The following is a 70,613-nucleotide window of genomic DNA, read 5'->3' as shown; positions in this document are numbered from 1 at the left end:
TGTTGTTAGTTGATTTTTGTAATATAAGCCATTCTAACTGGTATGAGGTGAAACCTCATTGTGATTTTGATTTGCATTTCCCTGATGGCTAGTGATCCTGAACATTTTTCATGTGCCTGTTGGCCATTTGGATTTCCCCTTTTGAAAAATGTTTATTTAGGTCCTTGGCCCATCTCTAAAATGGGTTGTTTGCTTTGTTGTTGTGGAGTTTCATGGTCTCTTTGTAGATTCTGGTTATTAATCCTTTATCTGTTGCATGATTTGCAAATATTTTTTCCATTCTGTTGGTTGCCTCTTCACTTTCCTGACTGTTTCTTTTGCAATACAGAAACTTCTCAATTTGATGTAATCCCAATTGTTAATTTTGGCTTTGCCTGTGCCTCCGGGGTCTTTTCCAAGAAGTCTTTGCCTGTGCCTATATTTTGCAGGGTTTCTCCAATGTTCTCTAATAATTTGATGGTGTTAAGTTGTAGATTTAGATCTTTAATCCATGTTGAGTGGATTTTTGTGAGAGGTGTAAGGTAGGGGTCTTGTTTCATGCTTCTGCATGTGGAAATCCAGTTTTCCCAGTGCCATTTGTTGAATAGACTGTCCTTCCTCTAGGAATTGGTTTTAGATCCTTGATCAAATATAAGTTGGCTGTAGATGTTTGGATTGATTTCTGGTGTTCCTATTCTGTTCCATTGGTCTATCCACCTGTTTTTGTACCAGTACCATGCTATTTTGATTATAACTGCCCTGTAGTATGTCCTGAAATCTGGTATTGTGATGCCTCCAGCTTTGTTTTTGTTGTATAAGATTGCTTTAGCTATTTGAGGTCTCTTGCATCTCCATATGAATTTCAGCATCATTTTTTCCAGATCTGAGAAGAATGTCTTTGGTATTTTGATTGGTATAGCATTGAATCTATAAATTGCTTTTGGAAGAATGGACATTTTGATGATATTGATTCTTCCAATCCATGAGCATGGAAGATTTTTCCGTTTTTTGGTATCCTCTTCTATTTATTTCTTTAAGGTTTTGTCATTTTCGTCTTAGAGATCTTTAACATCCTTGGTTAAGTTTATTCCAAGGTATTTGATTGTTTTTGTAGCTATTGTGAATGGGATTGATCTTAGCAGTTCTTTCTCAGCTGTGGCATTGCTTGTGTATACAAAAGCTGTTGATTTTTGTGCAATGATTTTATATCCTGCTACTTTGCCAAACTCTTCTGAGTTCCAATAGTCTCTTAGTAGAGTTCTTTGGATTCCCTAAATAAAGAATCATATCGTCTGCAAAGAGGGATAGTTTGACTTCTTCCTTCCCAATTTGTATCCCTTTAGTTTCTTTTTTCTTGCCTAATGGCTCTAGCTAAAACTTCCAGGACTATATTGAATAGCAGTGGTGAGAGTGGACATCCCTGTCTGGTACCAGATCTCAGTGGAAATGCTTCCAGCTTTTCCTCATTCAATAGGATGATGGCCATGGGTTTTTTATAAATTGCTTTGATTGTCTTGAGGAATGTTCCTTCTATACCCAATTTGCTTAGAGTTTTCGTCATGAAAGGATGTTGTATTTTATCAAATGCTTTCTCTGCATCTATTGAGATAATCATACAGTTTTTCTTCTGCAGCCTGTTATTGTGGTGTATCACATCGATTGATTTGTGAACATTGAACCATCCCTGCAAACCAGGGATAAATCCCGCTTGATCTGGGTGGATGGTCTTTCTGATGTGTTGTTGCATTCTATTGGCCAGAATTTTATTGAGGATTTTTGCATCTATGTTCATCAGGGAAATTGATCTGTAATTCTCTTTCAATGCTGCATCTTTCTCTGGCTTAGGGATTAAGGTGATGCTGGATTCTTAGAAAGAATTTGGGAGGATTCCCTCTTTTTTGATTGTACTGAATAGTTTGAGAAAAATTGGAGTTAGTTCTTCTTAAAATGTCTGGTAGAATTCAGCAGTGAATCCATCTGGTCCTGGGCTTTTCTTTGTTGGGAGGGCCTTTATTACTGATTCAATTTCTGACTCAGTTATGGGTCTGTTTAGGTTTTTTATGTCTTCATGGTTCAATTTAGGCAGGTTGCATGTGTCCAGGAATCTATCCATTTCTGATAGATTTCCCTGTTTGCTGGCATACAACTCTTTGTAGTAATTTCTGGTGACTCTTTTTATTTCTGTGGTGTCTGTTGTTACATTCCCTTTTTCATCTCTGATTTTATTGATTTGGGTTTTTTCTCTTCTTTTTTTAGTTAGTTGAGCCAATGGTGTGTCAATTTTGTTTATTTAAAAAAAATACAGCTCTTCACTTGGCTGATCTTTTGTAATTTTTTTTGATTCAATTCTGTTGATTTCTTCTCTGATTTTAATTATTTTTCTTCTACTAGTTTTGGGTCTGGTTTTCTTCAGTTTTCTAGATCCTTGAGATGCATTGAAAGCTCATTTATTTGGTGTCTTTCCAATTTCTTGATGTAGGCACCTATTGCTATAAACTTTCCTCTTAACACTGCTTTTGCTGTATCCCATAAGTTTTGATATGTTGTGTTGTTATCCTCATTTACTTCCAGAAAGTTTTTGATTTCTCTTTTGATTTCTTCTATGACCTACTGTTCATTCAGGAGCATGTTGTTTAGTCTCCATGTGTTTGCATATGCTCTAGGGATTCCTGAGTTGCTGATTTCCAGCTTCATTCCATTGTGGTCTGAGAAGGCGCATGGCATGATTTTGATTCTTTTGAATTTGCTGAGACTTGCTATATGGTGTAGTATGTGGTCAATCCTAGAGTAGGTTCCATGTGCTGCTGAGAAGAATATAAAATCTTTAGATGTAGGATTGAAAGTTCTGTAGATATCTGTTAAATCCATTTGGGCAATAGTGTCGATTAAATCTGCTGTTTCCTTGTTGATCTTCTGTCTGGTTGATCTGACTATTGCTGAAAGTGGAGTTTTGAAGTCCCCCAATATATTGTATTGGAGTCTAAGTCTCCCTTTAAGTTCCTTAACATATCTTTTAAATAAACCGGTGCCCTGTAATTAGGTGCATATACATTTATTAAAATTACATCTTCCTGTTGAATTTATCCCTTAATCATTATACAGTGCCCTTCATTGTCTCTCTTAACAGTTTTTGTGTTAAAGTTTATTTTGTATGATATTAAGATGGCTACGCCTGCTCTTTTTTGGTTTCTGTTGGCATGGAATTTTTTTTTCAACCTTTCACTTTCAGTCTGCATGCATCTTTGTTGGAAAGATGTGTTTCATGTAAGCAGCAAATAGATGGGTTTTGTTTTTAATCCATTCAGCCAGTCTGTGTCTTTTAGTTGGAGAGTTGAGGCTATTTACATCCAATGTGACTATTGATAAGTAGTGACTTTGCCCTGCCATTTTTCCAAAGATATTTCTAATATAGGCTTTGAACTTCCTGTGATCTTTTACTGGGAGATTTTCTTCCTTTATCCTCTTTTGTATTGATGACCATGTTTCTGTGTTTCTGTGTGTAACACATCTTTAAGCATCTTTTGCAGGACTAGATGAGTGGTGACAAATTCTTTCAATTTCTGTTTGCTGTGAAAGGTTTTTATTTCACCTTCATTCACAAATGAGAGCTTTGCAGGATATAATATTCTGGGATGGCAATTTTTTTCTCTTAGTACTTGGGCTCTATCTCGCCATTCCTTCCTAGCCTGTAGGGTTTCTAGTGAGAAGTCTGCTGTGAGTCTAATTGGAGATCCTCTGAGAGTAATCTGACGTTTCTCTCTTGCACATTTTAGAATATTTTCTTGCCGGCGCCGTGGCTCAATAGGCTAATCCTCCACCTTGCGGCGCCGGCACACCGGGTTCTAGTCCCGGTCGGGGCGCCGGATTCTGTCCCGGTTGCCCCTCTTCCAGGCCAGCTCTCTGCTATGGCCAGGGAGTGCAGTGGAGGATGGCCCAGGTGCTTGGGCCCTGCACCCCATGGGAGACCAGGAAAAGCACCTGGCTCCTGGCTCCTGCCATCGGATCAGCGCGGTGCGCCGGCTGCAGCGGCGGCCATTGGAGGGTGAACCAACGGCAAAAGGAAGACCTTTCTCTCTCTGTCTCTCTCTCTCACTGTCCACTCTGCCTGTCAAAAAAAAAAAAAAAAAAAAAAAAAAAAAAAAAAGAATATTTTCTTTATGTTTCACTGTGGTAAGTTTGATTACAATGTGTCGTGGTGAGGATCTCTTTTGGTCATATTTATTGGGGGTTCCATGTGCTTCCTGTACTAGGATGTCTCTGTCCTTCTCCAAACCCGGGAAGTTTTCTGCTAGTATCTCACTAAAAAGGCCTTCTAATCCTTTCTCCCTCTGCATGCCTTCAGGAACTCCTAGAACCCGAATGTTGTGTTTTTTAATAGTATCCTGTAGATTCTCAACAATATTTTTTAGATTTCTAATTTCCTCTTCTTTTATTTGGTTTGACTGTATACTTTCCTATGCTCTGTCTTCTAAGTCCGATATTCTCTCTTCTGCCTCACTGATTCTGTCTTCAAGGCTCTCAAATGTGTTTATTTATTCTGTTGAATTATTCATTTCATTATGATTTCTCTTCAATATCTCAATTTCATGTTCTACTAAATTTCTCATTTCATTTTGATTCCTCCTTAAGATTTCATTTTCATGAGAGAGATTTTCTGTCCTGTCCTGTATGGACTTCTGTAGATCATGATTTGTTTTTGATAACTTCTAAATGTTCTTTTTTTTGACAATTAAAACATGGTTTATTTACTTGCTTAAAGCTTTCTTATTGTTCATAAGATGTTTCTTGTGGTTGATCCCAACTCTTGAGGTAGCTCTGTTTGGTTTTCTGTGCTTCAGACTTCTTAATTGCTGCCACTGCTGTTGGTTTGTTTTCTTTCAGGATCAAAGTGGGTACTTTCATATAAAATCTTCTCTGGCAATCCTTTCCTGGATTCGTTGCTTTGCATAATTGTACCTGCAATGGAACCAGCATCCCCAAATCACCAAGATAAATCCTCCTACTTCAACATTGCATGATCTTCTGATTCTACTAGTAAACAAAAAATGTCTGAGGCCAGCCACAGCAGATCCCAGTGAGCCGTATAATACTGAGTCCCATGCACAGAGAATGTTTTCCACATCTAAAATTCCTAGGAATTTAAAGACTTCCCCTTCCCGGGCTCGCTGGGCTCCAGCACGGCGGCCATGGGGACGTGTGGGCGCCAGCTGTCCACCCTGCCACCACCGAGGGTTCTAAATGTTCTTATAAATTTTTTTAATTCCATATCTTGCATTTTTTCTATCTCATCATCTTCATAATCTTGTCATGTTCATTTGGGAGCATCATGATGTCTTCCTTGTTCTTGTTTCCTCGATTTTTGCATTTGTTGTTTGGCATTGTGGAGATATTATTTGGTTTCTTCTTCTTCTTCTTCTTCTTCTTCTTCTTCTTCTTCTTCTTCTTCTTCTTCTTTTTCTTCCTCTTTCCTCTCTGTGGTGGCTTTTCTCGTTATACTATGACTCTAGATAAAGTGGACTGTCTGCTTTTGGTGAATCTCTAGAGGCTTGTGGTGGGTGCGGCCAGAGAGCTCTGTTCAGTTCTTCAGGGTTAAGGGTGTGCCAAAGGTGATATTATTTACTTTTAAAAATGTATTTTATTCATTTGAAAGACAGAGTTGGAGAGAGAAAGAGAGAGAGAGAGAGAGAGAGAGAGAGATCTTCCATACTCTGGTTCACTTCTCAAATGGGCATAATGGCCAGGGTTGGACCAGATTGAAGCCAGGAGCCAGGAGCTCCCTCCAGTCTCCCATTTGACCAAAGCACTTGGGCCATTCTCTGTTGCATTACCAGGCACAATAGCAGGGAGCTGGATCAAAAGTGGAACAGCTGGGACTCGAATTGGTGTCCATATGGGATGCAGGTGGTGTCTTAACCTATTGTGCCACAGCACTAGCTCCAACTCCCACCCCCCACTTCCCATCCACTTACTCACTCCCCAAATGCCCACGACAGCTAGGATTGGGTTGGGCCAAATCCAGGAGCTGGGAACACAATCCTAGGCTCCCATGTTTGTGGCAGGAACCCATGAACCCACTTGAGCCATTCACAGCTTCCTAGGGTTTTCATTAACAGGAAGCTGGAGTCAGGAGTAAGAGTCAGGTATTGAACTCAGGCACTCTAATATGAGACATGGGAATCCCAATTGTTAGGCCAAATGCCTGCCCCAGGAGTATAACTTTCATGAAACCTCATTATCAGGAAGTCATTTGTTCTCTACTTTGTCCTTCCCTTCTTTCTCCTTGCAGAGGTCTGGAACAGAAATAAGGTACCAGATTCAGCCTCAACCATTCAAGCAATGATCATACCCCGAAGCAGGTAGCACACTAAGATCAAAGGAACCTGGGTCCCCGGATGAAGCAGAACTCCCCCTCCACCCCAGACATCCACCCTAGCAGACTACTAAGTGAGAGAGAAATAAACTTGCTGGTAAGCCACTGTCTCTGTGGGGTGTCTTTAGCAGCCTGTACCCCAACAAGGAGGGAAAGAGGGTATTGAAGTTCCTAGTGTAATTCTGATTTGCTCAGAAGTGGCTAAGGCGCTAACAAAGGCTGAGACAACAAATATCTATTTTAAAAATTTTATTTATGTTTTACAACTTTCATGTATTTCATATATACAGACTTAGGAACACAGTGACACTTTCCACCCAACCCTCCCTCCCGTCCACACACGCTCCATCCCTTCTTCCCGCTCCCTCTCCCATTCCCACTCTTAATTTTTACAAAGATCTACTTTCAGGTTATTTAATGATCATAAGGTTAACACTACATTAAGTGAAGAGTTCAACAGATAGTATTAAGAAAAAAAAACACTGTTCTTCAATAGAAGAGACAAGGGCTGTAAATAATCACTGAATCTCAAAATGTCAATTTCACTCCAATACATTACATTTTAGGTACTCTATTAGTTACCACAGATAAGGGAAAACATATAAAATGTGTCTTTTTGTGACTGGCTTATTTCACAAGTATAATGGTTTCCATTTGCATCCATTTTGTTGCAAAAGACAGGATTTCATATTTTTTTTACAGATGAGTAGTACTCCATAGTGTACATATACACCATAATTTCTTTATCCAGTCAGCAGATGATGAACATCTGGGTTGATTCCATATCTTAGCTCTTGTGAATTGAACTGCTATAAACATGAGTGTACAGATCACTCTTTTATATGCTGATTTCTTTTGGTTTGGGTAAATTCTCAGGAATGGGATGGCTGGATCTTATGGTAGGTCTATATTCAGATTTCTGTGGTATCTCCATATGTTTTCCACAGTGGCTGGACCAGTTTACATTCCCACCAACAGTGGATTATGGTACCTTTTTCTCACCAGCATTTGTTGTTTGCTGAATTCTGTGAGAGAGCCATTCTAACTGGGGTGAGGTGGAATCTCATTGTGGTTTTGATTTGCATTTCCCTGATGGCAAATATCTATCTTTAATGATATAGTTGAATGAGGCCTGAGCTGGCAGACAGCAAGATAAGCAATTATATACAGCCTTGTCTCAAGAGAGATAGGGAAAGCCCTTTGAAAGTTATAAACTCCCTGGGTGGGCACTGTGGTTAATCTGCCACTTGGGACACCCATATCCCATGTAGGAATACTGGGATTGAGTTCCACCTTGTTTTTAGATCTAGGTTAATGTGCTTGGGAGGCAGATGATGGCCTCAAGTACTTGGGTTCCCTCCACCTAATATGTGACAGACCTAGATGGAGATTCTGGCTCCTTACTCGGGCCTGCCCCAGCTCTGACTGTTGAGAGCATTTGTGGACTGAAAGAGCAGAAGGAATATCTCTGTCTCCCCACCCCCTTCTCTCTGTGTGTCTCTCTTTGCCTTTCAAATAAATAAATATTTTTAAGAAAAAGAAAATTATAAGCTTCTACCTGGATCTGGGAGCCAAGTTCGCTGAGAGCAGGATCAGAGCCAGCAACCCCCTGAATGTCTTGTTTGCAGTTCATCCTGCAAGCCATGTCAAGCGGACTTCAGCAATCCTTCCAAATCAACACTTCCCTGACTGGCTCCACTGAGTCATTTTGTGTTAAATATGTTTGCAAATGAGAAAATTCTCTACAAAACCCCTCTGCTTCTTGAAGAGGTTTAATCTACTAATTAGAAGACCTGTTTTGCTGAACACAATAATTTGGCCAGGGAGCAAATTTGAAAGTCACAGCAGAGACAAAATGAATTTCTCTGAGAATTAAAGGGTCAAAGAATTTGTAGGAGACTCTGGGAGGAGAAGTAAAGAGCAGCAAGGTTGGAGGCTTGGGAGGTAGATGGGGTTGGAAAAGGCCCCTGGTGGCAGAAGCAGAGAGAGTCCTCTGGGGAAGAGTTTGCAGGGGGGATTTCTAAATGACCTATTGTGAGCTCCATGGTATAAATTGTGTCTCTTCTGTAAATTCTGCTTTGTTCACCAAAGCCTCATATGAGAGGGTGTGGAGGATATGAGCTTGGATCAGAGGATGAGGGGAAAGCTAACATCTGGACTGCACGTGGCATCTGAAGTCAGAAGAAACAACAGCAAGGCAGAGCCAGTGCCAATGATTGAAAAACCCCATAGAATCTCAAGTACCTTCCTCTATTCTATAATTTCAAATTTTTGTCTACTACGCTTATGTAACCTAAGAACTACTAGTCACCTAGTAAGCAATTACAGAGTTCCATTTCTGAAATAAGAATTTTTTATGAAAATTCAGAAATGGAGCACCTTCTCCTAGCTGGAGATGAGGTGGATTCTATGGAAGGCAACATAGGGAAATTGTATTTGGACTGGTTTTTTTTGTTTGTTTGTTTTTTGTTTTTTTTTTTGTTTTGTTTTGTTTTTTTTTTGACAGGCAGAGTGGACAGTGAGAGAGAGAGCGACAGAGAGAAAGGTCTTCCTTTGCCGTTGGTTCACCCTCCAATGGCCGCCGCGGCCGGCGCACTGCGGCCAGTGCGCCACGCTGATCTGAAGGCAGGAGCCAGGCGCTTCTCCTGGTCTCCCATGGGATGCAGGGCCCAAGCACTTGGGCCATCCTCCACTGCACTCCCGGGCCATAGCAGAGAGCTGGCCTGGAAGAGGGGCAACCGGGACAGAATCCGGCGCCCCGACCGGGACTAGAACCCGGTGTGCCAGCGCTGCTAGGCGGAGGATTAGCCTATTGAGCCGTTGCGCTGGCCTGGACTGGGGTCTTGAGGAGTGGGCAGGTTCTGCTGGTTTTGCAGAAGAAAGGAATGGCATCAATGGTTTGGCCAAAGTCAGAGCATACTTTTTTTCTCCTGACTGAATATATACCAGTATCCACTGTGTGCCAGTCATAGTAAGTCTCAGAGACATGAAGATAAGTTTGGCTTCCTATGCTTCTGTTGTCGTAGCCTCCAGTTTTCCTCTGCATTCCATTACTGGTTTGTCATGTTTATCAGGTTGTTCTTGACCACATTTCTGTGTAGCTAGTTTTTCCTTCTTGAATTACTTGTGTGTGTGTGTGATGCTTCTTAAACTCCTCAAGTATACTGCTTTCCATTTATTCCAGCACATTTTAACCTGCTATTAATGACCATGTCCCTAATTTATTGAGGTCAATTGGATTTTGGTTTTCTATATACTTGGCAAGTCCATCTGCTTGGGGTCATATGTATTATTTATGAAGACACATTTTATTTCTTTTTTTTAAAAGTTTTTATTTAGGCCGGCGCCGCGGCTCACTAGGCTAATCCTCCGCCTAGCGGCGCCGGCACACCGGGTTCTAGTCCCGGTCGGGGTGCCGGATTCTGTCCCGGTTGCCCCTCTTCCAGGCCAGCCCTCTGCTGTGGCCAGGGAGTGCAGTGGAGGATGGCCCAGGTGCTTGGGCCCTGCACCCCATGGGAGACCAGGAAAAGCACCTGGCTCCTGGCTCCTGCCATCGGATCAGCGTGGTGCGCCGGCCGCAGCGCGCCGACCGCGGCGGCCATTGGAGGGTGAACCAACGGCAAAGGAAGACCTTTCTCTCTGTCTCTCTCTCTCACTGTCCACTCTGCCTGTCCAAAAAAAAAAAAAAAAAAGTTTTTATTTAATGAGTGCACTTTTTCATAGATACAACTTTAGGAATATAGTAGTTCTTTCCCCCATACCCACCCTGCCTCCCCCCAACTCTCATCCCACCTCTCTTTCCCTCTCCCATCTCCTTCTTCATATGGTTCATTTTTAGTTTGATTTTATATACAGAGGACCAACTCCATGTTTGGCATTTATTTCAACAGTTTACACCCATGCACACACACAACATATAGAGCACAGTTTGGGAACAAAATTTGCAGTCAATTCTCATAGTACAACTCATTAGGGATGGAGGTCCTACATGGGAGTAAGTGCACAGTGACTTCTGTTGTTCCTTTAACAATTAACACTCTTATTTGTGACGTCAGTGACCACCCAAGGCTCTTGCCATGGGCTGCCAAGGCCAGCCTTTTATGACCATAGATCCATCGGTATTTGGACATGGCCATAAGCAAAGTGGATGTTCTCTCCTCCCTTCAGAGAAGAGTACATCCTTCCTTTCTTTCCACTGAGGTCTCACAGAGATCCTCCGTGTAGGATATTTTTTGCCACAGAGTCTTGGCTTTCCATGCCTGAATGCTCTCACAGTCCTTTCAGCCAGAGCAGGAAGCCTTAAGGGTTGATCCTGAGGTCAGAGTGTTATTTACAATGAATGTCATTCTAGGAGTCTGCTATGTGGACTGATTCCCATATTGGACTTTCCTTCCCATTTTTTTAAAATATTTACTTATTTATTTGAACGTCGGAGCTACAGAGAGAGAGAGAGAGAGAGAGAGAGAGGTCTCCCATCCGCTGGTTCACTCATTTGGCTGCAACAGCCAGAGGTGTGCTAATCTGAAGCCAGGAGCCAGGAGCCTCTTCCAGTCTCCCACATGGGTGCAAGGGCCTAAGGACTTGGGCCATCTTCTACTGCTTTCCCAGGCCACAGCAGAGAGCTGGATTGGAAGTGGAGCAGCCGGGACTGGAACCAGCGCCCATATGGGATACCAGCACTGCAGGCAGCGGCTTTACCCACTACACCATAGCGCCAGCCTCGACACATTTTCTTTCCAATATTCAGACCCACATCCCAATATCCTTCTAAACCAATATGTAGTGAAGTTTGCAAGTGAGACAAAAATATGGCCCCAGCATTCCTAGGTTACAAAAACCTAATAGAATTGATTGACCACAGTTTAGTCAATGAAAGTTGCAATGACATCTCTAAGATGACAGTCATACTTGTCATTAGCAGATAGCTGAGCACCTACCACAAGTACAAACAGTAGGCATGATGCACTGGCTCCTGTTCTTCAGACTTTTAGACTAGAAGAGGAGGCAAATAGACAATGCACACATTTCTTTTGGCAGAAGACTTTTCTGTCCATATTACCAATGTCCTAACCTCTCAGTGGCTACCTTCAGAAGAGAGAAGGAGGAATTCATTAGATTGATCAGAGCCCAGGAAAAAAGGGGGAAAATCACTTCTTTTTCTGAGCTCATATAGTACTTCTGATACCAAATGTATGGGCCTCATCCACACCAATGAATTCTCTAGTTCTTTGCAGACACCAACTGGGTATTCCATAATTCAGTTCAGTTCTGACACTATCCACCTGGAGTTAGCATCAGATTCCACAAGTTAAGGGCTCAGACCCATGAGAATGTCTGTGCTTCAGACTGCCAATTACAATCTGAATTTCCTGTGCTTCTGACTGGCTGGCTTTAAATCAAGAGTTCCCATGATACCCTCTCTCCCTTGGGGTGTGAAAATTGCAGAATTAGGGAGACACTTTACTTATGCTGACCACCTAATTATAAAGGATACAGTTCAGGAACAGTTAAATGGGAGAGTTGCAAAACCTAAGTATTGGGTCTGTCCAGGTGTACCACCCTCCTAGCACCTTGATATAATCACCAGCTAAGCTCTCTGAATTCTATCCTTTAGGGTTTTGATGGAGGCTTCACTGAGGAGGCATGATGACCTCATTGGCGATTGCTGATCAGCTCAACCTTCAGCTCCTCTCCCTATCCCAGAGGAGGAAGGGTGAGGCTGAAAGTTTTAAACCTTCTAATTCCAAGATTGATTCCTCCAGTAACCAGCTCACTCCACATTCTTAGAGGTTTTGCATGAATCAACTCAATAACATAAATTCAAGTGGGTTAAAAAGGCCTTGTTGTGAATACTGAAAGATGCTCCTGAGATGGGTGTTTGACCCAGTGGTTAGATGCAGCTTGGGATATCCACAGCCCATAGCTGAGTGCCTGGGTTTGAGTCTGGGATCCCTCCCTCCCAGCTTCCTGCTAATGACTTAAGTACCAGCTCCCTGCAAACCATTTGGGAGACCCAGACTTCAGTCTCTCCCCGCTCTGGTTGTTGCAGGCACTTGGGGAGTGAACCAGCGGATAAGTTTGCTCTCTCTTCTCTCTGCCTTTCAAATAAAATAAATAAATAACCAAACAAACAAAAAACATGCTTCTTTCACCTTTATCACTCCTGAGCTGTTTTGAGAGCCAGGAACAAAAACTGAATATAATAAAGATATTCCTATAGCTTAAGAAGTTTCCAGGGTTTTTGGCAATGTAGTCAGAGCAAGAGAGGAAGACTAGAATATTTATTTCTTACTGTGCCACAGTGTCACATCAGGACATTAATTATTTTACCTTTTTTTTACTAGCAGTTGAGGGCACTTTGTGTTGAAAGGCCATTCCTCTTTTCCTGTTGAGTGGGCAGTCTCCATTGCACACTTGGATGGATGAAGCAGGTCTGCTTTGCAGATCTCATCATCATCTCTCTTTCTGCAGGCCTGAGCACACTGGTCCTAAAATTTATGGGGACGCGAGAGAGCAGGGAATTAGGAGCCTTCACTTAAACCTTAAACCTAGGTCATGTGATTGAATTCAGTCTTTTGGCAAAGCGCTGCTCTAGACATTATGGTGTGCCAGCTCAGCTATGAATAAAGTGATTCTTTAGTTTCTATACCAATGTCTTGCTTATGTCTGGTTCCCTTGGGAACCTCACTGAGAGGAGAGAGGCTCAGGATTTGGCTATTTCTGGTCTTCCATTGCAGCAGACTGCATTGTTGATCACAATGTTTTGTATGTTTTCTGCCCTTCCCAAGGGAAGAAGGATACATCCCTACCCCACTGACTTCAGACTTCACTTGTTCTAGCCAAGAATATGTGAACATGTCTACCATGTACAGTTCCAGGCAGAGGGATTAGGAGCCAGTGTGTTACTTACCATTATTGCTGTTCCTCTTCTATAACAGACCAACAATAGATTGCTCTCTCTACCTGGTCCTGGTGTGAAGACAATCTTGAGTGTAGCTGTTGTAGAATCCCCAAACCTGAGTCGGTTCCCTGGCGCTCAGCCAATCACTGACACTGAGATGGTGGAAGAAAGTAGGTATTTATTTTTGCAAGGTGCAGAGTAAGAAGCATGAGGAGCTGTCACTTAACAGACTCCTCAAGTGGTTAAAGGTAAGAAATCTTGTAGACTGAAGTTGGGGTTGAGAGATGCAAGTTCAGCTTGTGCAGGTCTCTGGTGCACACAGTGCTCAAGGGTTTCTTTCATTGGTCAGTGATAGGACAGCCATGTTCTTTTGGGAATTTTCTGTGATGGCAAAGTGAGCTTTGATCAGTTTGAAGGCTACACGCAGGTGGTTGTTAATTTTTGCTCAAGGTCTGGGGTTGCTGTACAAAAAAAAAAAAAAAAAAGCCTCAAGATGTTTGGCCTATGAGTTAAGACACCTGCTTCCCACAACAGGATGCCTGGGTTCGGTCCAATACCCAGCTCCAGATCCTAACGCAGACCCTGGGATCAGTGGTGATGGCTCAAGTAATTGGGTTCCTGCTACACACATGAGAGACTAGCATTGAGTTCTCTACTCCTGCAGTCATCTGGGGGGAAGAACCAGCAGATGGGAGCTCTCATCCTCCCTGTCTTTCTTTAAATTTATCCCCCTGCTTCTCAAATTAAAAACAACCCTCAAGACCAGCTCTGACAAGATATCATCTATCGAGGGAATGAATGAGTGCGTGAATCTTGATCTGAGACCTCAGTTGGGGCTGGGAGGACCTATCGTACCACTTAGCAAAAGGCTGATTTGCATCACCAACGCAGGGTAAGGAAATGGTAAGCTAAGGGATGGAGGCTGAGAGGCTGTGGGAACCTGGGGCCTGGCCTTATCTAGTATCTAATCAAAGGCCTTGGGGTGGGGCTTGGTTCCATGGCCAAGCTGTCCTGCCATGGGAACGTCTGGGAGTTTGAGAAATAGAACTGTAAGCACCTTGCGTCCACTTGTCACCACAGCCTAACCTAGCTGATCCTGACCGTGTTGCCTTCTGTGCTCAGCACCACTCTGTCCTCCCAACATCTATCCTCCCTTCGTGGCTCCTCAGAGCACCTGAGTTCGGCGTAGGTATCACCCAGTTCTACAAGGCCATGTGTCTGGGGATAAGGAGTCCAGTTCCCCGTCCCAGGGGGAAATAATAATTTACACCGTTCATGACAGTGCCTTACTCCTTGTTGGCGATAGGTTTTCATACGGGCATATGAGGCTAAGGAAAGTCTGCCCCAGGGCTCCTGAGAAAGGTTTTTGTTTTGTTTTGTTTTGTTTTGTTTTTGCTGACAAAAAGAGGCACATGTGAGGAAACAGTCTCTCTGCTTCTGTAGGATGTTTTTTGTGTGTATTTAAAAAAAAATCATGGAATATGTGTATCACTATGTAGGTATATATATGTGTGTACCACTATGTGGATTTCAAATTTTTTTTTTTTTTTTTGACAGGCAGAGTGGACAGTGAGAGAGAGAGACAGAGAGAAAGGTCTTCCTTTGCCGTTGGTTCACCCTCCAATGGCCGCCGCGGCCGGCGCGCTGCGGCTGGCGCACCGCGCTGATCCGATGGCAGGAGCCAGGAGCCAGGTGCTTTTCCTGGTCTCCCATGGGGTGCAGGGCCCAAGCACCTGGGCCATCCTCCACTGCACTCCCGGGCCACAGCAGAGAGCTGGCCTGGAAGAGGGGCAACCGGGACAGAATCCGGCGCCCCAACCGGGACTAGAACCCGGTGTGCCGGCGCCGCAAGGCAGAGGATTAGCCTAGTCAGCCGCGGCGCCAGCCTTCAAAATTTAGCACCAAAATGAACTTAACATTTAAATTACCATGATAATTTACCACAATTTAATTTCCAGGAGCTTTTTGAGGTACCCTCGCATATGTCAGCTAGAAGTGTGGCAGTCATTTCGTGACTATGAAGGGACCATGAAGGATGTCAGAGTGAGAAGATGGCAAAACATCTGCGTCCTTGATCATGCTACTGAGCTGTTTAAATGAACTAGCCTATTGCTGGCCTGCCCCCCGCTTCCTTGTGACATGTGAGGTGATACGTTTTCCTTACTGCTGAAGGGAGTTGAATCTAGAATGTAGGGGGAAAGAATGAGTTCAGTTTTAGGGACAATGAGGTGATGATGAGACAGTATCCTTTTATATTGCTGAAGTTTAGGAGACATCAGAGTTGATCTTTTAAAATTAATTAATTAGTTTATTTATTTGAGAGGCAAACAGAGACAGAGAGATAAGAGATCTCCCATCTGCTAGTTCATTCCCCAAATGCATGCAAAATCCCAGGTAGGGTTGGGCTGAAGCTGGGAACCAGAAACTCAATCCAAGTCTCTGGACATGGGTGGCAAGAACCCAATTACCTGAGCCATTACCGATGTCTCCCAGGGTCTGCATTAGCAGAAATTGGAGTCAAGAGCCTGAACTGGGTATTGAATGCGAGCACTCTTAATATGGGATGCAAGAATCTTAACCAATGTCTTTTTTTAAGACTTATTTATTTGAAAGGTAGAGTTACAGAGAGAGAGAGGGAGAGAGAGAGAGAGAGAGAAAAATATCTTCCACCTGCTGGTTCACTCTCCAAGCAGTTGCAATGGCCAAAACTGGGCTGATCTGAAGCCAGGAGCCAGGAGCTTCTTCCAGGTCTCCCATGTGGGTGCAGGGTCCCAAGCACTTGGAGCATCCTCCACTGCTTTCCGGCCATAGCAGGGAGCTGGATTGGAAGAGGAGCAGCCAGGACAGGAACTGGTGCCGATATGGGCTACCGGTGCTGCAGGCGGAGGCTTAATCTACTATGCCACAGTGCCAGTGCCTACTATTGTCTTAACTGCTAGGCTAAATGCCCACCTCAGGATTACATCTGAATTTAGAATCATCCATGGAAAAATACCACATGAAGTAACACATCTTAGAAAATTGTCCTATACCATCGCTGGCGCCGTGGCTCACTAGGCTAATCCTCCACCTTGCGGCGTCGGCACACCGGGTTCTAGTCCCGGTCGGGGCGCCGGATTCTGTCCCGGTTGCCCCTCTTCCAGGCCAGCTCTCTGCTGTGGCCCGGGAGTGCAGTGGAGGATGGCCCAAGTGCTTGGGCCCTGCACCCCATGGGAGACCAGGATAAGTACCTGGCTCCTGCCATCGGATCAGCGCGGTGCGCCAGCCGCGGCAGCCATTGGAGGGTGAACCAACGGCAAAAGGAAGACCTTTCTCTCTGTCTCTCTCACTGTCCACTCTGCCTGTCAAAAAAAAAAAAAAAAAAATTGTCCTATACCTAGGGAAGCCTCTGTGCTTAAGGAATGTTGGTGACATTAAAAAACAAAAAACAAAACAAAAACAAACAAACAAAAAAAAACAGAAAAAAAAAAACCACCACTGCACACACGCAGGTGTAGTCATTTTCTAACTGGATATACTACTGTCCCACAGCCCCATCCTAGGAAGGGGAGATCACAGAGGTGGCAGCAACCTGCTAGTGAGCAAACGCAGAGAGAGGAAGGAAGCTACCACAACATCCACATCCTCAGACCTGCTAGCCTCGAGCCCGAGTTTTGTGGATGCTGGTAGCCATCTGCATGTGACTTTCCAGTCTAGCGCGGCAGCTTTGAAAAGGGGCTAGAACTGACTTCTAAATTTACTGCTACTTACACGAGAATACTTCAAAAAGTTCATAGAAAATGTGTGTTATGAAAAACCAAGCATGAATCTCAAACTTTTTGCACCAAAATAGATTTACCTTTAAAAAATTTTTTTATGTGAAGGCAGAGAGACAGAGACAGAGAGACAGAGAGAGAAAGAGATCCTCCATTTGCTTGTTCCCTCCCCCAAATACCTGCAATGGCCAGGGCTGGGTTGGTGGAAGCCCAGAGCCTGGAACTCAGTCGTGGTCTCCCCTGTGGGTGGCAGGGACACAAGCACTTGAGCCATCATCTGCTGCCTACCAAGGTGCACATTAGGAGAAAGCTGGAACCCAGGCAGCTCTCACACGGGATGCAGGTGTCTCAAGTGGCTTTTGACCACTGCACTAAATGCCTGCTCCAAATCAACTTATCTTTTAATCCCTTTTCCACACATTTTTGTTCTAACAATCCATGATTCTGCTCATCTTATACACGTGGTTGAACAATGGGGAAGCCAGCAAAGCCTGTGAGTTCAGGCTCTTCTTGGCCCCTTCCTGTAGCATTCCTTCCTCAGAGGCACAGGGCAGGAAGAGGGGGTCTGATGATCTACTATCAGGCCAGGTGAAGCATGTTGTAGACTCTCGGATGAAAACTGGATCCGTTCACCCAGTGCACAGTAAGCCAAGCACTGACACCAGGGTTAGAAGAAAACAGGTGTTTATCTTACAGTGGTGCAGCACAAGCAGTCAGACAGCTGTTGGTCCTAGTGCTGGGAATCCTGTGGCTTATACTTAGAAGACCTGGAGCACTGGGTCAACAAAATAAATACTATAGAAAACCAGGGAAATGGCCAGTGTAGAAGGTAGCATCTCTTCTGCCCAAGTGGATCTGCAGTTAGAAGACAGCCTTGAAAAGTACTAATCCACAGGGCACTAGGTTATTGTAAAATACATAGGGGGTGTGTGTGTGTGTGTGTGTGATATTTTGCAACACAAAAGACCTTATTGAGAATTGCCCGGAAAAGAATTAGTGTTTGAAATTCTTTGTAGGTAGAACTTTTCCCAGGGTGCATCTTAGTGGTAAATTCATATTCTTGCGAAATATTTACAAGTGACTCCTATACCTTCCATGAGACACCTTACACTGTTACTAATTTGTCATTACTGAGTTTTGTCTTGCTTCCCTAAGCCAAAAGGGGTGGGGGTGGGGGTGGGGAGAAGGCGCATTTTAATGAGCTGGAAGAGCAAATGCAGTCCTCAAAGATGGCTAACTTCATTCTTGCAGTTATTTGGAAAGGAAAACCTGGCTTCCAACACTGTTGTTTGCAGGCAGGATTTGCAACCAGCGAGGACAGAGGACAGGGTTTCAAGATGACTCAGTTGTGTGGCCTGGGGGAATGAGGCAGGGAGGAAGGGAGAAGGGTCCTAGAGTCTTTCTTCCAGGTTCTGAAAGCCTAGAGCAGCTGCAAAGTAGGAGGGGGTGTCCTGGGCAAGAAAGACCTTGAGAAACGCACCTGCGAATGATCTGAAGGGGTGGCGGCTAACACTCAACTTGCCCCTGCCTCCCACAGGGCTTCAGGCTAGGATCTGAGCAGAGAGATCTTTCTCCTTCCAAGGCCAGGGCCCAACTGGGGGCCCAGCCCTGTGACCTTGGTCTCCTCTGGGACGACCCTGAGGTCCTGCGCGGGGTTCTGCGGGCGGCTACCCGTGCCGCGGTCACCAAGCGCGCTACTCGTCCACCTTTGGGGAGCATCCGCGGCCCACTGCGCAGAGGCCGGCAGGCTCGGACACCCTCTCCGACCCCACGGGGCCGCCGCCCCACTCTTGCCCGCAGCACCTCGCCCACCTCGGTCTCGGGCAGCCCAGGGATGCCATTCCCCGGCCTCGCCATCGCTCGGGCTCCCGGGGGCCGCGAGCCCCGCCCGGCTCCCCTCCTCCGGCCGCCGCAGGCCCCCGGCCCACCGCCCCTCCCGGCCGCCGCCCGCCGCCCGCCGGGCCGCCTCTGCAGCTGGCCGCGCCGGCCCGTGCCCGCCGCCGCTCGCTGATTGGCTGGCCCGGGCCGGCGGCGGCGCGGAGTGGCCGGGCCGATTCGCTGGGTCAGGGCTGCAGAGGCGCCTGGCGCACCGGCGGGAGCGAAGCCGCTGCGCGCCCGCCCTGCAGAGAGAGCGGCCCGGGGCGCCGAGGGGTCCGCGCCGCGCGGGGCGCCGCCGCCCTGGCCGCCATGTGCTCCCAGCTGTGGTTCCTGACGGACCGGCGCATCCGCGAGGACTACCCGCAGGTGCAGATCCTGCGCGCCCTCAGGCAGCGCTGCTCCGAGCAGGACGTGCGCTTCCGGGCGGTGCTCATGGACCAGATCGCAGTCACCGTCGTCGGCGGCCACCTCGGTGAGCGAGGCGGGCCCCGGGAGGGCGGGGAGGCGCGCCGGGGTCCCCGCGAGCCGGCCGGGTGGGCGCGCTCACCCCGGCCTCCCGCAGCCGAGTCTCCTTGGGGCCCCGCACACCGGCCGCCCTCCCCCTTGGAGACCTCTCGGGCTTTGAGAAAGCTCCTAACCTTGATAGCTTCGTTTGCCTACCGCCGTCCGCCCTGAGGCCGAGATGTGAGAACGCGATTTCGTTTACTTAGGGACTTTGTTTGCTGAAGACCGCAATTTCGTCCGAAGGCGCCCGGGTATCCCAGGAAAACCAAGCTGCCAACCCTAGTGTGTTCTACTTGCATGGATCCCTTGTCAGTTTAGACTGAGCTGTCAGAAACCCACCCTACACTTGCAAAATTGCGATTAAGATGAAGATTTGGAAAAGTTTTCCAGGAGTGTGAAAGCATCAGCAATGCGCTACAAACACGGGTATTTCCGAGCTGGGAGCCAGCATCCGGGGGAAACCTGAGCGGGACTGGCGGCCCCTCTGGGGTGTGAAGTGGCAGAGCAGATCTTGGATGGGTTTCCTTTAACTCCTCCTCCTCCCCCCCCCAAAGTGTTGTTTCCGGTTCCAGAAAAGCAGGTTCAGGTACAGTCTAGTCCCCCTGATCACTCCACTGCGGTGGCCAAGAGACTTTTTGGGTGAGACATGGTTATCATCTGTGACTGTGACCTCAAAAGGTTAAGTCTGTTTTTAGCTTTTCCTAATTATCCCATCTGCAAGCCCTTTCTGAGGGAGGAATCCCGATTTAGGAGCTTCCCATCGGATTCTCCTCTGCTCCTTCTGGGGATGTCCAGCCAGACTCAAGTCGGGTTAGCCCCAGTTCGAGGTTCTTCTTGGGATACTATTAATATTATTTCAACCACATTTAGTAAGATCAACTTATAATGTGTTACTTTGCTTTGGCCAGGAAGGGGATTCCAAATTCTGGACAGGTTACCTACAAGGGAGGTTTTGAGTGTGACCTGCTTCTAAGAGCTCCTTTCTCCATGCATGTTTTTGAACTCTTTGTATGTAGTGTCAGATCGTATGTCCTGTTGGAGAAATGTACAGCAGACATTAGGGGCCTTCCATTTCAGCTAAAGCAGCGTCCTCCAAACAGCAAGGGTACCTTCTTTCTATCCTTGATTTGCCAAAATTGGCACAGTCGGTTCAGGTGGAACCTGAAAAGGGACTCAGCATGCAGACCTGAATTCGCCCGGCTTGGCTGTTAGCAAGCATCTTGGCTTCACTTTGGGCAAGCCGCTTTACGTCTTTGAATCTTCGGTTTCTCATCTATAGAACTAAGGATTAAGATTCCTCTAGCTTGGAAATTCTGTGTTTCAATGCCACGTTTAAATTAGATCATCTGTTCTCTTTTACCGATCTAGATTAAGTACTTCAATATATGTATCTTTCCATTCCCAGGTTGAGTTCGTTTGCTTATTTATTTGACAGCTGGTATAGATGTCTTTTGAGATACAACAAACAAAATTCCACATCATGTCCCTGTTGTGCACCGTCACAGATTTTTTAAGAGTAGGAAGATGCTCGATCTGAAATCCCATTTTAAAAAACCAGTAGAGAAAAAGAGAAAATTAAATTCTAATACTGTAGGAGACCTCTAAACCCTTTTATTGAATGTCTGAAAATTCGGTGGAATTCATGTGTGAAAATGTCAATTTGCTCACGACTCGGGAGTTACTTTTTAAGTGTGAGAAAATCTACACAGCTGTTTGGTAACTGTTGATGGGGAAATTGAAGACAAGTACTTTCTGATGTGGCCTTTGGTTTTTGTCAGCACAGAAATCACAACCCATACAACAAACCCATTAGATCACCGCTTCTGCTTCCAGAACTGTCCAAGGTTTGTTTGAGGGAGAGGACTCATGAATGCACAGGAAAACGAGCTCCTTGAGACGACCGACTTCATTCAGTGCTGTAGTAGTATCAGCATAGTGCCTTGTACATAGTAGGCACTCAATCAATGCTTTTGAGTTAGTAACGATGAGAGCTATTTTCCCCAATTTCCTCTAAAACTATAGAAAACTTTCAGCAATTTGCTAAGCCAAAGTATTCCTCTGAAAAAAAATTCCAGAATTCACTGGCATTGAAATATATAGTTATACTGATAGTGATGCAATTTCACATTTGAGAATTACAAAATGTGAGAGCTGGGGAGACTTTGAGATCATTCATTCCAACTTCTTCCTTTTGTAAACAAGAACTTGAGACGCAGAGAGCTTGGAGGGATTTCCTGAATGCCAGGCAGCTCATCAGCAGTTTAAGAACCGGCTCTCCTAATTCCCAGCCCGGTGATACGGGATGAGCAGGCTTCAGGGCAGCTGCAACTGATGGGACTTTTCTCAATCGATGTGGAATTCAAGCTGGACAATACCTTTGCGAAGGACTTTTATACTTTAGGAAATTAAATCCCGCCATTACTAAGCCTTCTTGCCTTCACTCCTTTCTGCTACTTCTTAAATTAGTGCAGGAGCATAATGAAGGAGTCTGTTTGGGCCAGGGATGGCCAGTGCCTCAGCCAATTGCTAAAATTCATTCCTGAGCTTTCCTCTCTGGGGGTCCAAATGCAGAGATTAAAATTTCAGATTCTGCTGGTGGCGCAGCTCACTAGGCTAATCCTCCGCCTTGCGGCGCCGACACACCGGGTTCTAGTCCCGGTTGGGGCGCCGGATTCTGTCCTGGTTGCCCCTCTTCCAGGCCAGCTCTCTGCTGTGGCCAGGGAGTGCAGTGGAGGATGGCCCAAGTGCTTGGGCCCTGCACCCCATGGGAGACCAGGATAAGTACCTGGCTCCTGCCATCGGACCAGCGCGGTGCGCCAGCCGCAGCGCGCCAGCCGTCGCGGCCATTGGAGGGTGAACCAACGGCAAAAGGAAGACCTTTCTCTCTGTCTCTCTCTCTCTTACTGTCCACTCTGCCTGTCAAAAAAAAAATTTTTTTTTTCAGATTCTATCTGGAAATAGGATTCAAACAATAGATGAAAAGCTTTGGATTGAAAGATTGCATTCAGACATGTAATCTGAAAGTGCTCTACAAACACAAGCTTTCATGATTTAAAAACATTTATTTATTTATTTGAAAGGCAGATACAGGAAGTGGCAGTGGGGGATGGAGGGGGAAAGAAAGATCTCCCATCTGCTAGTTTGCGCTCTAAATGTGCCTGCCACAGCTGGGGCCAGGCCAGGCCAAAGTCGGGAGCTGGGAAGTCAATCCAGGTCTCCCCCATGGATGGCAGGGACCTAAGTACTTGAGCCATCACCATTGCCTCCCACCGTGTGAGAGCAGGAAGCTAGAAGCAGGAGTGGAGGTGGGACTCCAGCTCAAGCACTCTCATGTGGGATGCATACAAGCCAAGTGGCATCTTATCTGCTATGCCAAATGCTTCTTGCCCCTTGAGTATTATTTTTAACCCATGCCAAGCACAGGTTTGGGTGGGGAGATGGTTGGGAAGAGAGGAAAGACAGGTGCCTCAGGCAATTCTGTAGGAAGTGCGTGTAGCGTAATGAAATGCATGTCCCTTTCCGCCAGCGTAGCATTATGAAATGCATGTCTGTCTCTTTCCTTCTGAGACTGCAAGTTCTTCATTTGTTCACTCAGCAAATACTTATTGTTTTCGACCCTAGGGATAAGGTGTTGAATGTGACCCAAAGTCATTTAATAATACTGGCCGTAGCAAGATGCGTATGGTGCTTTTTCTGTGCCAGACTTAGGTCCAGGTTCTGTTTACAGGTCTCTGGGCGTGCACACACACTGGTCTCTGCGCAGGGAGTTAGAACCAATATGCAGTAATTCTGGCCTCATTTCCTCCATTCTACTCCATGCCTCGGGCTACACAGACTTCCCCATGGACCTCTGGGATTCCTGGTCTTGCACTGAAATTCCCTGAGGTGCCCATCTTGCCCCTCCTGCATGGTAAGCTTTTTTATTCATCCCTCAAGTCTAGCACAAGCCACTCATCTCCATAAGGTCCTGCTTAACACCCTCTGCCCCATCCCCAAGTAGCCAGCATCTTCTCTCTGCTGCCAAGTAGCGTCGTCCTTACCTTTTAAAGTAGCAGTCATCCTATTTTATATACGAGGTTTAGCTTCCCTATCCTCCTGAATAACTCTGGATTCTTCAAGCATAAACCCCATAACTGGCACACAGTGGACCTTGGGTTATGTTGTTTGGTTGACGAGTGAAGTGCCTGAAAGGCTGATGTGAAGCATATGTGACTTTTATGGTAATGAGTTTGTGTCTGGGAGCTTGTGATTGGCTGTGTAAATGTTTCCGTGATGAGCCATTCTATGAGGACAGATTGACTGGTGAATGGCATAGATCTGTGCTGTTAACAAACACAGGGGCAGACACCGAGACAGTTGAAATGAGTCTGACCTGGAAGTGTGCTTGTGTTACAGTTTGTTTCTTAGGAGCAGAATGATTCAGCATTTCCTCTCTTAGAGCTACAGCCTTGGTGGCTGTATGAGAATTTCTAGGTCAGAGTCTTGCTTTTTAAAAAAATTTTATTTTATTTATTTGAGAGAAAAAGAGAGACAGAGAAAGCTCCCGTTTTTCTGGTTCACTTGCCAAATGCCCACACAAGCCAGAGCTGAGCTGGAGCTGAAGCCAGGAGCCAGGAACACAATCCAGGTCTCCCACATGGGTGGCAGGAACCCAATCAGACGTGAGCCATCTTCATTGCTTCCTAGGCTCTGCATTTGCAGAAGGCTGGAGTCAGGAGCAGAGCTGGGTATCGAACGCAGGCACTGATACAGGATGTGAGTCCTAGCCTGGTTCTCAGCCACCAGGCCAAACACCCACCTTACCTCAGGTTCTTTAAATCAAGGTGTTCTGGGAGCCTTTTATTTGGTTCTTTGTAGTAATCAGGTGCGTGAAGTTCAGGGGCGAGCGTTTAGTGCACTGGTTGACACCACGTGGAACACCTGCATCCCATAGCAGACTGCCTGGTTTCAAGTCCCTACTCTGCTCCTGGTTTTGTCTTCCTGCTGATACATACCCTGGGAGGGAGCAGGTGGTTCAAGTAATTGGGTCTCTGACACCCCCTTAGAAGACCCAGTTGAGTTTCTGATTTCTGACTTGTGGCTTCACACTGGCCCAACCCCAGCTGATGCAGGCATTTTGGGAGTCAGAGGATGGGAGCTCTCTGTCTCTCTGTATTTTCTGCCTTTCTAATAAATAAATATTTAAAGGGGCTGAGGGAGGGAAATCCTGACTAGATTTGTCTGAGGCCATGGTTTTCCCTAGTCTGGGAAAAGCAAGAGAAGGCCTCACAGAGAAATGGACTCTCACCACCAAGAAAGGGTACCATGCCAACTTCAGTGCAGAGAGCTTGATCTTTAACCTCAGTTCCTGCTAAAGGCCTGTGCCCACGACCTCGTAATCCAAATGACAGCACCCAAGTGGAAGGAAAGAAAGGGCAAGACGTGGGTGGAAGCACATGGTATTTCCAAACCCACATGGGTGCCACAGGCAGATACTTTCCCTGTGGGTCCACTTTGGTGTCTGAGCGCTGAGCATGGGCTGGCTGTTTCGTTGATGTTCCCAGCAGCAGCTTCTAGGAGCACCTTGTGCACTGTGCTAGAACTAGTGGATTGCGGTGCTTTGTGGATTTCAAAGGCCAGCTCATAGATTTCTATGCCGGCTGTTGCTGTTACCATAATATTTCTACCAATTCTCTCAGGCTTGCCTGCTGGGAGGGGGGACAGTCACTACTCAGAGATGTCTGTGTGGTCCTCACCCACCCACACTTCCTAGTCACCTCCCCCGTAGCAGCTGGGAGTCCCTCGTACATCAATGCAAACCTCACCTCACTCCAGCCACTTTCCTGGCCGCCTCGTCTGCTGCCTTGAGAGACTTCATCAGTTAAGGATTTACGTTGTTTTAACACAAATCTACAGCATGACCCAAAATTACTGATCTACTACTTCTATTTGCTTCTTCACTATGCAAAAGTAACTCAAAAGAGAAAGTGATAGATTTAAATTACTTTTTGTTGAGGAACTCACAGGAATACGCTTCTTCTTTCTTGCAACTCAATTAGTAATGCTTTAATGTCTTTTAATCTTCACAGCAATCCCATTCGTTTCATTCAACAAATATTTATTGAGCATTTATCCTGTGTCAGGCACCGTGCTAGACGCTAGAGATATAATGAAGAGTAAGGGCAGATGCATCTCTGTCCTCATTATTATAGATCTTATTAATTCATTGATTATACCAACAACAAATGTCTGTGGATTGCCTACTATGTGTAAGGTACTGTTCTAGGCACCAGAATAAAACAGGCAGGAATTTCTGCCTCTCAATGAAGTTACATTGTAGATAGGAGAGATGGAATAAAAACAAAATAAGTAAAATATATGGGGGTGTGTGATTCATGCAGTGGTTGAAGCCACCTGGGATGCCCATATTTCATATCAGAGACCTTAGGTTGAAGTCCCAGCTTTGCTGCTGACTCCAGCTTCCTGCTGATGAGCACCCTGGGCGGCGGCAGATGCTGACTCAAGTAGCTGGGTCCCTGCCACCCACATGGGAGACCCAGATTGAGTTTCTAACTCCCAGCTTTGGCTTGACTGATTGGAGAATGAACCATGGATGGAAGACCTGTTTGTTTATCTCTCTCCCTTTCTCTCTCTCTCTCCTTCCTTCTCTCCCTCTTCTCCCACTCCCTCTCCCTCCTTCCTTCTGTTTCCCTACCTTTTGAGTAAGTAAAATAAATAAATAAAAAGAATAAAATGTATGGCGTATTTGTGGAGAGAGCTAAAGAGGAAAAAAAGCAAGGAACAGGCTAGTTTCTGGAGGTGACAGAGGGACATGTGATTGTCCATAGCTGATATTTGAGAAAATGCCGAGAGGAGGTGAGGAAGCAAGTCATTCAGATGTGTGGGAGTAGAGCAGTTCAGGCAGGAGGGATTGCAAGGAGGCCAGCATGGCAGAGCCCAGTGAGCTCAGAGTTGGGGTGGGGAGCAGCTACATAGGGCAGAGGGGTCATTGAAGGACTTTGGCTTTTACTCTGGCTGAGCTGGGAACCCACAGGAGACTGAGCAGAGGAGTGACATGATGTGTCCCATGGTTCCCAGGGTCCTTCTCCCTGCTATGTTAAGAACGACACCTGGAAGCAAGGATAGAGCAGGGAGATGGCTTAGCAGGTTGTTGCTACAATTCAGGTGAGAGGTGATTGTTGGACTAGGATGATTCTAGGGGAGGAGGAGGAAAGTGACCTGGTTTTGAAGACAAAATTTTCAGGATTTTCCCACTGGATCAGACATTGGATGTGTAGGAAAGACTAGTCAAGGAGGTCTCCAGTGTTTTTGGCTTGAGCAGCTGGAAGAATCAGATATGGCTTTGACTTTCATGGGAAGGTTGAGAGGAGAGTAGGTTTGGCAGGTGCTGAGTGTTAGGACTCACCTGGAGATGCCTGTAAGACACCCAGATAGAAGTAAGACAACTTACAGTAGAGGCTGGGGTTCCAGAGAAAGGCCTGGCCTGGAGATAGCAAAGTAGAAACCTCTCTATCCACTTCCCAGGGGAATGACTAGAGATAGAAAGGCGAGGGTCCAAGGGCTGAGCTCTGGGCTCCAGTGTGTAAGGAGAGGAGGAGGAACAGCTAAGAGGAGAGTGTGGTGTGCTGGAAGGCAAGTGGAGAAAGCAGCTCAAGGAGGATGATATTGGGTCTGGCATCATGACACAGCAGGGTAAACTACCTCCTGTGATGCCAGCATCGCATATGAGCATGGGTTGGAGTCCTGGCTGCTCCACTTCAGATACAGCTTCCTGCCAATGCACCTGGGAAGACAGTAGAAGGTGGCCCAAGTGTCTAGGCTCCTACCACCCATTTGGGAGACCCCAAGGAAGTTTCTGGCTCCTGGCTTTGGTCGGGCCCAAACCTAGCTATTACAGCCATTTCAGATGTGAATTTGAAGATGGAAGATATTCCTCTCCCTCTCCTTCCTTCTCTGTCGCCTTTTGCCTTTCAGATAAATAAATCTTAAAAAATTAAAAACAATGATGATATGGTCAGATAGTGTCCAGTGTCGCTGGTAGACCAAGTAAGATGAGGAATGAGAATTGATTTAGCCATAGGAGTTTAGCAGGTCTTAATAACAGCAATTTCCGTGAAGTGATGGGAAACAGTCCATATACACAGTCTTTGGCATTTCATTGAAAAGGAAAGATGAAGATAGGCTGAACGCTCAGAGGGGATGTGGGATTGCGAGACTTTTCTTTAAAGAAGAGGGAAACAGGGCCTGTTGCTATGCTGTTGTTGATGTTCCAACAGCAAGGGAGAGGTTGATGAGACAGGAGAGGCAGATGGCAGGAATGGTGCCTTAAGTGGATGTGAGGGGTTGGTCTAGGCTAGGAGAAAGGACAGCACCACTTTTGTAAGAAGTGGAGAAACCTATTTGTCATGGGTGCAAAAAGGTGGTTAGATAGTGGGAGCTTACAGAGAAGTCTTTCTGATTGCTTTAAGTTTTTACATTGAAATAGGAAGGGTGAGAATGAGAAGGTAAAAGGAAGCAGTGAACGTTTGAAGCAGCAAGAGAAAAAATGTGAAATGGCTTAGGGAATACACTTCTATTATCAGGCAGCATTAAGGGTGCTATTGAGACCAGCAGGTTTGTGTTTTTCTCCAAGAATGTTCCATAGAAAAAGAGGGCACAGAGGGCCAGCACCATGGCTCACTTGGTTAATCCTCCGCCTGCAGCGCCAGCATCCCATGTGGGCACCGGTTCTAGTCCCGGTTGCTCCTCTTCCAGTCCAGCTCTCTGCTGTGGCCCAGGAAGGCAGTGGAAGATGGCCCAGGTGCTTTGGCCCCTGCACCCGCATGGGAGACCAGGGAGAAGCACCTGGCTCCTGGCTTCGGATCAGCGCAGTTCCGGCCATTGCGGCCATTTGGGGGGTGAACCAGCAGAGGGAAGACCTTTCTGTCTCTCTCACTGTCTGTAACTCTACCTGTCAAACAAATAAATAAAATCTTAAAAAAAAAAAAAAAAGAGCGTACAGGAAATAGTTGGATCATTCTGACTAGTGTTGTAGTTTAGCCAAGTAGGAAATGGGTGCGAAGAATTGAGGCTATAGATAAGGGAGTGATTATGGTGTTGACCATGGAGTTTAACTGGAGTAAGAAGGGGAGTGAGGGTCTGAAGGGAGTGAGGGACAGTGAAAATATGGGGGATGCGTGCATGGTAGTTCCCGGTGGGGTCGAAGTGCGGGTGAGGTGGGGGCACTAGATTGGGAATTGTGATGAGCCCATGAAGTCTAGAATGTAGCAGGAAGTGATGGTTGCGGTAGATGGTAGACAAGATGCTTGTGGGAAATGAACTGAGAAACTGAGAGGCCTGGGCACTGGAAGGATCCCCCGTGGGAACACTGAAATCCCTACCGTGTGTGACTGTGTAACAGTGAGTCTTTAGTGACAGAAGAGAGTGACCCAAGGTCCCACAGACACCTTGCACAGGGACGGGTGATGTGTTGCGTGGTCCTGTGAGCGTGAAGCTGGGTGCTTCAGGGGAGAGAGCAGACGAATGGTTTGGTGACTTCAGGGAGAGAGGACGTCTGTCAAAGCACCTGGAGGGAAAAGGAGAGAAAATGGCCACAGCCAGGAGGGCTGTTGGGACAGCTGTGACACAGGAGAGGCGGGGTTCCGTGGGACCTGGGACAGGAAGGTGGGGGAAGGCTCATGAAGAATGCTAAGGATAGGGGTATTTGTTGTCCACTGAGTTCCAGAGGGCACAGTGGGTGAAAGGGTGGAAGGTGGGGCTGCAAAAGGCAGTGTCAGAGCCACACGGGGTCTGGAGTCCAGGGAGAGGCCGTGGCCTTGGAGCCTGGAACCTTGGGTGACAATGTGAACAGGGCTAAAGGACTTGATGAGATTTGTCTTCCCAGTTGCAAGGATAGTGTTGGTGAGGTAGTGGTGGGGAAGAGGAGGGTTTGCCAGGTGCTGGCACCCTTTCGTTTTATAGAAGAGGAAACTGAGACCCAGAGGGATTGCTGTGTCTTGCTAAGCAAGGAATGAAAGAGGTCTCTGGCTTGAAGGCCAGGACTTTGCCCTGCCTCCGCTTCCTGAAAGGCCTTTGCGAGAACTTACGTTAGCCCCGAGTTACGCCCGAGCTCAGAGCTTATGTGCTTCCACACCTTTCCACTGATCCGTTTCCGAGAGGTAAACAGTTCATGTTTGCTGGTTTCACACGTTCCTACAGAGCCCAGAGGCCCTAGGCCTCAGCATCTCCGTTCTGCAGTCACCTCCATTCTCTTTCCCCGGGCAGAGGTCATCGTGCTAACTACTCCTTCCTGCACAGATCTCAGCTGGGCCCTGATGTACGGGCTTGTTAGAGCATTTAGCACATGGTGGGCTAATCAGCGGCCTTCTCTCCTCCGCCGCCTGCCCAGGCAAGGCCAATCACTCTTAACACCTGGTGCTCTGTGCCGAGCACATGACATTAATCACCGTAGTGTGGTCTTCTGAAATTCCAGGGCTGGTGTTTGTTTCACCCATACTCCTTCACGCTCACGTCCTTAAGGTGATACCTGTACCTTACCTGTTAGCGCCCTTCCCGCGGCCTCTGGCCCTTTCCATCTGGCTTCACTGGACCTGCTTCTGACCACCAGCACCTGCACCTCTGTCTGGCTTCCTCTGGTCCCTGGAGCTCACTCTACCCACACCTGCGTGACCTCAGAAGGGTCAGGGAGTGAGCACCAGGTCCCCCAAGCAGCCTCAGCCAAACAGTGAGTTGTGTATAAAAGTTCTAGATCACCAGCTCTCTTGCCCCTCTCATGGGACAACTGATGGGTGTGTACTGAACCATTTCCTGGAGTTCCTCAGTCAGGTTGAGCGCCAGGAGGGACACTGCTCTTGCTAACACACAACCTGTCATTTGTCCCACCCCCTGCACTGCTGTCCTACCAATATCTCCTGAAACTACCACCCAGATAGGCTGCTTTCACTAAACCTTTGTCTCAGGGTGTTCTTCTGGGGAAACCCAAACTAACACTGGGCTTGGCCCAAAGTACCTGCTAAGTAAACATTCACAGAATGAATTCATGAAATAATAAATGGATGTTGAGCGAGTGAATGGCTGAACGTTGAAGTTGTGTCTCCATCTCGCTCCATGAGGAGACTGTAAGCTCCTGGTGGGCCGAGACTGCCTGGTTCAGCTATGTGTTCCTGCTTGGTAGTGGATGTGACTCATCCCAAAAACTCAATAAAGGTTGCATTAAATTAGATGACCTCAAAATAGCAATTAGTGGAAAGAGAAAGTGGCCACATAAATAGCTGTGGGTTTCAATGAGATGGAGGAGCAATTTCTTCAGGCATTTTAGCAAAGTTTAAAAGGAAAGAGAATTGGGGATAGCATCTCAAGAATAAAAATAACTTCCTTATGAGGAAATGTGGGGATAGAGTAGAATTAAGAAATGGGGGCAGGGAGGACAGGCTATGGTGCAGTAGATTAATCCTCCATCTGCAGTGCCGGCATCCCATATGGGCGTGGGTTTGAGTCCTGGCTGTTCCATTTCTGATCCAGCTCCCTGCTAATGGCCTGAGAAAGCAGTGAAAGATGGCCCAAGTGCTTGGGCCCCTGCACCCACTGGGAGACTTGGAAGAAACACCTGGCTCCTGGCTTCAGATCAGCACAGCCTGGCCATTGCATCTATTTGGGGAGTGAACCAGTGGAAGGAAGAATTTTCTCTCTGTCTCTCCCTCTCACTGTCTGTAACTCTATCTCTCAAATAAATAAAATCTTTAAAAAAAAAAATGAGGGAAAAACTGGAGAGTGACATGAGTCAGGTGCTATTTGGATCCACATCTTCCCCAAACACGAGATCATTTGAAATGCTAAATGGATTACTTACTGCTTGTGGGGAGCTTCAAAAAGTTTGTGGAAAATTGAATTAAAAGATAAGTTCATTTTGGTAGAAACAATGTTTCAAATCCATGCATTCCCATGAACTTTTGAAGAGCGGGGGTGTGCACAGATTTCAATTTTTTTTTTTTTTTTTGCACCAAAATAGATGGATCTTTTCATTCCATTGTCCACAGACCTTAGTAAATACCCTCATATTATTGATTTCTTTCTGGCAACTTTTAGAGCAGTACTACCAGCCACTGTGAACATGATCCTGCTAACTCACGGTTCTAAAAAGTGCCATCAGGGAGGTTCCTGCTTGCTCTTACGCTACAGGGTTCTGTCATTTCCTGATGCCTGCTTTGTACATGCAGGGTTTCTCCAGCACACCAGGAACCAGAAGCTCCCGTTTGTGAAGCCAAAGATGTGTGGGCAGGCACACGTGAATGAGTATGCACAGGTTGGGTGGTGGTGACCCATTGTGTGTCAGTTTTATGTACACGCACAGACGTGGACAGTCAAATCTGTTCAAGGATCTGGATTGTAAGATGTCTTTAAGTGAAAGGCGATAATATATGTGAAATTTCTTAGGAAATTCCTCAAAACAGATGCTCAATCAAGATGTCAGCTGAATTCCAGTCGGAATCCTGGCACCTTTTGCAATCTGTGCCTGTGCTTCCCTCCGTGGGTAGGAATGACTGAAAGTGGTTTTGGACTTCTTGTTTCCAATAAGGATTTGATTATTTCTAAAGCTAGTTTTCTTTATTATGAAGTATACTTTTTTGTTATTGCATGTGTAAATGCAAAAATCTACTTTTGTAGAATTTAACTTAACCCAGTATATGGGTTAGAAAAAAGACTCTTCTTTTTTTTAAGATTTATTTTATTTATTTGAAAGACAGAATTACAGATAGAGATAGAGCCAGAGAGAGAATGAGAGAGGTCTTCCATCCGTTGGTTCACTCCCTAAATGGCTATAATGGCCGGAGCTGAGCTGATCCAAAGCCAGGAGCTTCTTCCGAGTCTCCTTCATGGGTGCAGGGGCCCAAGCACTTGGGGCATCTTCCACTACTTTCCCAGGCCATGACAGAGAGCTGGATTGGAAGTGGAGCAGCCAGGACTCGAACCAGTGCCCATATGGGATGCCGGTGCTGCAGGCTTGGGCTGCTGCGTAACAGTGCTGGCCCCAAGACTCAGTTCTTTGGGAAAAGTTTTCCTGGTATTATATCTCATGTTTAAAATATTTTCAAACATAAAAGGAAATTTTAAAGTTTAAAATATTTAAAATATTTTCAGACATAAATAGAAAGTTTAGAAAGAAAATCAGCATAGAATTACCTGTGAAAGTAGATTATTCTTTTTGGAAGTAATGTGGGGAAAATATATTTTGGTTTCAAAAAGTTAATTTAGACTAGGTTGCCCATAGGTCACGGTACTAACCAGTGTGGGAACTGATCTTTTCTCTGCTGTTATCTTATTGATCTGTTTAGGGAGAGAATGATTTTTTTTTTTTTTAAAGTGGTGTGAGGCTAAATTTAGTAAGTCTCCAGGTGAATGCAGAAGTCTGGGAGATCCTAGATATCCCAGAGGCACCTTGGCTCTGAGTTAAGGTGATGCCCCAGACCTCCAGGGCGCTCAATCACCTGAAATCCCTTGTTACTCAAGGGCAGGAGCCTCTTACTGTTGCCTGTGGGCGCTGAGCCCCATCCTAATGTCCTGTGGCAGCCCTTTGAGGCCTCGAGATTGTAGTGGGATTTTGACCCTGGGAAAGGTGTCACATTGAGCTCCATCCTCTATCAAGTTCACCAGGTCCTTTCCTGAGAGGGGATGGTAATGGGGAAAAGGAGCAGAGATTTCCCAAGTGGCTAAAGGTCTTAGACTTCACAGACAGGTCTGCCAAGGCCAGCCTTGAAGTCAAGTTGTTTTGGGGCATTGCTGTGTGTACCTGCTGCCCCCCACTGAAGCCACTATGAGTGGGCAGCTGCTTGTCCACTGCTTCTAGAAATATGTCAGTGAAGACAATGGGAAAGAGCAGGGGGAAGTAAGGTTGCCCATAGCAAGGATGGCAGAACTGTGTCAATGAATCCAGTAGGGACTGGTTTCAGGACCCTTGGAGGATGCTCAAATGCTTTATATTAAATGGTGTAGTATTTGCATACCATTGGCCCCTGTCCTCCTGTATACCTACAGTCATCTCCAGATTGTGTATACCTAATACAATGTGATTGCTATGCAAATAGTTGTTGTACTGTATTGTTTACAAAATAACGGGAAAGGGAAAATGCCTGTACATGTTGAACACAGAGGAAGAAACATTTTTTCTGAATGTTTGGTTGAATCTGCAGATGTGGAACCCGCAGATCTGGAGGGCTGACTCTAACTAGTTTTGCAGGTGTGTCCCCAAACCCTCCGCACAGGGCTGGCCAGCCAGCAGGAGTCAGCCATCAGACCTAACTGCCTGGGGGAGCCCGTGCCATTCTGCATTTATTAAAGGCTTCAGTTGGGATGAGCCAGGCCCAAAGATTTCCCTTTGGAGAAGAGAGATGAAGTCCTGGTAAGACTTCCTAGGTGTATGTGACTCTGCTTGCTGAGGCTGAGCTGTCTGTCCACTTGTGGTTGGTATTTCCAGAAGTGATTGACTCTTTCCCTTCCCATTTAGAAGTGTAAGTGTCTGTCTGTGGTCTCAGTGTTGGGATTTGAAGGCCAGACATTTCTGCCGCTTCTCATTTCTCTAGGTCACTTTTCTGTTGCAAAGCCTTTTTTCTCATCAGATGGTACCATAAGTTGTCCTACCCTGCTTAGTAGAACATCTGTGCGATAATGATGCCGGTGGCTTGCCTATGTATAGCGTTTTATAGTGTTCAGAGCATTTATCTATTATCTCACCATGCAGTGCTGTCCTGGGTGTTGTGTATTTATTTACCATCTTCACCAACTTGAACACTCCTGCCAATCTTGTGTATATTACACAGGGTTTCCTACCCCCACTCCCTGCCTCCTCTTCTGTATTATTTTCCCCAAGGGCTGCAAATGGCAAAGGAATTTTTCAGAGAACAGAAGTGTGTATATAAACAACAGTTTCTGATGGGAAAGTCCAGAAAACCTGGATGCTCTTTATAAATCATCTCAGAGATGTAGGTGCTGCTTCCTTAGGTTCATATTATCAACAGAAGGTCTTAAAAACCATCTCTCTCCCAGAGCAAGGAAAATGTGTGCGTGAGAACCACTGAGAGCGTTTGTGTTGTGATTTTTCATTTTTGTGCCTAGAGCTTTTTTCCCTTCCTTCTCAACTTTGAGCTTTTGTATTGATTTCTTCAACCCCCGATGGAGAGACTGTAACTTCATTTGCACCTCCTGTCTTGTTGGGGTTATGCAATGTATGGTGAGATATCACTTATGAAATAGAAGGTGCTTTAGGTCAAGACCTGTCAAGTGGTTGTGTAAAGAATGTCTTGAAGGTTTTCTTTAGAGTACCTGAGAGACTCTTTAAGGTAGACCAGGGAATTTCTCAAACTCACTTCTCATTGCCCTACCCATCCCGTACCCTGCCTCCATCATTCTATCCCAGTTGTTGGGTGCATGATAGAAGCCTAGGTGATACTTAGGGTCATAGAAACTGTAGGCTTCAAGGCCGAAGGGGAGCTAGCCAGTTGTTGGGAGCCCCTCCCATCCTTGCCTTCCTCTACACCATCCTCCCAGGACCAGCAAGTCTCAACCCATTCTACCCTAAGGGAGTGGGAAGGTATCCCTTTCGCTGAACCCAAATCTGTCTCCCTGTAGTTTCTGTTCAAGAAACATTGAGTGCCTGCCATGCACCAGGCACTGTTGCAAGGCTGAGGACACAGCAGTGAACACAGACAAAATATTGCTCTTTTGGATAGCTCTGTCTCTTGGGCTTATAGAAGACAAGTCTGATAATACTTCTGCACAGAGGCCCTTCCATGATGGCGAGACCATGCTCATGTCCTTCTGAGTTCTCACTTCAAGCTAAACAGTCCCAGTTAACACACTATAATACAATCTCGGATCTCATCACCATATGCTTCAATTGCCTTTGGGTACATTCTAATTTTGTTTAATGTTGAATTGATTTTTAGTGGATTGATTACAAAGATCTTTTTTTGTTATAAAGGTAATATACATTTGGAGAAATTTTGGAAAATACAGATAACTATAAAATACAAAAATTTCCTGTAATCCCCTTATCTACTGTTGAAATGTTGGTATATTTCCTTCTACCTTTTCCAACTTGTATCTGTTTACATAGTGAGACCTTATGCATTATTATAATTGTGTGTCCTGTTTGTCCACTTAACATGGACACTTGTGCATGAATGATACTCATAAAATCATTTAAGTGGTTGAGCACTATTCCAGTGGGACAGGCTTTCGGAGATCAAGCCATGGGAGTGGTTGGGGTTCCTGAAGTGGGCTACACTACTGCTCTTCATGAAGTCTTCAGCCTCCCAAGCCATCACTCTTTGGGGGATACTAGCCCCATGTGGAAGCCATGCTCTGGTCTATATATCTACCGTGGATTCCTCTAACTTGCACTGCTCTTGATGGGCTGCTGCTTTTGTTTCTCTGTTCATTCCTTCGTGCTTCATCATGACCATGCTCTGCCCATGCACTTGGAGTTTAGGGCTGGCTGTAGGGTTTCCCTGTTACATCAAGACATCCAGGTGGCCATTTGGAGGCTCTTTACCGACTGGGTTCAGTCTTGAAGATTCTGTTGTCTTCTGGTGGATAAGTGAAGGCAAGCGCAGAGCTCACTTTTTCCCTTGGGCTGCAGGACTCCAGCTGAACCAGAAGGCCCTCACCACCTTCCCGGACGTGGTGCTTGTGCGGGTATCCACACCCTCAGTGCAGTCAGACAGTGACATCACTGTCCTGCGACACCTGGAGAAGCTCGGCTGCCGCTTGGTCAACCGCCCACAGAGCATCTTAAACTGTATCAACAAATTCTGGACATTTCAAGAATTGGCTGGACATGGGGTCCCTATGCCAGACACCTTCTCCTATGGTGAGTTTCCTTGAAATCAGATTGGAACTTAGCTTTCCAAACCACCTGCATCCTCATGTCTTTTCTCCCCCAGAAACCTTCTAGTGTTTCTTGCTAACTTTTTAGTCTTTATTTATTTACTTGAAAGGAAGAGAGAGAGAGAAAAAGAGAGCAAGGGCACCTGCTTCCATCTACTAGTTTGCTCCCTAAATGTTTGTGATGATTGGAGGCTGAAGCCAAGAGCTGGGAACTCCATCCAGTTCTTCCACATAGGTGGCAGGAATCCGATTACTTGGGCCAACACCACTGCCCCCCAGGATCCACATTAGTAAGAAATTGGAACCAGGAGCCAGAGCTGGGCGTCAAACCCCAGGCACTCTGGTAAAGGACCAACCGTGTCTTAAATGCTAGACCAAAGGCTCACTCTTTTGTTGTTGTTATTGTTTTTTTTTTGTTTGTTTTTGTTTTTGTTGTTTGACAGGCAGAGTGGACAGTGAGAGAGAGACAGAGAGAAAGGTCTTCCTTTGCTGTTGGCTCACCCTCCAATGGCTGCCACGGCCGGTGTACTGCGGCCGGCGCACCGTGCTGATCCAATGGCAGGAGCCAGGTACTTATCCTGGTCTCCCATGGGGTGCAGGGCCCAAGCACTTGGGCCATCCTCCACTGCCTTCCTGGGCCATAGCAGAGAGCTGGCCTGGAAGAGGGGCAACTGAGACAGAATCCGGCACCCTGACCGGGACTAGAACCCGGTGTGCTGGCACCGCAAGGCGGAGGATTAGCCTAGTGAGCTGCAGCGCCAGCCCCTTTTGTTGTTTTTTGAATGTGAGCCTGTTCAGTGGAGTCTGTTCCTTCGCACCTTTCTCTCTGTGAGGCATCATTATTAAATATGTAGCTGGTACACACTGTGTGCTGACCGCCACACTAGCCCTAGGCCGTGGCTGTAAGAGAGTCTGTCCTCAAGGCATCCCCACTTCACCAGAGGCAGAAGACAACAAGTAAGCACGCAGTTTCCATGTAGTGTGGTAAGTGTCCTGTAGGAGTTAGTGCGGATGGACCAGAGTGCGTACATAATGCTGTTTATAAGACATGGAGGAAGGCTGCCTAGATGAGAGCATCTAAATAAGCTGAAGTCATCCAGCTAAAGGAAGGGGGAAGTGAGAGTAATCTAAGCAGAGAGTGGAATACAGAAAAGACCTAGGGGCCAGCACTCTGGTGCAACAGGTTAAGCCGCTGCTTGCAACCCTAGCATCCCATTTCAGAATGCCAGTTAAAGTCCTGGCAGCCCCACTTCTGATCCAGTTCCCTGGTAAGGTGTCTGGGAAGGCAACTGAAAATGGCCCAAGGTCTTGCGTCCCTGCGACTCATGTGGGAGACCATGAAGGAGATCCTGGTTCCTGGTCTCAGCCTGGCCCAGAACTAGTTATTGTGGCCATTTGGGGAGTGAACTGGTGAGTGAAAGATCTCTCTCTGTCTCTGTCTCTGTCTCTTCCTCTCTCTGTCACTCTGCTTTTCTAAATTAATTAATTAATTAAATAAATCTTAAAGACAAGACCTAGACATAAGATAGAACATAGGGCCGGCATGTGAGGGTGGAATTAGGAATGGAGAAGCTGCAGATACAGCAGCAAGGGCACACCTTAACAATGCAGGATCCCTGAGGAGTGAGAAGCAAAGGGGTCTGAGTGGCAGGGCCAGGGATGGCCTTAGATTAGAAAGACCCTTCTCTCACTGCACTATAAGGGTGAGAAAAAAAAGTGTTTGGAGTGGAATTCCGTTAACCAGTGGGTGTCAGGAAGTTGGGAATTCCCTTCTTGCAACAAGTCCTCTTTATCAGGAGACCCCGATCACCCACATTGCCTCCCCATTTTTTCTCTATCATTAGCACTTTGGTGAACAAGGCAGGCTGTTAGTGTTTCTAAGTATTTCGCTTTGGAAAAATTGATAAATTATGATGCCACCCATGGTGGGCAGAACAATGATTCCTCAAATGGCCGAATCCCTGGGATTTATGAATTTGTAATGTTACATGGTGAGAGAGAATTAAGGTTACTATTGGAGTCAAGGCTGCCAATCAGTGACCTTCAAATAAGGAGGTTACCCTGAATTACATGGGTGGGCCTAACATAGTAAGTGTCCTTAGGAAGAGGGAAGTGGAAGAGTTAGAGTTGGAGGAAGATGTGCCTATAGAGGAAGAGCACAGTGATGAGATGCGAGAAGGATTTTGCCCGCCATGGTTTTGAACATGGGAGAGGACCATGAGCCAAGGGCTGAAGGTGACCCCTAGAAGCTGGACGAGGCAAGGAGATAGATTTCCTCCTGGAGCTTCCAGACAAGAATGCAGCCCATGGACACTTTAATTTTAGCACAAGGAGACCCATTTCAGACTAATAACTTCAGTGTAAGAAGATAGGTCTGTTATTTAAACTTCTGCATTTTGGTAATTTGTTACAGTGATAATAGAAAAAGAAGGCACCACTATACCCACAACATGTATCTCTCCAGCATGTGTTTGAGAGCTAGGAAATAAACCAAAAGAACCTGCCAGCAACCCAGATATGTATCACAAATCCCAACAGGTACTGAGCCTCATTTACTTGCTGTACAGAACGCCCTTCAGACTCTGATCTGGAGCCTAGCTTTCCCCATGCAGGAAACATCTCTCACAGGTTGTTTGGTTCTTCCTAAGCCCACAGCAAGGAGAAGCAGGAAGAGAGACTCCTGCTGTGTGCCAACACCAGGGAGAAGTTCCCAGTCGGTAGTCCAAGAGCAAGGACAGTGACGACCATGAAAACCAGGTCCAAGCAGCAGCAAGTGCACTAGTTTGGTGCCACTAAACAGTAGGCCAATGTAGTCCCTATGGGCATTATAGTATAGTCATTAGTGGTCATGACAGTGACGCTGAGTTATCAAGAAAAGCTTGCATTCAACATAGCATAGGAAACCAAAGGCATTTGTAAAACAATTTAGAGAGACTTTCATGCACAATCGCTATGCATATTTTTAAATTAAGGCTTGAAAGAGTGTAGTTGAGTCAGTTCAGGCTTTAGATTCAGACCTTCACTTTGGCTGAGAAAAACCTCTGGGCTTGGTGTCTGGGGTATTGGTTTTCTATTACTGCACAACAAACCACTAAAAACTTAGCAGCTTAACACCCACTGGTCACCTCTCTGTGGGTCAGAAGTCCAACCACGCCATCACTGGGTATTCTGCCTAGGTCTCACCAGACTGAACTCGAGGTGTCAGTGGGAGCTCATCTGAGGCTCAGGGTCTGCTGCTAAACTGACTGGTTGCTGGCATTCCGTTCTGCGGAGTTGTAGGACTGAGATCTCCGCCTCCTTGCTGGCCATCAGCCAGGGGCCATTCTCAGCTCCTGCAGGCTGTTTGCCATCCTCTGCCAGGTCACCTTCTCCACTACAGGAAAGTTTGCTCCTTCAAGATAGTGGAAGAGCCTCCCCCACACATCACCTTTTAAAGCAATCAGAATCACCTGATTAGTCAGACCCAACCAAGGATCATCTGCCTTTTGATAAGCTCAAAGTGAATGGCTGATTGCTTTTTAAAGTTTTATTTCTTTGAAAGGCAGAATGACAGAGAAGGAGAGAGGAGGGTGGGATAAAGAGAGAGATCCTCCATCCACTGGTTCACTCCCCCCAAAAAACCTCAACCACAGCTGAGGCTGGGCCAGGCTAAAGCCAGGGGCTGGGAACTCTATCTGGGTCTTCCATTTGGGTGGTAGGGACCCAAGTACTGGGGCCATTATCTGCTGCCTCCCAGGGTATGCATTAGCAGGAAGCTGCGCTCAGAAACAGAGGCAAGACTCCCCCCCTAGGCACTCTGATATGAATGCAGGTGTCCCAAGTGGAGGCTTCACTTACAATGCCTACCCCAGGCAACTGACTTTGAACTTAATCATAGATGTGAAATCCTTTCTCCAGTCAAAAAGGAGGCATTAGACAAGGTACGTTCACCAGAGGGTAGGAATTTGGGGACTGTCTGAGAATTCTATCTGCCACAGCCACAGTCAAGATAACGTCCTATGAGACTGTTCCGAGGCCTGCGTGAGCTGGAGTGTGCGGAGCAGCATGTAGAAGGCACTCAGCAAATGCTGGCTTCCTTATCTCGACTCCCACCTTTCGCGTTGCAGGTGTTGAGTGGGTTTGACTTGCTTTCATCAGAGACATGAGGCCTGGTGCCCCTGGAGGGGGGGGGGGCGCCACCAGCCCTACCTTCACTGACTTTCACCTTTTCTTGGCAGGTGGGCATGAAGACTTTTCAAAAATGATTGATGAAGCCGAGCCCCTGGGCTATCCGGTTGTGGTGAAGAGCACGCGAGGCCACCGGGGTCAGTGCTACTCCTCCTGGGTAATCCGTCCCTGGGCAGGGCAGCGCTGCCCCCACAGGACACTCATCAAATGTGGCCGAAGTGCCGCTCAGAGAAATGGAGCTCCCCCTTGAGGAGCTTGTCGGTAGTTCTCCGCTCTGTCCCGTCCTTCCCAGCTGGCCTCGCTTTTGGTTCCCCTTGCAAGGTCGCAAGAGAATCTTGGCCTGATTCTGCTTGGTTTCCACTGCCATTGCCTCTGTTTTCTTTTTTTGTTTGTTTGTTTTCAGTCATTTCTCTGAAAAACGAGATCTATTCTTGCTGAAAAGCCCTCCCAAACCCCCGTGCTGCCGTTCAGCAAGACCCATTTTCCCAATCGTGGCCGTGAAGGCCCTGTGCGCGCAGCCTCGGCCTGCCTTGCAACCTTCCCCCCGCCACGTGCACCCACCTGTTACCATTCCAGCCCATCTCTCGTTCACCAGATAGACCGTGCCTGTTCCTCTCTTCAAACACGTGCGCCCCTCCCTTTGCTGGAAACGCTGGCTTCCTCTGGCCGCCTGGTGAATGTCGGCTCATCCTTTCATGCCAGCTCCAGATGTTTCCTTTCCGCCCATGTCCCTGGTCTTCCTCCCTCGCTTCAAAATTCATTGCACTTCCATTTTTGCTTCCATAGCACTTTGTACTGCCGCTAGCCTGTGTTAGTTTTGGGTTTATGTGCCTGTTCCCTTTCATAATCTGTAAGCTTCTCAGGTGGGGACCAGGTCCTGAACTTCCCTGTCTATGTAAGGCTCTCTCTAGTGCCTGGTACGCAGTAGAGACTCAGCTGGGACTTGAGGAACGGAAAGCAGTCCCCCTGCAGGGTATGGGCAGGCACTCATTATGATCCCAGATGGCATCAGAACTGCTCGGGGCATCTGGAGTGAGGGGAGGCAACCCAAGACAGATATGTAATGGGTAGTTACTACCACGTCGGGACTGTGAGGCAGACAGAAATCGCTGCTGTCAAGGAGCTCCCAATTGTAGACGACAGACAGTTGCATCCGCGGTGATGGCCGTGATAGCACACATGTCCATGGACTGGCCTGTTTGAGCCTAGAGGAGGGAGAGTTCAATGCTGCCATGAAGGTTTCGCTGGAAGAAAAGGAGACCCATGTTTAAGAGTAGAATTTGAACTGGAAGAAATGAGTGGGCACCATGCAGAGGTCCCATGTGTTTTTCCCTTTGGTGTTCATGTACTTTTGATGTCATTTTGTGTTTGGCCTAATCCAAGTTTTTAGATTTACATCTATATCTCTTTCGAAGAGTTGTAGTAGTTTTAGCCATTACATTTGGGTGTTTGACTCATTCTGCGTTAATTTTTGTACATGGTGTTAGGGGTCCATCTTCATTCTTTTGCGTGTGCATGTCCAGTTTTTCCAGTACCATTTGTAGAAGATACTATTCTTTCCCTGTTCGATACATTTGGAACCCTTATCAAAAATCTGTTGACCGTATGTGTGCAAGCTTATTTCTCTCAATTCTATTCCATTGATATATTTATCCACCTTATAGCAGGCTGCACAGTCTTGATTATTATAACTCTGTAGTAAATTTCAAAACTGGAAAGTATGAGCTCCCAACTTGGTCCTTGCTTTTCAAGATTGTTTTAGATATTTTATTTTCTTTGCATTTCCATATGGATGTTAGGATTGGCCCATCAGTTTCTACCAAAAAGGAAGTTGGAATTTTGATAGGGAGTGCATTGAATCTATTGATCAATTTGAAGAGTACTGACATCTTAATAAGAGTGTGGAACCCTTGGATACAGAGGGATGATTGTATATGAAATAAGTCTAAAAAGACAATGAGTGCACAGGCTTTGTCCTTGAAAAAGCTGCTAATCCTGTAGACCCTTTTTTTCTTATCTGTAGAGCAGGAACAAGCAACTGTAATGGCTTCATAGGGCTGGTGTGAAATGCAAATGACATAATAATTTTAAAAGTAGATAATTAATCTAGTGTCTCCCCACCTACCTCCTTTTTCTTTCTTGTCTTAAAACTATAGCTCCTTTGTTAACTGCAAACCTTTAGTAGAACTTTATTAGAAAACCTTTATTAGAACTTTATTAGAACTTCTGTGCCAGGAACCAGTCTGTAGCCCCTGTCTCTGCTGAAGATCCTGCCTAGTGTCCAGAGAGCCCCAGTGCCTCTGAGTCCCAGCCATCTACTGCCAGAGGCTAGATCTCCTAGTGCTGGATGGCTAACTGCACACACCTCCACTCACTGATTGAGACTTAAATACTCTTGCTGCGTGGCACCCACTTGCTGGAGCCTCTCCTGTTTCCTCTTGTACCCACTATGGGCCCTCTGCCATGCTGCAGCCACCGCCTGCCGCCTGACTGCACACCCTCCCATCACCTGCCAGCTAGCTAGCTTCAGACAAGGTACCACCAGTTGTAATGGGCATCCGTGGCCCAGTCATTTCAGGAATGACAAAGTCCTGGCTGTGACATGTTTTGGAGGTTACTTACTTTTCAGGCTTATGTGTCCCTAGGAGCGGATGTCCTTTGCTCTTATTAAGAGGCTCAGAAGAGTTCCACTCCTTGTGTGATGGCGACACAAAACCTGGGAAGACCAGCTCTCTGTTCAACACTTGCTGAACGGAACGCTCAGACGGCACATGCTCATGTCATATTTGCAGAGCAAACCTACCAGGAACCCCTGCTCAGAGCTGTTAACAAATTTGCAAATGGAAAGGAGGTGCTGAATGATTACAAAAGCATAGGGGCTTCAAGCAGAAAAGGCAGAATTTAGAATCAAAAAGGAACGCTTTTCCCAAAGATCAGTAGAAGTATAGGCTATTACCCATTATGAGTATAGCCAAATAAAAATATACTTCTTAGATTTCAAAGGAAGAAGGACATCTATAGCTTCTCCTTTTGAGCTCCTGTGGTATCTTGCACAGGCCTGTCTTAATGTCTTGTCATTCTGCCTTGTGTTCGTCTTTTCTGATCTCTCTCCATTCGTGTTTGGGATTCCTCCAAAGAATGTTCAATTAATTATGGTCTATCAATATTGATTGACATATGCCCTGTGTGTGAAGCCTAATGGGAGGTCTGGGGGGTAAAAAAAATAAATTAGACATGGGCCCTGTCTAACGGGCAACCTCAAGGTTATGGGAGATGTTAATTAAGTGCTTTTGGAACTGAGTGGATTCGATCCTTGGGATCTTATTTTGGCTCCTTCTCTCTGTTTTTGGAAAACATGATGATTTTGCTTTGGAAGAAAAGTGGTGGTGGAAGGGAGAGAGTCAGCAGTCTTAAGACGTGAGGGAAATCAAGAATCAATCCAAGAAACAGAAGGGGCCAAAGTGAGGCAGGTTCCCAGGGAGGCGCTGACTGTGAGATGGGGACTGGGGGTGAGGGTGGTGCAGGAGAGCAGGGACACAGCCCTGAGGCTTCTCTAACCACTGCCCTTGCCCCTTGTCTTTCTTCTAAAGGAAAGGCTGTTTTTCTGGCAAGAGATAAGCATCACCTCTCAGACATCTGCCACCTGATCCGCCATGACGTGCCCTACCTGTTCCAGAAGTATGTGAAGGAGTCCCACGGAAAAGACATCCGCGTGGTGGTGGTCGGGGGCCAGGTGATAGGCTCCATGCTTCGCTGCTCCACAGATGGACGGATGCAGAGCAACTGCTCCCTGGGTAAGGTGGGCAAGCGCAGAGGGGGCCTGTTGGTCGTGGAAGGCACCAGGATTTTCCCCTAGGGTCTTTGACCTGCTCAGAAAATGTTTACCGATCCCTGCTATGTCATCAGACCCTCTGCTAAGTCCTGGGATCTCCCAGGTGAGAATGAGACATCCTCTCCTATGGCAGCCAGCAGTGTGAGAGGGAGACGTCTGAGTGTAAGTGCTGTGACAGAGACCAGGCCAGGGCGTCAGGACTGTGAGGGTATATTCTATCCCACAGGTGTTGGGACTGGACAGTTTAAACAGGGGGCAGCATGAGGACCAGCGTTTCAGAAAAACATCAGAGATGGTAAAGGATGGACTGAAGGGAGAAGACAAGAAGCTGGGAGATGAGTGTGGAAGCTGTTCCAACAGTTTAGGCAAGAAATCAAAAGTTAAATGAAAGCAATGGCAGGAAGAACAATCTTTTTTTTTTTTTTTTTTTTTGCTTTCACATTTTAATTGAAAATTTTGTTTGCCTTTTGTTTAAGGAATTTTTAATTTTTTTTATTTGAAAGTCAGTGAGAGTGAGAGTTGGCAAGCAAACTCCCATCCACTGGTTCACTCCCCAAATGCCTGTAAATGTTGGGGCTGAAACCAGGACTTAAGACTCAATCCAGCCGGCGCCGCGGCTCACTAGGCTAATCCTCCACCTTGCGGTGCCGGCACACCGGGTTCTAGTCCCGGTTGGGGCACTGGATTCTGTCCCGGTTGCCCCTCTTCCAGGCCAGCTCTCTGCTGTGGCCAGGGAGTGCAGTGGAGGATGGCCCAAGTGCTTGGGCCCTGCACCCCATGGGAGACCAGGATAAGTACCTGGCTCCTGCCATTGGATCAGCGCGGTGCGCCGGCCACAGCGCGGCAGCCATTGGAAGGTGAACCAACGGCAAAGGAAGACCTTTCTCTCTGTCTCTCTCTCTCACTGTCCACTCTGCCTGTCAAAAAAAAAAAAAAAAAAAAAAAAAGACTCAATCCAGGGCTTCCATGTGAATATGAGCTCCCAACAGCTTGAATCTTTACCTGCTGCCTCCCAGGGTGCATATTAGCAGGAAGCTGGAATTTGGAGCAAAGCTGGGACTCGAATCTAGGCACTCTGATACAGGGTGCGGGTTTCTTAACCAACAAACTAAAAGCCTGCCCCCTTCTTTTCCTTTTTTGTATCATGCTATTAGAAAGCTGAGGCTTATGCTTAACCCCATCCTATTAACCTATTGATAAAGTTTGTTTTCTCTGTGGAAATGTTGTAAGAGGGATACAAATTCTTGTCCCCTTTCAAAGGAGCTATTGCCAATCTCAGTGAAAGAATTTGTATCTTGGTAACATGAAAAAAAATACCTAGAGTTTTTATTTCCTAAGTCTCCAGATGAGCATACCAAGTGCAATGACTAATAGAGGCCTAAACTCTCATCAGTTCTTTCATTCGTGCTGGTTGAGCAGTTCCAGGAGGTCTATAGTAAATGCTGGGAGTGCAGAGAAGACTCGCAGGGGCCAACATTGTGGTGCAGCAGGTTAAGCTGCCATCTGTGTACTGGCATCCTTTACCAGAGTGGCAGTTTCTATCCCAGCTACTTTGCTTCCAATTCAGCTCTCTGCTAACACACCAAGGAAGGCAGTGGAAGATGGCCCAAGACAGCCCCTGCCAGATTGAGTTCTAGGCTCCTGGCTTTGGCCCGGCCTAGACCTTGGGGGAGTGAAGCAGCAGATGGAAAGTCTTCCCTCTCTCTCCTCTCTCCTTCTATGTATGTCACTCTGCCTTTCGAATACATTTAATGTTGTCATTTAAGATATTGTGAAAAAGTGGTTAATAGAGTTGAATGTTAGATTCACGTGGACACAGTACTAAGTGCCTTACCAGTTATTTCATTTTCATAATTGTGCATAGTGCTGCAATATTTAACCTTGTGCATTATCATTTGGTCTTTTTTCAGTTACCTTTAAGAATCCTTTCTTTAGCTAGCAATCATTTTGTTTACTCCTTTTCTTGGTAAACTGTTTTAAATTTGTGTTGTAGCCTTTCCCTTATGCAATGTCAGAGGTAAGGGATGGGCTGTGTTAAGATAAAGACCTAAGTGGACTCAATACAGGTCTTAAGTCTTTACAGGGAAACTAAATGGAAATGATGAAATATGAGGTCCTAACTTTTACTAAAAAGAGCAATCAGACTTTCTCAGTCCTTGATGCAGGATTTTGCCTCATAATCCTCTCCATCTCTCCTTAAAAATCAGTAAGAATTTTATTTTTCCTAAACATAAAATAATATATTCTCAATGAAGAAATTTGGGAAACACAGCAAAGGCAAATTAAAAATCCAATCATTATCTTCACCATCTAGAGACAACCACTGTGGACATCTTGCTGTCATTCTTTTTTAGAGGTTTATTTACTGGGGTTTGTGTTGTGATGTACAGGTTAAGCCACTGCCTGTAATGCAGGCATCCCATGTGAGCATCAGATCAAGCCCCGGGTACTCCACTTTCCATCCAGCTCCCAGATGGTGTACTTGGGAAGGCAGCAGAGGATGCTGCCATGTGGGATCCCTCGATGGAATTTCAGGCTCCTGGCTTTGGTCTAGCCCAGCTGTAGCCATTGCAGCCATTTGAGAGTGAACCAGTGGATGGAGGTTCTGTTTTTGTCCCTCCATCTTGCTCTGTGACTTTTTCTTTCTTTCTTTCTTTCTTTCTTTCTTTCTTTCTTTCTTTCTTTCTTTCTTTCTTTCTTTCTTTCTTTCTTTCTTTTTTTTTAAGATTTACTTATTTATTGGAAAGTCAGAGCTGCACAGAGAGAAGAGAGGCAGAGAGAGAGTGAGAGAGAGAAGTCTTCCATCCGATGGTTCACTCCCCAATTGGCTGCAACAGCTGGAGCTGTACCAATCTGAAGCCAGGAGCCAGGAGCCTCTTCTGGGTCTCCCACATGGGTACAGGGGCCCAAGGACTTGGGCCATCTTCTACTGCTTTCCCAGGCCATAGCAGAGAGCTGGATTGGAAGTGGAGCAGCCAGGTCTCAAACTGGCACCCGTATGGGATGCTGGTGCTTCAGGCCAGTGTGTTAACCCACTGTGCCACAGCGCCGGCCCCACTGTGACTGTCTTTCAAATTTACTTATTTTGAAAGACATAATAACAGAGACAGAAAGAGAGGGAGAGACAGAAATATCTTCTATTTGTGATTCAGTCCCCAAATGGCTGTAATGGTCAGGACTGGTCCAGGCCAAAAGAAGGAGCCTGGAACTCCATCCAGGTCTCCTATGTGTGTGGCAGAGGCCCGTGCACTTAGGCCATCTGCTGCTGCTTTCCCAGGCATATCAGCACGGAGTTGGATAGGATGTAAAGCAGCCAGGACTCACACAGGTGCTCTGATAGTGGATGCTGGCATCACAAGTTGCGGCTTAACCCCCTGCACCATAATATCAGCTCCTGTCATTTCTTTTGATCTGAAAAAATACCTTTTTGCATAGTTACAATCATTTTGTACAGTCTTTAATCCTTTTAAGTGTTTTCCTATGAGATTAACAAACTGCAAACATTAGTATTGTTTGTGAAATATACTGTTTTCTTCTATTGTGGGATATTTAGATTACAATTTTCATTTCTTCATTCAACAAATATGTTATTGAAAGCCCACCACTTCTCAGGCACTGTGATTTTCCTGTATTTTGAATAATACTGCCACCAGCATCTTTGGGCAGATGGGTTTTCGTCCACTCATAGGACTATTTTCTTGGTGGCATGGATGCGTCAGCAGGCATCAGCCTTTGGAAGACTAGCTAGGAGATGACCACACTGATTTCCCCGAGGGTGCCCTGGCTTCCATCCAGGCCTCTTGGGAGAGCCCTGGCGGTGCATGTCTTGCTGTCCCTGTCAGCTATTCTCTGTCTCCTTTAAAAAAAAAAAAAAAAGATTTATTTATTTACTTGAAAGGCAGAATTATCTGGGGTGGAGGGAGACAAAGAGATCCTCCATCTGCTGGTTCATGCCCCAAATGGCAGCAACAGCTAGAGCTGGGCCAACTCAAAGCCAGGAGCCAGGAGCTTCTTCTAGGTCTCCCATGGGGGTGCAGGGGCCCAAGCACTTGGGCCATCTTCTGCTGCTTTCCCAGGTGCATCAGAGGGTAGCTAGATTGGAAGTGGGGCAGCTGGCACTCCAGCCGATGCCCATATGGGATGCCTGCATGGCAGTTAGTGGCATTACCCGCAGCACCACAGCGCAGGCCCCATGTCCTCTGCCTCCTTCATGGAGGGTCATTTGACTCCCCAGTCAGTACCCATTGTCACCTTTATGTCCCTGTGCTTTCCCCACAGGTGGTGTGGGCGTCATGTGCCCACTGACTGAGCAAGGCAAGCAGTTGGCTATTCAGGTGTCCAACATCCTGGGCATGGACTTCTGTGGCATCGATCTCCTCATCATGGATGATGGCTCCTTTGTGGTGTGCGAGGCCAACGCCAACGTCGGCTTCCTCGCCTTCGACCAGGCGTGCAACTTGGATGTGGGCGGGATCATTGCAGACTATACCATGTCCTTGCTGCCCAACCGGCAGACGGGGAAGATGGCCGTCCTCCCGGGGCTGTCGAGTCCCAGGGAGAAGAACGAGCCGGATGGCCATGCTTCAGCTCAGGGAGTTGCCGAGAGCGTCTACGCCATCACCAATGGGTCTACCTCCAGCGAGAGTGAGCCTGAACTGGGAGAGATCCGGGATTCCTCAGCGAGCACAATGGGGGCCCCGCCCCCTACGCTGCCGGAGCCTGGCTACAATATTAACAATAGGATCGCTTCGGAATTAACACTGAAATGAATTCTTGCTTTTTGGCAGCATTTCAACCAAAATCCTACCGCTTCCCTCGTAGTTTTGAGTGAATAAAACCTGGACTAACGTGATTTCATTTGCACAGAAACTAGGCATCCCACCTGGGCACTCAGCATTCTCTGTCGACGATGATCTAAGCGAATGGCCTGGCTTGTGGTATTTCTAAAGACACAGAAAAACACTCCCCAAGAACAACACCGCGCCTGGTGGGCTGGAGACCCACGTCTGCTGTGAGCACTTGGATTCCGCCGCTGACTTGAAGGCACTGCCGCCGGGCTGCTGTTCTGCCTGTTAGTGGTGCAGCCTGTGAACCTGGAATGAGTCCTGAAATATGGAGCAGCCTGGAGGCAGAGTCTCATGCAGACAAGGTGGACCAGAGCCGCAGTGACGTGTTCTTGGCTCAGTGTGGCAGTGATGCTCGGAGAATCCCCAGTTCAAACGCTGCTGGCATCTGCTGCCGTCAGTCACCACCTTGACCGTACTTCTTCACTCAGGATATGGTATTCTAGGGACCCTGCCCATTAGCGTCTTCAACGAAGCACTTTGTAGAGAGTGAGATGGAATGTTCTTTGACTTCACTGATTGGCAAGTGGCCTGCCTTGGGACTGGGGCTTTCTACAAATTGCTTTGCCACGCTGCACTGATAGACCCTGCTTCAGTTCATGCCGGCTCCAGCAGCTTCTTGCACCTTTGCTGCCTTTGGCCCAGCTGGAAATGCACTGCAGTGAGCCAGTGGCCGCACACTTTCTCTCTTAGGCGTGCACTAGAACCCAACACCACGGACTGTCTTTTCAATGGACTCTGTTCACTCGTCACCCAGAAGTTAGTGGGTTTTCACCATAGAGAACTACAGGAAGATACTCCCCTCCTCTGCTGAAGCTTGTGTCCTGCTTAGCTGTAGGAGGTTTCCTTGTGTGAGGTGGTAGTGTGGGTGTATGGCGTAGAGAGAGCCATTGGAAATGCACTCCAATCCCCTCGACATGCTACGCTTATCCAGGCTCCAGAGACCTGTCCTCACCCACGTTTCCAAACTGGGGAGACTCAGGTATCAGGAATTACTTGTTGCACATTTTGAGGGGCTACCATAGACATGACACCAAGTGCTTTTCATTTTAACTCTTTAGGCAGTAGACGAGACCCTTCCCTCAGGAGAAAGTATGGAGATGGAGCGTCTTCCCCTGCTTACATGAAGTGTGACTGACAATGAGCAAGGCTACCTTTTTAACCAAATACACTAGACCATATGCACTCAAGAGTTACCATAATTGGAGTTATTTCCTTGGGAGACCATGCTCTTGAGCTATATGATGTTAATGTGCCAAGAACACTTAGAATTCCTCTTTGAGGTTATCTTTTACCTTTGAAGCCATGAAAAGAAAACAGACCTCACAACTTTGTAGTCAGACATCACCGTTTCTCCCCATCACCATCTGTTGAGGTTGTGCCAAGCTCCATCACCCACTGTATTTATCAGACTAATTTTCTAATACTCTTTGGCTGTTAAATCCCTTTCAAAAAAATAGATCTTCCCTTAGAAGTACAAAGATTTACTGACGTGGAGGAAGCTTACAAGTTCACAGTTTCCAGAGAGGGTTCTAGAATGTTCTGAGCAAGGTCAGCTTCACTGAAATAAGAATACATCTTCCTAAGGTGACTACTTTAATGGCAACCCCACCCATTTGGGTGCACAAAATCCCATAGCATTCTGCTGTAGATGTAAAATACGCATCAAATCAAACTATCACACTTAGGTAGGATTTGGCTTTTAAAATATTATAGTTAAAACCAGATCTCACCAAGTAACAGTTGTGCAATTGAAAAATGTTTGGTGCCATGTAATGGAGATGTCATCCTACACAGTTGTAGTCTAAATGCAGACCAACATGAGGTGCATGCCACTGACCTGTAACCCTACTGATGTGTCCAGTTGAAAAGTGAGACCACTTCACCTTTATATAGGTAAGACACATACCTTATCTTCACCACTCAGGGTGGCTTTTGAAGGATGGTTCTGGGTCAGTTCTTGCTGGACTTGGTCAGAGGCTTTCTGTGTAAACGTCGGAACCAAATCATGACCTGGAAGCTGCGCTCACTCATTTCCACAGTTCAGCATCAGCCTGCTCTTCCCACTTTATCTAAAGAACGCCAGCAGGGCCCCCTCCTGAGCAGAGCAGCTAGAGCGTGCTTCCAGATTTCCCTGCGAGGGAGGCCCGTTTTCCAGCTGTTAGTGACGTCTGTTGTCGTTGGCATCATTGCTCAGAAGTAGCCCTGTGCGGAAGCAGAGAGAGCTGGATCACAGCTGGGTCGTAGGCCCCCTCCAGGATCACCCATGCCCCAGGTGGGTATGGGCTCTACGAGCATCAGCCAGGTGGCCAGGCTGCCCTTGTCGCAGCTGCCACGGGCCTGCTGGAAAGAGCCTGGTCTGGCTGCTTCAGCAGCTGATTGACTTCGTACAGTCACTGGACGCTGTGCTTCCTTTTCTGTTCTTTAGATAGGGGAAATGCCTATTCTGGTTACCTGGGGGTGCCTTGAGGGTGAGTTAATAAGTGATACTGTGCATTGTATGTGACAGGTGGTAGAACAGTTTCTTATTCCCATTCCTTGGAGGGAGTTACGAAAGGGGCCATGAATTCTTGGAATTAGCGCTTGGGAGAGGAGTGGGGCTCTTAAAAGGGAATGCAGGTTCTCAGAGGTCTTCCAGCCAGCCAGGGCAACTGAAGAGCCAAGAGGAGCACGGCTCCTAGTGTATTCACACAGCCTCTGAATTACTGTATGCAACCTGAAACCCTGGACTCTCAGATACCAACGAACAGAGTCTTCCTTATGTAACACAGATTGCAGTGTCTGTATATGGTTTTCCCATTACCTGGTAGTAGCATCATGAAACTGGTCAAAACTTGAATGCCAATAGCTCAGTCCCTCAGAATATATATGATTCTGCACTTGTCTTCCTGCTATCTGATTGGGCATGGGGTTCCAAAATGTGGATTTGGGGCTCCGAGATCTGAGAGACAGGGTAAGTGGATTGTAAGTCATTGTTTTGTCACTACTGTAAAACGCATTGCTGCCTGCTAAGGGGATTGCATGACAATGGGGACAAGGTTGAGGGAAAGGGATGGGGAAAGGCCTGGAGAGCTTTGGGGAAGAAACCAGAAGTTGGGATCATTTGGAATTCTAGCAAAAAAGAGGAAAGAACCGGCTCTTCCATGAGCACCGTTAGAAGTGGGTGCCTCTGATGCTCTTCTTTACAAAGATAAGGAGATGCATGGATCCCCATGCCCCCTGGAGAAGCAGCAAAGACCTGTCCCCTCCCTTCTTTAAGCCCTAGGAATGCTGGTTGTCTGAACACACTGGCTGGAAATCTGGGGAAGAGGGAAGTTTGCAGCTGGCTCTCCCGCAAGGTCATGGCCCAGAACACTATGTGAGGGCAAAGCACCGAGCCGCAGTCCTCCCAGGGCCATGCAGGAACTCGGGTCAGTCCGTCCAACAGGTCCCCTCAGCTTACTGTTTTCTTCTCAGGAGAGGCTTCTCTGCCCTGATGCTGTGCCGATGTTTTGGGAAGGCCCCTGGCAACAGCCCTGGGGGTCGGGTTTTTAGACCTGGGGCTGTTTCTGCCTCTGTCTCAGACTCAAGATTGGTACAGACGGTTGCTTCAAAGCATTTCCACTTGAAGACCATTCTTCTCAGAGATGCGTTCTTTTAATCATTTCTTAAAACCGAGTGATCCCTGCCTTCCAAGTCTATGGCCAGACTCTGCAGCCTGCCCTCCTAAAACTCACACAGCTGAGTATGAGGACTTTCTTCCTCTGAGCCTGTCAATTTCCTTCTGCAGGTGCAATTCCTGTGCCAACCTGTGGCACCATCTGAGCCCTGGGCTGCCATCCCAACCCTATTGGGGAACCTCACTCTGAGAGGTTTGAGGGACCCCTTAGCAGCACTGGGAAGTCACCTAGAGTGCCCAAGTGGAGGCCACAGGAATAGCAGCACTTTTGCGACCAGGCCCCCTCTTGTATAAAAGGAGTCTGAGTTGCAGAGGCCACAGTCACTTAGCAACAAGGCTGAACCCAGGCAATCTGAGTCCCCATCCAGTTCAGCACACTGCCAGAGGTGCCTCCGCCCCCACACGGAGTCTCACACTCGCTGCCAGGCTGGGCCTGCCCCTGGCCTTTCCCCTTCTGCTGCGCCTCCTCTGGATCAACATGGATTCAACATGCTGATGGCTGCTAGGTGAGGGCCCCAAATGCACGTGTGAGATTTCCATGGTACAAGCTGGCTTGTGACCTGTACCCTCTTTAGACCAGCCAAGAGCAGTGAGCTCCACCCCAACCTTCAATGAAGGGATGTAGGGAGAAGGCCTATGCCAAGCAGACTGAAGGCTTCCTCACCCCCGAACTGGGCTGATGTTCTCTCTGCGGGATGCCTTGGAGGCCAAGAGGGTTTTTGATTTTTGTTTTTTAAGATTTATTTTGGGGCCTGCGCTGTGGCATAGCTGGTAAAGCTGCTGCCTGCAGTGCTGGCATCCCATATGGGTGCTGGTTTGAGTCCTGGCTGTTCCACTTTCAATCTAGCCCTCTACTATGGCTTGGGAAAGCAGTAGAAGATGGCACAAGTCCTTGGGCCCATGTACCCACATGGGAGACCCGGAAGAAGCTCCTGGCTCCTGGCTTTGAATTCCCCCAGCTCTGGCCATTGCAGCCATTTGTGGAGTGAACCAGCGGATGGAAGACCTTTCTCTCTCTGTAACTCTGCTTTTCAAAGTGTTGCACAGACAGAGGGGGAGAGAGATCGTCCATCTACTCTTTCACTCCCCAAAAGGCCACAATGGCCAGGGCTGAGCCGATCCAAAGTCAGGTGCCAGGAGTTTCTTCTGGGTCTCCCACGCAGGTCCAAGGACCCAAGCACTTGGGCCATCTTCTGCTGCTTTCCCAGGCACATTAGCAGGGAGTTGGATCAGAAAGCAACCTGGACTCAAACTGGCACCCACATGGGATGCCAGCATTGCAGGTGGCCACAGCACTGGCCCCACCAAGAGTTTGACATTCCGGAATTCTTGCAGGGAGAATTCTTTGGATAAGCATGCTCCAACTGTGATCAGCATCAAGGCAGAATGTTACCTCCTCCTCCTGGTTTCACAGCCCCCCACCCTGCCTCTTGCAACCGCATAGGAGGCACAGACTCTTCCCTGTTGGCCCAAACATCAGTTGAGGACCTCCTGCCCCTTGAGATCTGCAAAGGTCTGATAATTGGGCTCCAGTTCCAAGCCTCTGGATTGTTGTGATTTTGAAAGGACTTAGATTTTTGCAACCATTTCTGACTCCAGACTTCTGCTACCTCATTTTAAACAACCCTGTTGTCTCATCCCTGGAAGGGATCAGCTGAGGCTGATCAGCAAAATTCAAATGATGTGTGTGTGTGCCTGCACACGTGTGTGTGTGTCCTCCACTGAAGAGAGAGGGAATGGCAGATGCTGCAATAAGACAAGCTGAGCACCCATTCATAGAATGTTCTTTTGATTTACCAGAGAGCAATCTCCCCTCACCGTGCACTCCATGTGGCTTCCTTCCTCGGGACAAACCAAACCCAGTTGTGTTCGCATGGACAGCAGAATGGCCACTCCTTGTCCTGATTTTACTCCTGCCACCACCTTACCTTCCTGATTTCCCCTTTAATCACAGGTGGCTCATGAAAGGCATTTTTCTAAACAAAGCTCCCTTCTCAAGGGGAACTGAGTGCTGTGTCTTAAGGTGACTGTATTTTCTCTTTCTGAAACATTTTGGAAATTTATTTGAAAGGCAAAGTTAGAAAGATAGAGATCATCCATCCACTGGCTCACTATCCAAGTGGCTGCAACCACCAGGGCTGTGTCAGGCTGGAGCCAGGATCCAGGAGCTTCTTCCTGGTCTCTCATGTAGGTGTAGGGGCCCAAGCACTTGGACCATCTTCCACTACTTTCCCAGGCACATTAGCAGGGAGCTGGATTGGAAGTGGAGCAGCCAGCCTCAAACTGACCCCCTCCCCGCTATGCCACAGAGCTGGCCGCAGGGTGATTGTATTTTCGTCACAGCAGCCACACTCACCATTAGCTGTTGGAGGCATGCCTTGGGGAAGGCAACATGCGCTAATGTGAATGGCACCAATTTGAGTCCCATTCGGTTCAAATCCTGACTCGGATAACTTAAGGCTTGTGTGATCTTGGGACAAGCACTTTGTTTTGCTAAACCTTTGCCTTGTGGCCTCTCGCTGTGATGACTAAACATTAACTGGAGTGTGAAGCAACACGCACATGCCCAGTTTTCTGCAGGTCCCTTTCCTCTTGTTTCCCCCACCGTGAACAATTGCGAGCAGCGCCTTCCTGGGATCATGGCTCAGTGCCAGGGAATAAAGGCTGGCAGACAGCAGCTTTAGGGCTGGGGGGAAGAGAGGCTGGGGGGTCAGGCTGGCAGCTGCTCAGGCAAGCTGTGGTTCAGGCTTAATGACTGGAAGGTCCCATCCATCCTCGAGAATCTATGATGCAATAGTGCAAGCTACAGTGGATTATTGGGCTTGGAGCAATCCTGGAGGCAAGGCTGTCTCAGACAACTGGGAGATGAACAGCCTGACCTTGGATGATTTAGCACCTGGCTCTCTTGGCTCTTCCTGTATTAGTTTTGCTGGCAGTGCAGCAAATGGAAAGAGGAGGTGCCAGGGAGTTGAATTAAACCTGTCAGAGGGTTAGAGGGGAGCAGAAGGCCGGGGGGCTACGCACGGAACTCTGAGCGCCTGACGGCACCATCTGGACTTGGCAGGAAAGGCAGCCCTGAAATCAGCTGGAACCATCCAGTAAAGCAGCTAGAATTTTGTCTGTCCTGAGTGTGGCTCCCAGCATCTCCTCGTGACAAACACTGATCTCCTGGAAGGGGACAGCTGGGGCCCTGCATTGCTCTGCAGTCTTGGTGGAGGAAGGATTGGGCGGTGCCTGCTTTGTTTGGCCCTGCCTGGAGGTCCCCCGAACTCCAGCGGTGTGCTCTGGCCATCCCATGAGAGTGGATTCCAAAATTTTCAGAAATTTTGTGAGCTGGTTGTTAAGCACAGCCATCATTAAATTATTTAAACCTACAATTAAACTGCATTTAAAACATAGGTAATAAAAACTCAAAATGTATTGCTTCCTAATTATTGTACTATTTATGTTCTTGAGGTTAATGGTGGAAATATTATTTATGTTACTGTGCATCTCCCCAAATCCACCATTCAGTGGCATAGCATCCGTGGCGTGAAGTTAGCCACCGTGGGAATATTTATTTATACCCAGAGACTGGCAAGCATCACACAGCAAGCCCCCCACATCCCACATGCATTGACAGCTTGGTCGTTATACACTGATTCCCATGCCACTGCCACTGGAAACGGAGGAAAGAACTGGACACCCGTGAGCACTGATGTGTCTTCATTCCAGGTGGGTAGCATGCACGCGTGATGTTTTACTCGGAAGCCAAGTGTCCCAACGTAATGGGCGCAAATGATGTGACCACACAAACACTGCTTCTGTGTTCTTCCCACCTGAGACCTCTGATTACTTTGCTCCTAAACTTTGCAATGATTTGCAAGGCTTCGTGTCCCGCCGTGGGAGGTGCTCCAGCTAAGTTCCCTCCAGGAAAGCAAGCTGTTATTTTTCCCGTCTGATTAGCAAAAAGAAAACATGCTGCAAAGAATGGAGCTTAACTAGGCACCAGAATGGCTCATTTCCGAGCAGTTTACCCGGTGGTGCCAATGCCAACTTCCCCAGCAGAGGAGAAATCACTGATAAGTGATTGTTCTGCTATTTTTGCTTCTTATTGAAATTATGACTCTGGGACAGAATGCTTTGTTTGCCTTTGTCCCCCAAGCCCTGTGCCTTTTGGTTGTTCTTTTAAAGTCAGAATCACATGCTGAATCTACACTTGATTATTTTCATATCATAAAAATGAAGGAAACACCTCGTAGAAACCTCACCAGCTGCGTTCTGAAAAACCGTAATTTTCCTTTCAAATGCAGAGCACCATCTGAATTGTAATACTGCCAGCTCTGGACTGTCAAGATGCTGGAGGGGGGAAAAAAAACTGCAGATGGCGCGAGCTCATTGGGGCCTGTGAGGTGGGCTCTCCTGGACTGACGTTTGAATTGAGATTCAAAGAGCAAGTGAGAGCTGAAAGCCTGCAAAATGGCTGTGCGGCACCATCAGGGGTCCCCAGGGACTGAAGGGACCTGTGCACCCCCTGGGGAACTCGGACAGGCCAGCCAGAGCCATCCCGCCTGGGCTTTACTGAACACCTCAAGAAGCTTCCTGGGACAAACAGTGGCAAGGACTTTGGGAACCAACTTAGGGTCAGCACCAGGCTAGAGACCCTTGAACCAAAGCTGCTGCCCGAGCTCCGAGGGGCAGGGAGCCCAACCTGAGGGTTAGTGTCTGCTCATTGGCGCCAAGGGGGACTGGGGCTGTGCCTCTGTGTCCTGCCACTCATTTGTGCTCAGCCTCTGCATCGGGGCAGGCGATCCGTATTTCTTTTTTCTCCTTTTATATAAAGCCTTTCAAATCACACAAAAGCAGAGCGCGTGCTTTGGTAAACTGCTCAAATTCCAAACTTCAGAGTGTTCTATTTTAACTCCTTCTGTCCATTTTGTTCCTTAGGCATTTCATAGCAATTCTCACATAACACATCTTCTTTCCTGAGGAAACTTCAGCGTGTCTGTTTTTGTTGTTTTGAAAAGGACATTTCCATGTGCCTTTATCACGGATCACAAAATTAGCAGCACCTCGCTGATCCCATCTAATTCCTAGTGCACACGGAAGCTCCCCGAACTCTCAGAGAACCGCCCATCGGCCGATCGTCCACCAATGGTGGGGCAGGAGGAGCTGCCTCTCCATCGTCTGGACCAGGACTTGCAGACATGGCTTTAGTCTGGCTGCAGCCACGTTCCCAAGCGGATGGATCTTGGGACAGCCTGTCCTCAGGGAATAAGCCTCGTGAAACGTGCCCGGCGTTCGGCCACCTCCCAGGATTCCTGCGGGGCTCTCCTGCTCCAGGCGGCGGGCAGCCAGGCAGCCGGCTGTCACGCTGGCGCTCTCGCCACTGCTCCTCTGCAGGTGCGGCTCGCCGGGCAGGGATGGCCTGAAGTTCCTGCCACAGATGCCGGCTCCTTCACGAGCCTGGGGCGAATCCACTCTTTACATCTCCCAAACGGCCTTGGCGTCTTTGTTTGCCAGAATATTTTGGTTGAAATGCACCTAAATCGGGGAACATTCGAGTAGCAGCACTTGTGCCACATCTAAAGGCTCTCCTCTGACTAGAGATGCAGCGACTGACTGCCTGCTCCAGGGTTTTGTTTAGCTATAGAAGACGTCCCTAAGACACCCGGCGAGGGGCCTGTGCTGTGGCACAGTGAGCTAACCTGCCACCTGCGAGGCCAGCTTCCCGCATCAGAGCACCCTGTCGAGTCCTGGCTGCTCTGCTTCCCAGCCAGCTCCCTGCTAATGTGCCGCGGAAGGTAAAGGATGATGGCCCACGCACTTGGGCCCCTGCCCCCACGTGGGTGACCCCAGATGGGGTTCCAGGTTCCAGGCTTTGGCATGGAACATCCCCTGCTGTTGCGGCATTTGGGGAGTGAACCATCAGATGGAGGAGCGATCTCTCAGTCTCTCTCTCTCTCTCTCTCCCCCCCATCTCCTTCCCTCCCCCTTCTCTCTCTCTCTCCTCCCCTTTCTCCCTCCTGTCTCTCTCCCCCACCTTCTGTCCACCCTTTCTCTCTCCCTATCACTCTGCCTTTCAAATAAATAAAATCTTTTTAACAAAGACAAATGATGAAATCTTAATGTGGTCTGTATCATGTCATCCAACAGAATATCACTGCTCATTTCCTCATTTTAAGAATGTGCAAGACATCATGACTGCAACAGTAATGGGTGTGGAGAGAAGAGGCTGAAGCAAATGTGGTGAACTGTTAGCATCTGGAGCATCTTGGTGAGCGCTGTTAGGATATTCTTTATACAAGTAGCACCAAGCCTGAAGCTACGCCAGCCGCCTCTGCTTCCTTAAATGCCCGTTTCTTTAGGCTGTGTTCTCCTCCTCAGCTGTATTTCATCCCCAGGTGATCTCCTTTCCATGGTATTAATTACCATCTACACAAACTCACCTCTGAACCCCAGGTTCCTCTCTTACTATCAGGTTGCTTATCCAGTTGCCCACCTTTCATCTTGTCTCAGATATCTCTTAAGAATTTCAAACAGAATTCATATTCTTATCTCTCTCCCACATCCTGCCCCTCTTCCTCATCTGAGTGCCCAAAGCTAAGCGCTTGCTCAAATGAGGAAAACTAAATGCAACTCTGGTTGTCACTTTTGGCTGTTGTCTTCCTCAGCCCCTACATCCGATTTTGTTTCTTGGAGTAAAATTTGACTTTCAAACCACGAACTTTTTTTTTTTTTTAATTTGACAGAGTTAGACAGTGAGAGAGAGAGAGACAGAGAGAAAGGTCTTCCTTCCATTGGTTCACCCCCAACATGGCTGCTATGGCCCGCGCTTTGCCAATCCAAAACCAGGAGCCAGGTGCTTCTTCCTGGTCTCCCATGTGGGTGCAGGGCCCAAGCACTTGGGCCATCCTCCACTGCTTTCCCGGGTCACAGCAGAGAGCTGGACTGGAAGAGGAGCAACCGGAACTGGAATCCAGCGCCCATATGGGATGCTGGCACCAGAGGCAGAGGATTAGCCAAGTGAGTCACGGTGCCAGCCCCGGAACTATATTTTATTTGAAATTTTATTTTAATTGAAACCCCCCCGCCATGTTCATTAAGATAATCTGGGGGTCCTGACAGTAACCTGGTTCACATGCTTTGAAAAACCTGCTACAGGGGTTGGTGTTGTGACTTAGAGGGTAGAGCCACCTCCTGAAATTCCATATGGGTGCCGGTTCAAGTCCTGGATGCACCACTTCTGATCCAGTTCTCTGCTAATGGCCTGGGAAAACCAGCAGAAGCTGGCCCAAGTGTTTGGACCACTGCCACACATGTGCGAGACCTGGATGAAGCTCCTGGCTCACGGCTTTGGCCTGGCCCAGCCCTAGCCATTGCAGCCATCTGGGGAGTGAATCAGTAGATTCTCTATCTCTTTCAAATACATAAATAAACCTTTTAAAAAAAACCTGCTACTGAGTACTTATTTATTAATTATTGAAAACTGTGTTATGGGTATATATGAAATAAAATGTCTGTCCCCATTACATTGCCATCAATTTTGATGGATACTAATGACATACTTTTTCTGTCAGAGGAAGTGTTAGCATGGTTCTATTATTCAAATGATGCTTGACCCTCTTTTTGGAAGCATTTTCAGATGGAATAGTCCTTATCAAAATGCCTGGGCCCAGGAGAGTTTCAACTATCATGGTTTTTTGGATTTTGGAATACTGCATAGCCTTTTAGCAGTTAAGCATCCCTAATCTGAAAACCCGAAATCTGATATGTTCCCAAAATCTGAAATTTTTGAGCATGTTACATGGGCACTCAGAAAGCTTTGGATTTTGGATTTTCAGATCAGGGATGTTCAACCTGTGCTTTGCCAAATGGTGGATTTCTGTGACCCATCGTGCTTGAGAGGTGCCGTACTGCACAGCCATCACGAACACAGAGACATCTCAGCCGCACGCTGTGTATCTGTAGTGGGATGCAGGGACGCCTGCCACAGTAGAGCAATCGATTTGCATCTTGGAGGTCTGAGGATAGGTCTACAGCTGAGCAATGATAATATGGTACAGAGTCAGAATGCAGGACAACTACTCAAAGTGAATTTTCATGAAATAAAGGTTATATACAACATGACCTAATGTGTAGCAGTGCGTATGTGCCTGCCTGAGAAAAAGTTAAACCAGGCCTTTCAGGGAGGATCCCTCAGCGGCACCCCTGTGAGGCCTGCCAAAGATGCTTGGCAAAGCTGCGATGACCTGGTGGGAAGATGAGAAACGTGTTCTGGGGGAAGATGAGAGACGTATTCTGGGAGACCTGCAGCATCACCGGGATTCCTGGTTCTTCTCAACCTGCTCAGACCCTTTGGGGTCAAGTGAACTACATTGCACAGAGCTCTTCAAAATTGAGATTATTTCCTGCATTAATTTATCATGTGTGAAAATGCAATACATTTTCATGGAAGAGTCAAAAATGAGGATAAAATAAAAATATTTTCAGATTAATAAAAGAAAGTCTAAAGAAATTGCCATCGAAGGCAGGCACTGTGGTGCAGCTGACTAAGCCATCGCTTGGGATGGCTACATCCCATATTGGAGTGCCTGGTTCGAGTCCCGGCACCTCCGCCTACAATCTAGCTTCCTGTTAATGTGCCTCAGAAGCAGCAGATGAAAGCCCACATACTTGGGTTCCTCCTTCCCATGAGGGAGACCTCAATGGGGTTCTGGCTCTTGGCTTCAACCTGGCCTAGCCCTCGATGTTGTAAGCATTTGGGGAGTGAATCAGTGGATAAAAGATCTTCATCTATAATACTTATCTGTCTATCATCATCTCCCTCTCTCTCTGTCTGTCACTCTCTTTCAAATAAATAAATACATACATAAAAACTTTTTAAAAATTGCCATCAGCAGACCCTCACTAAAAGAAATGCTAAAAAACTGATCAATAATGTGAGTCCAGATGGAAAGTGTGACTATTATGACTTTGTAGAATAATAATTATGACTTTAGTTTTTAAGACTTATATGAAATAAGTAATATATGTTTATAACAATATATGGTATGCAATTTTGATATATAATAAAAGTATATAAAGTTGGAAGGAGGCAAACGCAGTTAAGAGATTCTAAAAGCCTTGTATTTTCCAGGATGAAGCTTTCATCCAGAATCCAGTGCTGAATCTAAATAACTTCAGATTTTGATAAATTAGAACGAATGCTTGGATTCCTGGGGTAATCACTGAAAGCATCAAAATGGGATCTAACCTACAAACTCACAGAGGGTAGGTGAAAATGGAATAAAAAAACATGTAATGAATCTGAAAGAAAGAGAAAAATATAACATGCAGGGCAAAAAAGGGCACACAAAAAAGCTCAGCATTCTAAACCCAAAGAATTCAGCATGGAAATCAAATGGAAGTGGACTAATGATTCTTTAAGAATTACAGTCATAGCGGCCAGCACTATGGCGTAGCGGGTAAAGCTGTCGCCTGAAGTGCCGGCATTCCATATGGGTGCTGGTTCGAGACCTGGATGCTCCACTTCCGATCCAGCTCTCTGCTATGGCCTGGGATAGCAGTAGAAGATGGTCCAAGTCCTTGGACCCCTGCATCCACGTGGAAGACCCGAAGGAAGCTCCTGGCTTCTGGCTTCAGATCAGTGCAGTTCCAGCTGTTGCAGCCATCTGGGAAGTGAACCACCAGGTAGAAGACCTCTCTCTTTCTCTCTCTGCCTTTCTTTCTCTCTGTGTGTAACTCTGATTTTCAAATAAATAATCTTTTTTTAAAAAAAAGAGATGAAAAATTGAAGATTAAACACAACTAAACTCACTAAAAAGTAGAAAATTACAGCCTACAATCTTGAAGAAAACCTGTCAACAGGTTTAATTTTAAATCATAACTCTAAATATACTCAATTTACAAGGATTAATGGACAAGAATTCAGGATTGGAAAGAACAGAGAAAAGATATGGGAAGGAAAGAGGGAGAAAGGGATTAATGAACATGGTAAAGGAGAGAGCTAGAGTTTTATGCCATGAATTTCTAAGAATGAGAAAATTCTAATATTTTCTTTTAAATTATCTGCTGGAGCATTGTTGATCGTCCTCCTTACCCTCAGTCTTCATTAAGAGTATCTTTGGAAAAAGCTGGGACACATTTAGGTAAGAGAGGAAGAATCAAGAAGGGGCCGGCACTGTGGCTGGGAACCTGAGCCTCCGTCTGCAGCACCCATATCCCCTATGGGCACCAGTTCATGTCCGACTGCTCCACTCCTGATCCAGCTCTCTGCTGTGGCCCCGGCACCCACATGGGAGACCTAGAGAAGGCTCCTGGCTCCTGGCTTTGGATCAGCCCAGCTCTGGCCTCTACAGCCATTTGGGGAGTGAACCAGCAGATGGAAGACTTTTCTCTCTGTCTCTTCCTTTCTCTGTCTGGTAACTCTACCTCTCAAATAAACAAATAAAATCTTTAAAAAAAAAAAAAAACAATAAAAGGATCCAGAAGAAAGGATGGTCTCCCTAAATAAATAGGAACAGGTGTTGCAGATTGGACTGAGAAGTCCATTGAAACTGAAAATTTGTGTGAGGGAGGGATGACAGCTGAGTAAGGCCTTCCTGGAGAAGAATAAGAATGTCCCAAACTATGGAAAGGAGGTTCCAGCTGATTCTACCTAAAGGGGCAAGCTATCTTATTTAATATGTTCTTAAATTTTCACCATATGTGTCTGGGTGAATGAATTTAGTAAGGAACATAAAACTCCCTGACAGGTTTTGGCCTGCATATCCTCTCTCCCTGGGTACAGATCAACCCGGAAAGTATTGCTTGGAAAATCTGGGGTGGAGCTTGATGACCAGAGCCATCAAGACTGCAAAAGCTAACAGAGCTGTGGCCACCATCAAGGCCATCCTACAACAATAATGCATGAGGGGATCAAAGTCACAAAGTATTACCTAAGAGAGGTAGGATTTGAACTCAGGCATATCTATGCACCATCTTCTGCAACACAAGGAGCCTTCCAGAGTGCCTATGCGCTGGAAGTATAGATGGCTCACGTCTCCTTCAGAGTCCAGAGTACTGACCACTACACCGTGGAGCCAATGCCCTCACATCTCCTTCAAGTCACTGGGAAAGAAAGGCACCGACTTGCAATGCTGTCTCCCCAGTCCACACGGGGACTCCTTGAGAGTAAAGCGTAGGAAGACCTTATGTCTGGTTTACATCCGCATTGCACGGTTTGCCATGTCCCAAGTCCACTGTGTTCTTCTAGTCCTCCTTTGCTGCCTTCTTTTGCTGTAAAAGCATAAATTTCCTACTGTATCATTTTAATCCCCTTGTTTATGAAAACTATTTTAGAGGTATTTTGTTAGTGACTGAGGAATTAGAATGACTACTTCTTCACAATTTATGTCAGATTAATACTAACTTAATTCCTGTAGAATTGGCCAGCGCCTTGGCTCAATAGTCTAATCCTCTGCCTGTGGCGCTGCACACCGGGTTCTAGTCCCGGTCGGGGCACCAGATTCTTTTTTTTTTTTTTTTTAAAGAAGCCCACTTCCTCCTTTCTTTCTTTTTTTTTTTTTTTTTTTTTTTTTTTGACAGGCAGAGTGGACAGTGAGAGAGAGAGAGAGAGAGGGAGAGACAGAGAGGAAGGTCTTCCTTTTCCATTGGTTCAGCCCCCAATGGCTGCTGTGGCTGGCGTGCTGCGCTGATCCAAAGCCAGGAGCCAGGTGCTTCTCCTGGTCTCCCATGCAGGTGCGGGGCCCAAGGACCTGGGCCATCCTCCACTGCACTCCCAGGCCACAGCAGAGAGCAGGACTGGAAGAGGAGCAACTGGGACTAGAACCTAGTGTGCCAGCGCCGCAGGCGGAGGATTAGCCTATTGAGCTACGGCGGCGCCAGCAGCACCAGATTCTGACCTGGTTGCTCCTCTTCCAGTCCAGCTCTCGGCTGTGGCCCAGCAGTGCAGTGGAGGATGGCCCAAGTGCTTGGGCCCTGCACCCCATGGGAGACCAGGAGGAAGCACCTGGCTCCTGGCTTCAGATCAGTGCAGCGGCCATTGTGGGGGTGAACCAACGGAAGGAAGACCTTTCTCTCTGTCTCTCTGTCTCTCACTGTCCACTCTGTCAAAAACAAAACAAAAAAAAACACACATGCACAAAAAAAATTCCTGTAGAATAGATAATTTTGGTTTCAGCATAGCTCTCCTTCCTACCTCCTCATTTAGAAAACAGCTGTGCAACATGCATTCCTGGGAGACTTCTGTATTTGCAAGTCAATTGTAAATACGTGGTTAGTGATCTGACTACACGTGACTGGAAGACGTAAAAAGTCATGATAACCACGTGCAAAGGTCACGATCCATGTGAGTTTTACTTCTTTCTGTGCCTAAAGCTCTACTCCCACACAGAGGCTGTGTCAGAATAAAGCTACAGCTCCGTGTGCAGGCCCCAGGGAAGAAGGTGAACACGTCAACAAGAAGTGTCTCCGAGCAGTCAGGCAAGGCTGGAACACATTGGAGGCTCAACGGTCCCTTGAATGCGCTCTGATGCCCAGCTCACGGGCCCCTAGGTAATGGGTTGATCTTCTTCAGCTAAGATGAGACCCAGCAGCTCCTGAATGGTGCTTTGCTCCTGGATATCGAGCTGATACTCTCTGCAGAGACTGAGGGCCTGCATGGCATATTCCTCCGCCTGAAATAGAAATGCAATGACAAAAGGAAGCTGTCACAGGAAGGCAGAACGTTGGGAGGAGGCCCCATCTGTGCTCAGTTCTAGAAATGCAGGAGAGAACTATTCACCTTCTCCCGCTAGCTGCTGAGCTCTTAAAATCTCCGAACACTGAGAGCTGGTGTTGTGGTGTAACAGGTGAAGCTGCTGCCTGCGACGCCCACCAGCATCCCATAGGGGCACCAGTTCGTGTCCCGACTGTTCCACTTCTAATCCAGCTCTCTGCTTACGTGCCTGGGAAGGCAGTGGATGATGGCCCAAGTGCTTGGGCCCCTGCCATCCATGTGGGAGACCCGGATGGAGTTCCAGGCTCCTGGCTTCAGGCTGACCCAGCCTCAGCCACTAGGTCCCTCTGGGGAGTGAATCAGTAGATGGAAGATCCCCCCCCCCCACTCTTCCAAATAAATAAATAGATCTTTAAAGAAACAGAAGCCACAACAGTGACCTTTTTAATGACCTGACAGCACTTCCTCCCTGCCTGACTCTGAGCTCAGTGACTGAGGGTAGCTTGGGCTGCTCCTTCATTCCTCCCAGGACTCCCTGGAGCCCCCAGGCTTCCTGCCACTGCCAAGGCTCAGTTGCCTATGCAACCCTGGGAAGCCTCCCTGAAGGGAAGAGGATAACCCAGTGTCCATTATGCAGGCTGCACCCAACAAATGAGCGATGGCACGAGTGTCTGAACATTTGCAGCTCCGGGGCTCGCTCAGGACAGAAGCCAGTAGAACCGGGCCAAACACGGCAGAGCTGGACTCCAGGCCTTCCTGCCTCCCTTTTGGGCAGGCGGGCTTTCCTGGGACACTTGCCTTTGAAGAATTCATCATCAGGTAGTAGAGCATCACCAGGGTTTTCAGAACGAAGACAGTTTTTTGGGGGGCTTTCTCAGTTGTCAATTCCCGAATGTTCAAGACTGAAGTCAGAACCCGGATGGCTTCTGCTTCCTGGGCTTCGTCTGCATTGGAAGGGGAGGGAAGACAAGACAGGCCCTGAGCAGCTGTGATGGTGCCTGGCGGGCAGGTGCCTCCTCTCGGGGGCTCTGGCAGAAGCTGTGCGAGTCACCTCACCGGAGCAGCCATCAGGGCAGCTCCGGGCACAGCCCAGCCTTGCCTAGCATGCCGTTTCCACGGAAACCTCTAAGGATGCTCACTCCCTCAGGCCCCCGAGTTGCTGAGGTGTCTCTCCTACAGAGTCCTGAGATTTAAAGCACTTAGGCTCCCCTTGGGCCCAATTCAGCTAACAGGGAGAGGCAGGGGAGGGGCTTGTGCCCGGCAGAAACTGAATTCCTCTTCCCCAGCCAAGGGTGCTTAAGACATAGCCTTCCTGGTTCCCTACGTGGGTCTCTTTTTTCCTCTCTGATTTCTGATCTTTAGTCACCATTTGTGGAGCAGTTATGGGTCAGACACTCTTAAAATCACTCAAGTACTAAGCTGAGAGAAACAGTTAGCAAGATGGACACCATAAAGTCAAAGTCGGCGCTCTTTGGGTATCTGTGACTTCCAAGTTCTCTGCTGTCACATGGACCCCTTTATAGTGAGAAAAGCAAACGAAGCTTCTCAGCTTCTAAGCTGCAGCTCAAAACCTCTCCTCCCCAAGTCTCCTTCTCCAGCCCCACCCGTCCTCCCCTTTGCATCCTGGGTCTCACCCAATGGTGTGATGTGTGCTCGTGCAGGGGTTGTTTAGCTGTCGCCCATAGCTCCCGTGTCACCCAGGGCACTGTCCATTTGGAGCAGAAACTAGATCCTCTCCTTTTAGCATCTCCGAGGGCAGGATGATGTGCAGTGCCACTCAATGCTTAACCTTTGCTGAGGCTGGGGAGAGGGGGGCTCAGACAGGGCCCTTCCACTGAGGAGCTCACTGTTCACGGAGGAGGAGGGCAAGGCACCAGAGCAAACCAGCGGCACAGCTGCTGTGTGGAGTGTGCTGACCCTGGAGGGAGAGTGCTTAAGAAATGGATGCTGGGGCTGGCACTGTGGCACAGTGGGATAAGCCACAGCCTGCGGCACTGGCATCCCATCTGGGGGCTGGTTCATGTCTTGGCTGCTCCACTCCCGATCCAGCTCTCTGCTATGACCTGGGAAAGCAGTAAAAGATGGCCCAAGTCCTTGGGCCCCTGCACTCGTGTGAGATACCGGAAGAAGCTCCTGGTTCCTGGCTTCGGATCAGCCCAGCTCCGGCTGATGTGGCTATTTGAGGAGTGAACCAGTAGATGGGAGACCTTTTTTCTCTGTCTCTCCCTCTCTCTGTCTGTAACTCTGCTTTCAAATATAAATAAATAAATAAATAAATAAATCAAATCTTGAAAAACAACAACCACCACCACAACCAGATGCTATGAAGAAACCACGGGGGCTCTCACACGGGCTTTCCCTCCACAGTTATCCCTCATTCGCTCCCTGAAAGGCTGTGTGGAATGACAGGGCACTCCTGGAGCCCCACGTGTCACTTTTCCCATCAGCAAATGGGCAAGGATCGAGATGAGCACAGGGAGCAGGGGTGAGGCTGGAGCAGGAGGTGGGATGAAGTCACTGCTCTGCCACTTACCCAGGCCGGTGTCGTTCACAAATTGTTTGCCCAGTAAGTCTATCTGTTGGACGCGGGCCTGTGAGAGGACTTGATAGTGGTCATTTAAATATTTATACCAGATCTCAGCAACCTGTTGGGAAGGAGACAGAAGTCAGTCAAGCAGGCCAGACCTCAGCCTTTGGCCCCACCGGGTGGCGAGAGCAGCCAGGTTTCCTAACAGTATCTCTCATTGCACTTAGAGACAGAGGGGGCCAGGAGCCCAAGCAGGCCTGATCAGATGGAGTGTGAAAGGAATGGGCTGCCAAGGGCGTGTGGCAGGCTCAGCCGGAGCAGCCACAGTGGGATCAACGGCTACCATCTATGGGGCATTTTCAACACCAAACCTTCACAGCCTCACCACACCCCAATTGAGGTGACATTGTTACTATTCCTATTTTAGGTGTAAGTAAAGGAGGCTAAGAAAAGTCTTGATCAACTGGTAAGTTCTGTTAAGTGGCATAGCCAGGAACTAAACTCAGGTCTGACTCCAGAGCTTACTATGTTTCAGCTACACCAAACCGCCTCTGTCTGAGAAGTGGGTCTAAATAAAAATCAGCACTCACAGCGTGACAGCCTGTCACCTAGACCTGCTTCTTGTTAGGTGAGGTGTTACAGAACCAACGTAATTGATATTTTAATATCCTGGAAACCATCTAGAAGATTTCACATGTTAAGGTAAAAATAAGAAAGTACAGTGAGGCACCACAAGCATTTCAGACGACAGACTGTGTAGTGGCAGTGGTTCCGTGAGGGACCATCACCTACTGATCTCAGTCTGTGTCAGTACATGCTATGTTTTTCACAAATGGTGCAAATTCCTAAGGATCAATTCTTAGAATGTGTTCCTGTGATTAAGTTACACATGACTACAGTCTTATACTATTTGTTTTCATTTTTACTTTATTTATTTGAGAGTTCCCATCACCCCCCAAAATACCCATGATGGCAGGATTGGGCCAGATCAAAGCTGGGAAGCACATGGTTGGCAGGGCCTTGAGCCATCACTGCTGTCTCCCAGGGTACGGATTGGCAGAAAGCTGGAGTTGGGCACCAAACCCAGCTACTCCCATGTGGGACGCAGGTGTCCTACCTGGCATCTTGACCCAGAGGCCAGATGCCTGCCCTCCCATATGCTCTTTGATCCCTTGGAAAGCTCTCCTCTATCATGCACCCCAACATGCCCACATGAGTGTGCATCTGTGAGTATGTGCCACCAGCTATCTGGAGGGGTGTGATGCTTACTGGCCCATGACTCACTATTTGTTAATCACCCTATGGATAGTACAGATTAGTCTATTTTAGTAGTGAAGAAATGGGAAGGAGAAAAGTGGAGTATGTCATGTGTCAGGCCACGTAAGCTTGAGCAAGTCATTCCATCTCTCTGAGCCTCTCTCTCTGGTGTGTTCTCTAGAATGGTTTGACAGTAGTTCTAAGGTATCAGGGTCAAGGCTCTGTTGCCACATTCCCCAGCTCACCTTGGTGTACAGTGAGTCTGCCAGGTCCAACTTTTTAAGGCCATAGAAGATGTTGGCCAGGTGGAAGTACCCTCCTGAGGTTCTGATGTCCTCTGTTCCAAACGCGCAACTGGCAAAATAAATCTACAGCCAGAGGAAGAAGGAGAGTACTTGGGTTCACACTGAAAATCACACATCTGATAAAAGACTTGTAAACATAATACATATAAAGAACTTTTAGAAAAGCCCAATTTAAAAATGGACTAAGGATCTGAATGACACTCCTCCAAAAACATACATGAGTGGCTAAGAAGCACAGGAAAAGATGCTTAGCATTGTCAATCATTGGGGAAATACTGAATAAAACCACAGTGAGATATCACTCCCTGTCCACTAGAGTGGCTATAATCAAAAAGACAGAAAATAACAAGTGTTGACAAGGTGTGGAGAAGAATGAAACCCTCTTGTGTCACTGATGGGAAGGTAAAATGGCACCGCCCTGTAGAAAGAGTTTGTCAAGTCCTCAAAAAGTTCAACAGAGTTACTGTGTGACCTGGTGATTCCTCCCCTGGGTGCTGACTCAAGAGAATGAAAGACGTGCCCTCACAAAGACTTGGAGATCAATGTGCGCGCAGCATTAGTCGCAATGACCAATGTGCAAACAACCGTAGTGCCCATCAACTGCTGAATGGACACACAAGTGTTGTGCAGCCAGACGGCCTGCTGCTGCTCAGAAACACAGAGGAACGACAGCAGGGACGCATCTCAGAACCATTGTGGTGGGTGAGAGCGGTCAGGTACAGATGACCACATGTGGTTCTGTTCAGATAAAATATCCAAAAGAGGAAAATCAATCGAGACCGAAAGTGCTGGTCTGGGCCTGGGCTGGGAATGGGAAGTCACCGCAATGGCTAGCAGGGAGCTCCTCGGGGTGATGGAAGGTTTCCACGACTAGGCGGTGCTGGTGGTTGCAGAACTCTCTGAATTTGTTGAAATGCATTGAATTGTGTGCTTAAAACGGGTGAAGCTAATAATATGAAGGAATAAATTTGTGCTTTTTAAAGCTAGGCTGAGGATTGTGAACTTGATCTAATGCTTCACTGTGTGGCCCACCCCAGGACAGAATGTGCCTCTGC

General features: G+C 47.1%; 2 protein-coding genes and 1 pseudogene across 3 annotated transcripts in view; 1 reads left to right on the top strand and 2 right to left on the bottom strand.

Annotated features, from left to right (window-relative positions):
* Positions 1-4,822: 4,822 nt before the first annotated feature.
* Positions 4,823-5,167, bottom strand: LOC103350287 (cytochrome c oxidase assembly protein COX20, mitochondrial pseudogene; annotated as a pseudogene).
* Positions 5,168-19,070: 13,903 nt separating this feature from the next.
* RIMKLA (ribosomal modification protein rimK like family member A) lies at positions 19,071-56,189 on the top strand. The gene is made up of 5 exons (XM_008265465.3): positions 19,071-19,355; positions 36,021-36,251; positions 40,486-40,572; positions 44,026-44,229; positions 48,546-56,189. Exons 1-5 carry the CDS (start codon positions 19,193-19,195, stop codon positions 49,034-49,036), a joined length of 1,176 nt encoding a protein of 391 aa, XP_008263687.1. The 5' UTR covers positions 19,071-19,192; the 3' UTR covers positions 49,037-56,189.
* Positions 56,190-65,089: 8,900 nt separating this feature from the next.
* Positions 65,090-70,613, bottom strand: part of ZMYND12 (zinc finger MYND-type containing 12) — a 21,293-nt gene continuing 15,769 nt past the window's right edge. For both annotated transcript variants that reach the window (XM_070078645.1, XM_070078644.1), the window contains 4 exons: positions 69,499-69,621; positions 68,003-68,114; positions 66,268-66,413; positions 65,090-65,428 (listed from right to left, as the gene is read on the bottom strand). In XM_070078645.1, coding sequence (XP_069934746.1) covers positions 65,303-65,428; positions 66,268-66,413; positions 68,003-68,114; positions 69,499-69,621 — 507 coding nt within the window. In that variant the 3' untranslated portion in view covers positions 65,090-65,302. The remainder of the gene's footprint in view (positions 65,429-66,267; positions 66,414-68,002; positions 68,115-69,498; positions 69,622-70,613) is intronic.

Source organism: Oryctolagus cuniculus, chromosome 7, assembly GCF_964237555.1.
Source record: "Oryctolagus cuniculus chromosome 7, mOryCun1.1, whole genome shotgun sequence".
Taxonomy (NCBI): domain Eukaryota; kingdom Metazoa; phylum Chordata; class Mammalia; order Lagomorpha; family Leporidae; genus Oryctolagus; species Oryctolagus cuniculus.
The sequence above is the reverse complement of the archived record's forward strand: the minus strand, read 5'-3'. Positions and strand labels throughout refer to the sequence as shown.

What these genes read in the sequence shown, in the direction of transcription:
- RIMKLA (XM_008265465.3), top strand. Translation starts at nt 19,193, where the DNA reads ATGTGCTCCCAGCTGTGGTTCCTGACGGACCGGCGCATCCGCGAGGAC. An exon ending in CGTCGTCGGCGGCCACCTCG is followed by an intron (nt 19,356 to 36,020) that starts GTGAGCGAGGCG and finishes CTTGGGCTGCAG; the next exon opens with GACTCCAGCTGAACCAGAAG. An exon ending in GAGCACGCGAGGCCACCGGG is followed by an intron (nt 40,573 to 44,025) that starts GTCAGTGCTACT and finishes TTTCTTCTAAAG; the next exon opens with GAAAGGCTGTTTTTCTGGCA.